The sequence below is a fragment of the Natrix helvetica genome (assembly GCF_964273705.1).
Source record: "Natrix helvetica genome assembly, chromosome: 3".
Taxonomy (NCBI): Eukaryota; Metazoa; Chordata; class Lepidosauria; order Squamata; family Natricidae; genus Natrix; species Natrix helvetica.
In genome coordinates, this window is record NC_138549.1 from 102,752,364 (window position 1) to 102,824,452 (window position 72,089).

General features: G+C 35.9%; 1 protein-coding gene across 2 annotated transcripts; it reads right to left on the minus strand.

Moving 5' to 3' along the window:
* Nucleotides 1-1,261: 1,261 nt before the first annotated feature.
* On the minus strand, nucleotides 1,262-58,535 carry LEPR (leptin receptor). Of its 2 annotated transcripts, none has more exons than XM_081948927.1 (19): nucleotides 58,411-58,535; nucleotides 42,629-42,687; nucleotides 40,060-40,338; nucleotides 39,388-39,511; nucleotides 32,665-32,870; nucleotides 29,212-29,357; nucleotides 27,559-27,703; nucleotides 26,485-26,778; nucleotides 26,279-26,396; nucleotides 22,686-22,885; nucleotides 20,032-20,180; nucleotides 19,663-19,822; nucleotides 19,494-19,576; nucleotides 18,117-18,333; nucleotides 17,039-17,221; nucleotides 16,368-16,463; nucleotides 10,290-10,392; nucleotides 9,761-9,836; nucleotides 1,262-2,294 (listed from the first exon to the last, which is right to left on the minus strand). In XM_081948927.1, the coding sequence occupies exons 2-19, from the start codon at nucleotides 42,666-42,668 to the stop codon at nucleotides 1,473-1,475; spliced, it is 3,441 nt and encodes a 1,146-aa protein (XP_081805053.1). In that variant the 5' UTR covers nucleotides 42,669-42,687; nucleotides 58,411-58,535; the 3' UTR covers nucleotides 1,262-1,472. The 2 variants fall into 2 exon arrangements, with proteins under 2 accessions (XP_081805053.1, XP_081805054.1); XM_081948928.1 differs by lacking the exon at nucleotides 1,262-2,294 and adding an exon at nucleotides 8,853-9,089.
* Between the last annotated feature and the right edge of the window lie 13,554 nt (nucleotides 58,536-72,089).

Sequence of the window (72,089 nt, forward strand, 5' to 3'; positions counted from 1 at the left end):
TATTTTTTTTCCCTCCTCCTCCTCCTCCTCCCTCTCCTCCCCCCTCCTTATAGTATACACTTAATAACTCATAATTATTGTTCTTGTTTAATTTGGAATATTCTTTTTGTATGTAATTCATCATTTTAATCTGATTCTAATTATTATTATAGAACATAAAACTTTAAAATATGTTTGAATTTGGATTTCCCAAGCTGTAAAACCTAAAAAAGAAGTGAACAAAAATATTTTTTCTCTACTAAATGTTTTTTATGGGTTTTTTTTTCTGTCCAGCATGAGGAAACCCAAAAGTAAAAGTTAAAGGATTTATGTGAATTATGTAAGAACAGAATCTGTTAAGTAATATATAATGCAGAATGGATATATTCTGCTTTATCTTAGTTTGACCACATTCAGTTTTTCCTATTATACTTTTTAAAGCAGTGATTCAAACACATTTTAACCATTTATATACAGTTGAATTGTTTCTAATATTTTTCAGCAGTATTAATCTTAAAAGGAATACATACCACAAATGTCCAATTTAATGCATTCAATGCATTGACATCAGTTTCTTTGTCTATCATCTAATGCTCAGAAACTTTGCTATCATTGTTTACTTAACAGTTAAAATTTAATTAGAACAATTAATTTGAAACTAGAAACATTTCTAACAAAATTTATGATGGAAAATTACCTAGGAAATTTCTAGATGTTGTCACAAAACTGTACATGGACAAACACTGTTCATTTTTGTATGCAAATCATGAATAAAAGCATGCCAACTTTCTACATCTGGTTCTGAAGATAACAGTATTGTTCATTCTCTTGCAAATAAAATCTTTGACATATAATGCTGTGTCAAAGGATGAACATGTGCAGTTTCATTCATAAAAAGCATATTCAAGGGCTGCATAAATATATTACCTGTGTCAGTATTCGTGTATTGCACAAGGTTTTCCTCTATGCAATAGGATAATTGTAGCCATGCCCATTGACCTGCTATGGTTCCTATGTCAGTAGAGAATAATACACTGATATTAAACTTGCAAGATTAGAGACTTAAGACATGCGCACAAGTTTGGTTATTTCAACTTTCATTGAAGCCTTAATCAGAAAATAGTAAAAACTTCATCCTGAGAATATCGCTGAAGCTCGATTATCACTCAATTAATTGCAGAAATTTAACAATACAATAGCAGTTTATTCATAAGTGCAAGTTAGCTATGGAAAAAAAGAACCCTTTTATTTGGAAAGATATAATTTACTTTGTCTTTCCAGATAATCAAGCACATATTAAAACTGTCTGGTTGTTCTCCTTCAGGAAAACACAATATTGCACTACTTGGGAATTAAATAATGTGGATTATTAATAAAACCTGAACATCTAGCTATTCATTTGCAAAATACAGAATTTGCCAAAATGTTCTGCATGAAGAAAACTTGTTGGACATACAACATTATAATCAAAATAAATTAGAACTATGGATTAATTAAGCTTTGCTACTAGCTGTCTCATGTATTTTAACTGTCAGTGTTTGAAACTGTGGCATATACGGTATAAAGGTTTGAAGGGGCCTCTCACAGTTACAGATAAAAGGATTTAGATCAGGGGTTACATTTTGAGAAATCCTCATGGTTCTAATGAGAGTATTGGTATGAAAATTACATGGTGCCCCATTTGAATTTTCTGTTAAAAATATATCATTTTCATTATTTTTGAGTGGGCCCATGCCTAAGTAGAACAAACTTCTCTCTGGGCTGTCACCTTCAGTGAAAGTTTTATCCTGTTCTGAAGATTCTAAGAAACCTTCAGAGGAAACAACAGAGAGAGAGTGACTTTTCCTGGGAGGGTCTTGAAAATATTCAGGTAATATCAGAAATGCTTGATTTCCTACTGCCCAAGAAATGCTAGAGAAAGAAGCTGGAACTGAAGACTTAAGGTTCACAAAACTTCTGTCAAAAGGACTACTTGAATCCTTTGGAGGCTCATAAAGCCCACTTGACATGGAGCCACTTAAAATAGTTGCATATTTTACATTACATTGTTCTGACATGCCTCTTTTATTTTCAGCATCTTGGACATTCTCAGATAGACTATCGCTATTGAAATGACCACTAAAGCAAGTTGAGTCATGCTCAAAGTCCTGAATGGTTGGAAACAGTGAGTCAACTGCTAGTAACTCTTGTTTATCTTCATGTTTCATTGCTTTATCAATACTGATATCTTCCAATACTATTTCTGATTCCAGAAGTAGCGGACCAAATGACAACGCTTCAGGATGCTTGAGAAAGAGATGCTCAAAGGTTTCAGGCTAAAAAAACAAGACACATTGTAAAGCTCATTTATCAGTTAATTTTTCATACTGAAAAAAAATACAAGAATAGGAAAAATTAAGCAAATGGAATATTTTATTATATTTGAATCAGGTTCTTCATTTTCAAAGCCAGATGAATTACATCGTTAAAATAATTTTTTTTTTGGGGGGGGGAACCAAATTATGGTATTGAATCCAGATATTATCACTTATAATCTAGTTCAGATTAAACACTTTAAGGCATACGCGTTAAAGTAAACAAAGATATATTTGCAAGTTTTAAATATACCATTTTAGATATTTAATTTTTATATGCTGTAAAGTAATTGTTTGAACCCTAGATTTCTGTCTTCTCAATTAGAATAATGGATATAATGCATCTTCCTTTCAATAAAGAGGAAATTAAGAATGCAGTGGCTCTAAAAATAACTGGTAAATAAAATGAATCATAATCAAAATAACCACAAAGCAAGCCTGCAATTCTATGCACACTTACCTGTCAATAAAACTATTGAAATTATTTTATTCTGGTCAGAGTATATGGTACAGCTTTGTCTCCAGAAATCATTGATATGCAATGCAAGTGTTTATCAGGTTTTGCTATTCCTCTCCAACATCCAGGATGAAGTTAAGTGTATTTCTCATGTAGACTACATCAACATGTGGTGATATTCCCAAAGTTCCAAATACTCTTTATGTCATGCTAAAATCCTGTTCAGATGAACTACTGGCAAAATTTTCTGCCTTTCTTTGTGAGTGGTTAAGGAGGTCTCCAAAACTGTGGGTGATGTTTTGCATTTCAAAAATATTGCTTCTGTTGCCATTCCCTAGAAAATATTTTTCTAGGCAATTTCTTAGCTTAGCTTTATTGAACTTTATTAAAAATGTATTATGGAGCTGACCTTTCATATATTTTTGGTTGCTGGAAATTTAGTGCCCAGTGGCCTAACCCATATCAGAATTGGCATGCATTGAGATGGAGAAGGCCTGAGGATTTGATGCAGCTTCTGTAGTGGCAATGCACATCTTTATTTCCAAGTTACATTAGTGTTATTGGGTAATCAGGAGAATCATTGCGATTTAAATTGAGTTCTAGAATGCTTGGAGGTAGCTTTTTCATTCAAAAGAATTTCTATCAGTGCTCCATTTCAGGTTCTTTGTCCTCCCCTCCCCATTTACAATGTCTGTAAAGCAACATAGTGCCCTTGTATAGGCTCTTGCAACAATTCCAGTTATCTGCTTTTCTTTGTCACAAACCTGAGTGAAGAAATTAATATGATGGGGGGGGGGGATGGATGCAGGCTGGATACTGATTTCTTTGTTTCTTTACTGGTCAACTAGAAAGTTTTCAGCCTAGCTGTAAAGATTTTGGAAAACGCTTCAATGGATACTCATGGATCTTTGAAAAACTGGTGCTGAACTAACAGCAGGGAATTTGCACACCACCCACATGGAGTGCCTTTAATATTCTGTTTGTTACAACCCTGCATAGATATGCTGCTAAAATATGCAGTGCACAATGAGAGTGAGAGAGAGAAGGGGAGGATTAACAAAGTTTTCAAAACAGCTGGAATGGGTGAAGACGGCTGCAATGTAAGACTTTCAGAAATACCTTTAGACTCTGAGGTTTTTGAGACTAGTCAACAGCTAATGGCTGAGGTATAACATACAGTATTCTAGTACAACATTGTAATGAAGAGGAATGTTTATATTTATTCAAATTTAAGTCCTGTTCTGTGGTTTTTTCAGTTATCCTACTGACAGAAGAATGGACAGACAGACCCAACGCGGCCTCCTTTGCAGAATTTGATTCCAATATTCTGTTGAGTTGGAGATAATTCATTAATGAAAACCTTACATGTTAGAAAAATTAATAGCTGATAAAATATAATACTTTGATCACAAAATAGGTTTAAGTTCACTTGCTATTGAAATTTGTTTGTCGAATCATTTATGATGTGACAACTGAAACATACTTGCAAGAAGCAACCAAAAGAATCTATAAGATTCTATTTATATGTCTGAAATACACACACACACTATAGACAGGGGTGAGTTGCTGACAGTTTTATTACCAGTTCGCAACCAGCGCGCAACGCACGCATGCCCTGTTCAATGTAAATTGTTCTTCATGCATGCTGTTCAGGGGTGTGGCAGGCCTGGGTCGCTGCCAGTTCTACAACCCAGGCCTGAATTCCACTACCATTTTGGGTGAACCGAGCTGAACTGGGAGCAACCCACATCTGACTATAGCACGTGTGTATATGTGTATGTGGCACATGCAAAAATACACAGGGCAACAAATGTTAAGAAAATAGATAAACTCTTTTTATTCCTTACATAAAAGAGGTTCAGAGCCTTGTGTCTGTCAACAGGATAATTCTCTGTAAATTGAACAGGATGAGACCAAATCTGCAGCAGGGGAAATTTAGCCAGATAAAGAATGAGATGGAAGATGGGTTGTGGAGACAAGGATTCTAGAAAAATGTCCAATGGATCTCATTTTGAAAGGCAGGTCAGAATACTGGCTTCACCCTAAGGTCCTCCTTTTGGTCATACGATGCAGAAGAGGGTGTGTGTGGCCTGTCCTTTCCTTCCTACTGCACACATATTCACATGTGGCACGCAGAGCCATCTCTCTGAGCACGCCAGCTGTCACCCGTTGTTCTTCCGGGTTCCTCCCAGCTGTTCTTCACACTTGTGGGAGTGGTGGAAACTGGAAGCACAGTTCCCTGGTGGGCATGTGCGCATCGGGAAGCTGAGCTTCTGGTTTCCAGCACACACATATGCGCTGGCCAGCTGGTCTTCACGTGTGCATGCACACCAGAAACTGGAAGACCAGGTGACTGCTGCGCATGCACACGCCGAAAACTGGAAGCTCAGCTTCCTGACACGCACATGCACACCAGGTTGCTGCTCTTCTGGTTTCGGGTATTCTCCTGAGTGTGTGCGCTCCCGTTTCAGCACGGTGCTGAAAAGGTTCGCCAACACTGCCCTATCTGAATATTGTGTCATGTTCTGGGCTCCATAGTTGAGAGGCAAATTAAAGTCATAGAAAGATTAAGATAGTCAGGGATCTAAAATAAAGCTTCATGAGGAAATGCTAGAGAATCTGGGTATGTTTGATCTATGCACAGCTGGTGAGTGGATATTAAAGCAGTCTTCAAATACCTGAAGAGTTGTCACATAGAGGAAGGAATAGAATTATTCTCTATTGCTCCAAGGATCAGTATGAGAACCAATGGATTAAAATGCAAGGAAGTAGGTTCAGCCAGACATTAGGAGGAACTTCCTGATTTTATAAACTGTCAGCCCATGAAACAAATAGCCACATGAGGTGGTAAACTCTTTGCTATATGGCTAAAGAGACTCCAGGCGTGATCAAGCAGAAATGCTTTGGTGCAGGATTTTCAAACCTTTTCACAGAAGCTGTCATTTCTTTCTAAAGAAATTCCTGCAGTCTCTGATCAAGAAGCAAAGTTCATGATAGGAAATTCATTGTGTTTGAATGATGTCTTTTCATTTTTTGCACTTAGTTTCTCATGGAATCTCACCTAATTGTTCTAGAGCTTAGCGTTCCATAGAAATTTGTAAAACTTCTTCATTCAACCCCTTGTCCCAAGCATACAACAGTGGTGTGCACATACCCTGATTAGTTTCTGGGAAGAAAGTGCACATACATAAACACACACACACACACACACACACACACACACACACACACAATACTTTATTACACAGAACAAATACAAATACCTATGGCCATTGCTGCTAATGGGGTTGAGAAATTCCAGAAACTATCCCCCTGAGCTTGTCAAATATTTATCAAGGAATAATTTCTGTCGTCCTTGTTTATGCTGCATTTTTTATTATTTGGAATTATAATATCCAGGCTAGGTTTTTCTGTCTTTCTAGTAGAAGGGCATGGAGAGCACTTGCCTATAAAATCACCAAGAGTTGAACATGACTGACTGTTAAAACAACAAGTAAACAACAGAGATCCCGTTTTTTCTCCTAAAAATAGCGATATATTTTCTGCTGCCTATGATTTGCTGGTGGTTTGCCTGCTTGTGTTTCTCAAGTCTGCCGAAAAGTGAGAGTGGACAAAAGACTGCATTGAGTTTCTATCATTCATCTGATAAAAAATATTGTTTCCAAATTAGGAAAAACAGTTGTCTTTTGATAAATACTTTATTAATTTTTCTTGTATAGCTTTAGGAAGTTACTTCAAAACATACAGCTCTTTTCCAAGTGCCCTGAACAAATTAGAAATCAGGACAAGGAAAATCCTGCTCATGTATATGTCATTCTGTTCATTGTCAACACTTCCTTTTTATATGATAGCACTCTAATGAAGTAGATGAGCTAAAACAGAAGATAAAGTTATCACTGGAATTAGACTAAGTAAAAGCTAAAATGTTCAGAAATAAAGCTTTCCAAATGTTCATAATTTTCATTTCAAGAATAATTTGAATATGACGTTATATGTAGTAGAATAGTCTCAGCAAAAGCTATATGGCCCTTGAGTGTACTGCATTTAGCATGAAATTGGACAGAATAAGTTTGTACCTTCTAAATAAGCTTTTAAATATTTCTGAGTTTTCAAACTTTCTGTTATATTAAGATTGAAAATTCATAAACTATAAAAGTTCCCATTAGAACATGAAACGAGTGCATTTTTATAGGATTTTATGTAGGTGTTCTATTCCTTTGAATTTCCTGTTTCCCATTCACTGACTGTAATCTCAGGGACAGTTTCTACTAACTTGATCTTTTGGCCTCTCTTCCCTTGCCTAAGCATTTTAGAGAGGAAATGACACTTTATAATGGATGCCATAGTGTAATTCATAACTTTTGGTGGTAGATTTCACCAACAGTAACCTAAAACAATGCAAAGTTCATGACCTTCTGAAAACACCAAATGTGCTGGGTCACAGCGCATTTGGAATGAGGCTGTGGAATTATGGACAAGCTTGTGTGTGCACCACTGCATTTGTGAAATTGATGCGCCCACACAAAACCATACTCTCTTCTCCTTCCTGCCACCGCAGCCTCCACTGCCTCTGCTTCTCCACTGAGTTGAAAAGTTTGGAGACTGCTGGCATAGATCTACTCACATTATTATACAATTTCACTTTTATTGGAACATCTGATAAAATGAGTCTCCCACTGATTGCAAAGATAGAAGGAATTTCAGAAGGCCATTTACACACACTTTAAAATAAACTAAATAGGGGTTGCTTTTCCTGATAATAATTTTCATTGTCTCTTCTGTCAAAAACATTTACTCTATTCTTCCCTGCTTCTTGGCACAATTTAACTAAAGGCACATCAAAGTCATACTATTCTCGCTTTCAAAGACCCCTGAAGCAATTTGTAGGCCTAGCTGTCTTTCCTTCTGCTAATATGAAACACAAATATTGCCCTGACCAAGCTGCTGCAGTCCTCCAGTACTTTGCAGGCATTTTCCATCTGGGCTGGAGAGGAAATCTGATTAATCTCTTGTCAATGTCATCTTTGTTTATTCACTGCAAAATCATTAAGCCAGCATTCCCTTTGTAACTAATTTCTATCAGGAATCAGAAGGAGGGATCAGGTAAGTGTTTCCTCTCACAAGAAAACAGTAAGCTAAATTCTCCAATCCTGTTGAACACAGTGAGCATATGAAGATCCAGAATGGCTTTCAAACTGGTGCAGCAAATGTGAAATTGAGAGACTAAATTACAGGTAGTCCTTGACTTACAATCACAATTGAGCCCAAAATGTATGTTGCTAAGTGAGAAATTTGTTGTGAGATTTTCCTCATTTTACGACTTGGCTAGCCACATTTGTTAATTGAATCACTGCAGTTATTAAATTAGTAACACGGTTGTTAAGTGAATCTGACTTTCCTGTTGACTTTGCTTGTCAGAAGGGCTCAAAAGATGGTCCCATGACCCTGGAACACTGCAACCGTCATAAATGCGAACCAGTTGTCAAGCATTCGAATGTAAATCATGTGAACTTGGAGATGTTGCAACAATAAGTGTGGAAAATGGACCTAAGTCACTTTTTTCAGTGCCGTTATAACTTTGAACGGTCACTAAATGAATTGTTGTTAAGTCGAGGACTACCTATAATCAGGAAAAGCATCTACACTGAGGGTGTCTTAGGTACATATATGTGGCTGTAATGAAATGATTGTTTATAAACATTCAGCATATGATGCTCTGAGTAAGAAACATGCTCCATAATTAGCATTGCTTATTTAGAAAACAAAATAGTTTTAGGAAAATGTGTAGAATTAAAGACAACTTGATATCGCTGGCTTTAAGTACATGATGCTTTATATCTATATCTGTCATTCTAAATCAGGTGCTGGGAACATTCCCTGGTTACCATGTAATCCCAGTTTTATTCATTCAACCCAGTCATAAAGATAGTTTGCCCAGACTATTCTTTGAGCTTAGGTTACTTAATCAGAGTTTTCTAGGGGAACTTAATGTATTAAGGAATATAACATGGTACCCACTGTCCTTGAATCCTCAAGTGTTCCTCTTACACAAAAAACCTGTCCTTGCTGAAAAATAGTATTCTTAGAATGATATACCATTAATATAACCTTTGTACAAAATTATTTCCAACACTATTATGTACGAACAAAGTCAGCAGACAATGAAATGATAGGAAAGTAATTCTGTCTTCTGAATTCAAATAGATAATTCTTCTAACAACTTGTAAAGGAAGTCTGGGAGCTGGAACAATGGTTCAGCGGGCAGTGACCAAGATTAGACTTCAAAGAATGTCCATTCTCTGTTTAAATGAAATGAAATAAAATTAACAATAAAGATGAGAAAGTAAAGTTTAATGGAAATGAAAACTGAAAATAATATATTAATTTTAAAAAAATCATTTCCCCAAATGTTTCTACCTATTATAACATTTAATTCAACTTTTATAGTTTCATTCACAAAGTTTATAATGGTAAACTTAATAAAACTGCCATCTGTACTATGTAAGAATCAAGAAATCATACAGAAAGATGTATAGAGAGGGATGAGATGGGGATAAGTGGATTAGATACATTCATAATGCTTTGTAGCCGTTATGACTTGCTCTATCAGAATGACCAGTTTTCTTAGACAATGACCAGATCCATGGTTCCAATAGAAATGTTGAATACTGTTGACATATTGTCCTAGAAGAGCATGGAATTGTCCTAGAAGAGCATGGAATCTCTATATTTTATTTTGAGCACTGGAGCTTGTATAATAGTAATAATAGTATTCTGTAATAATAATAATAAAAACTGGAAGGATATGTTTAGAATGTACATGTATATCTATCTCTAAAGAGATACTTATTCAGGTGGATTTATTTTTGTCAGTGTACCTGAAAACCCATTAGTAATTTTAATGGTAATAATCAGCCTCAGTTTCCAAGTAATATATAACAATGAAATGCATTTAAATAGAGTTCCATACCTTTTGGAAATTAACTCCTTGTGCCCAGGAACAATTCTTCGGGTTTGGGACATCAACCCACAATAATTTCTTAATTCTGAAAAAATACAGATAATGAATTGATTTGGTTCAAAGGATAAGCAAAAGTAAATTTGGTGTGGTTTCTAAGGCTGTGTACCAGGACCTGGGAGATCCTGTTCAAGCTATGAAGATATACTCTATAGTTGTACCAGGCATTTTCTCTGTGCTCTTTCTTTCCTAAATGAGAAAATAAAAGAAGCAGTGCTATGTATACTGTATTGTCTTTAACAGAAACTAAGATATAAATCTAACAAAATAATGATGAGAAAAAAATATTACAGCTTCTGGGTTGCTGCAAAGAATAATGCTACATTAGTGCTCTAATAACTGGAAAATATTTCATAATATTAATTTTTAAATTTAATTTATTCTCTATTCATCCATTCAAATAGATGATCATATAGATTATTGTATCTAATATTCTCCTACTATAAACAGATTCGGCAAGCATCATGAAAGAAAACTTTACCTATGCTGCAAAATCAACAATGCTCCAAGCAGCAGAAATGAGCATGAAATCATTAAGGGTAGAATCACATAGAAGTTCACATCATGTTGCTTTTCAATCCCACCTGGAAAAATAATAATTTATTTTAAAAGTCATTACCATTGCAATCCAAATACACATACAAGATATTACTTCAGTGACATTAAACTGAATGGCTGAAGATTATTCTAGATAGTATGCCTAACGAAGGCTCCTAAAATCAAAACTGAATATCTTTGTAGACACACAAGATTATATTTTTTAAGTCAGACCCTATTTACAGAGCAGAAAAGTCCCATTAAATTCACCAGGCCTCCAGCTTAATTAATACAGAATTAGATTAAAAGGCTTTAAATCTCGAGTCCTTATTTCCTCAAAATTAAATCTTGATTGGTTTGAATTAATCAGATTTTTTAAAAAACGTGTTTAAGTAAGTTTGAATATATAGTTAAAAATACATTGATTGGCTAAATTAGCCATGCATCCCAATTCTCTGTATGAGTATTCAAAAAGAAGCAGCATTAAACAACATTAACAGGCAGGAAATACTGCTAAAAAAGCATGACAATGTGTAATTTTATTTTTGCCCTCCCTGGCCTCCAGCAACACTCTGCTGCCAAAAACAGGCCGCATGGTCTGTTTTCAGCCTCCCTGGCCTCCAGCAGCACCCTGCTGGCCAAAAATGGCACGTTTTAGCCAGCAATTGCCCCACAGGCCCACTTTGAGGGCCAGATTTAAGCACCCTGCAGGCTGGATTCAGCCTACGGGCTTTAAGTTTGACACCCCTATTAGGTAATGCATGCTTAATAGGGCTAAGCATTCAAAGGCACTTCAAACATATATCAGCAAAAATCAAATGCATCCTAACCCTATATAAAAGTATTAATAATGTATAGTATACAAAATTATATTATATGAACTAAAAACAATATTTTAGGCAGATACAATCTCCTGCTCTGCCATTGTAAGTAGCGATCTCATCCCACTATACTTGGCAAAATGATATGCGAAATAAAAACATTTCTATACTTAAATGAAAACTATTACTAGACTGCTATCTTATGAAGGTTTTGTTGTGTCCAGAAATCCTTCTCGAATGTACTGGATTTTTTGTTTTCTTTTGCATTTTCAATATAAAGAGTTGAACCCAAAAAAGAAAAAAACCTAAAATTTTGGCTGAAGCTGTATTTCACGGCATGATTATTTAGAATTAAAAGTTAATAATAACATGTACAAACATACATACCACTGTTAAGATGAGTGACTCTATAAATCAATCAATCTTTCAATCAATCAATCAAACAATCAAACAAGCAAATACTCTTCAGCTTCAAACTAAGCAAATAAGCACAGAACATGAATAAAGAATAAAACACCAAATGCATGATATAAGAAAAAAATGTTAGTTAAATCTAGTTTCCATCAAATCAGTTACTGTATTCATACAATTCATACCCTTGCAATCATTCTTGCTTCTACAATTTCCATATATCACTTCATACATGTTTTGTTCTTTCAATTTAATCTCTCTTATTTTGAGTACAGGTAATCCTTGATTTACAACCATTCATTTAGTGCCTATTCAAAGTTACAGTGTCACTGGAAAAATTGACTGATTACCGTTTTTCACACTTACGACCATTGCAGCATGGTCCTCATGGTCATGTGACCAACATTTGGACATTTGGTAATTGGTTCATATTTATGAACATATCCCGAGGTCATTTTATCATCTTTTGTGACCTTCTAACTAGTCTGTGTGGAAGCTAGCTCATTTAATGACTCTGGCGAGAAAGGATGTAAAATGGGGCAAAACTCACTTAACAACTATCTTTGCTTAGCAGTGGAAATTTTGAGCTCAATTTTTGAAATTGTGGCTGTAAGTAAAGGACTACCTGTATCATGCAACCATGATTTTCTTGGCCTTCTCTTTTGCCTCAATCTTCTTCCATATTTTTGTTCTGTAGTTAAATCCTCAATCATGCTCTTTATACCACAAACTACCACAGTATATTTCTTTTTTTTTACTAATTATTCATTAGTATCTTTTAAATTTCTAACATACTTCTTATTCTTCTATTCAACATTCAGTTTCTTTTCACCTACCAAACTCTCACTTCCATATAAATAGAGCAGAAGTATTTTATATACAACTGTTTTATTCTGACAAATAATCACTACTCAAAATAGACCACACACTATGTTTATACCAGAATTATCATGTTTTAAAATTTTCTCCATTTTTCAATCTTTAGCACAAATTCTATCAAGTATACAAACATATCAACCTAGTCTAGTTTTTTTGTATGTATGTATGTATGTATGTATGTATGTATGTATGTATGTATGTATATGTGTGTGTGTGTGTGTGTGTGTGTGTGTGTGTATTTGTAAATAAAAAAGGCAACATTAAAAATATGGTTTTCTGCCTGGATGGTCCCCTGTAGTGAGCCGATAGACAGAAAGGGGGAGTAGTGAGTTCCCTCCCATATTTCGGCATACTAGGGGTTGTAACACAAATACATACCTACTTCCCTGGCTCAGCTGATAAGGAGAGCCTGTGGCTTAGTGGCTAATACATCTGCCTAATATGTAATACAGTCCAGGTTCGAATCCCAGTAAGGGTATGGCTAGCTGATGAGAGCTAAATAGCTTGAAATAGATCTATACTAGTCTCCCTTTATTTATTTATCAGCACAAATACAACATACACACACACACACATACATACATACAACTTTCAAGTATTTAAGTGATTTTTCTGTTAAATACCATTGGTCTCAGATTCCTTGGATTCTGAATAAAACATATCATCTACTTAGAAAAATATATTCCCAACTATTTGAATTGATACCAGTGAGGGAGAACTATTTTCTCTGCCAATAAAGAGAACTGTTAATATAAACATCCTTCAGCTACCTCCCAAGGCCTTCACAAGACTTGCCAAGAATCCATTAACTGCGAAGGATGAAAAAAAATCAGAATTTAAACCCTGCAGCTCATATATGGATTAAAAGTTTCTGATTTCATTATGTTTAACTGGTTAATCAACTGTTGTGTTTAAGGCTTTATTCCTGTCTGCCGAAAAGATTATATATAAAATTATATATAAACTAACTAAGTCATTTTTTAGTGTTTTTTGCCAAAGGTAAAGGTAAAGGTTCTCCCACTCAGCAGGGACCAAATAAGGTGCTCAGTGACTGGATAGCTATAATTACCTTCCAAGTCTGAGGTGTAGTGTGAAAACAACCAATATACCAGGAGTGAAATCCGCTTACCTTTGCTACCGGTTCGGTAGCAATATGAGCGCTTGCGTACCTCCCGCGCATACTCAGAGCATCAAAAAGGTAAGGTAAGCAAACAGTGAGGGGGGGGGGAATCCACTGTGCCACACAATTTATATTAGCTAGAAAGCAGGAAATCCTATAGAGAGCTAATATAAATAGCGCGGCACAGCTGATCATCAGAAAAACTTGTTTGCCTGAACTGGTTTCATTTATTTTACTACTGGTTTGGGTGAACCAATAGCATTTTTATTACCGGTTCGGGTGAACCGGTCCAAACTGGTAGCATTTCACCCCAGCAATATACTTTTAATGTCACAAGCATAAACTTTCCATTTATTGTCATCCATTTAGTTCCATCATACCTCTTGCAAACTTTACATTATATTGTGATGGAATGCCTCCTCAGAAGGTTCCCTAGATCCCTGCATGAAATACATTCTCTCAAGTAGACTCTACCAGTAGCTAAACGATCTAGATATCTCGCCTGTAGATTTAACCACCCCAGTAACTGTTGAAATATAATTTAATTTTATTTGCAATTTTATTAATTACTTGTTCTGTATGTTTTTAATGGTTCATTTTATGACCATTTTACCACCAAATATTTTGATTATCAGGTTTTTTCTGAAAAATGGCAAAAAAATAGCCACTGCAAATCATAGTCATGTGACCAGGGGATATTGCAACCAGTTATAAATGTGAGCTGGTTGCCAAAGTCCCAATTGTGATCACATGACTATTGTTTGTTTTCATTCCACTTTTGATACATACTTATTCCTCTAAATCTCTAGAATACTTCTAGCATTCCCTCACTTTATTTCCATTCCAAAACATTTAATCACTTTTAATTCCATTAGCTCTGCTGGAGACTCTTTTAACAATTTTCACTTCCAATATAGTTTTTAAATTGCCACCAATTTAAATACTTTGTTTTTCTCTGTACCTTTTAAATTTAACCATTACTTGCTCTAGTTTATTATATTCTTCACTACACTTTTTTCTATATTATTTCTATCATTCTCATTTCTTTTGCCAGTCATTCTCTTACATAAACTTTTTCTCATCCACAGCCTCTTCTTTCACTTTATCATGTCACAAAGCATGCTTTTTACACCTCCCCATAAACATGTACAACTGATTGAGCACGGACATCCTTTCAATTACTTTTTTGTGATCACATTAACATGAAATATCCACATTGTCACAGAAATTCAATGCAAAGAACTTGGTTGTGGTACTGAAATGTAAGGATAATAAATGGAAAAAGGAATAAAACCTGAGTTATTTTGAAAACCTACTACAAACGACTCAAAAATATTAATCATAAGTGAAGTTTTCATATACATGAAGTTTTTCAAGTTTTGAGTCTCCAAAGAGAGAAGGAATAACTGATGGACACTTTATTGTTCAGACATCTGTTAGGAAACAAAATAATCATTCCAAAACACACAGGAATCAGCTTGGTGGGCAATATTTTTCTTCAGAGAAGGGAGAATTAGCATTCCTTGTCTTGTTTCTAAGTAACATGTAACTAATAATTCAGTATACAATGTAAACAAAAATAAGAATATTGGGTAGCAGCAGAAAATATAGTGTAGTGAAACACATATCTTAGACTTCAAAAAATCCAATTGTAAAAACTTTTAATGATTATATATAGGACTCCATAGTGGTAGGAGAAAAATGGAAAAAGTATGCACAGATTAATGGGATTTCCTGAAAACTCAGGTTCTAAAAAGGACATTTGGAAATAATTAAAATGTGGAAATAAAAAGAAAGGAGCAGAAGAAACCAATGGGGTTGCTCATAAACTTTTGTGAAAAAATTGAAAATCCAAAAAGGCACATATAAGAGTTAGAATGAGAGACATATTACCAAGAAACAGTACATGTATACCTAGATTGGTAGACAGATTTCAGGAAAACTAAAGAGCAGAATGTACTGAGATTAGCAAAAGGGCTTATTTAGAGATGTTCAGAGTAACAAAGAAAACAATCGATATACCAGCTGCTCATTGCGGAGGGCAGAACAGATAACAAAGAAAAGACAGTACTACTTAAATCCTATTTTGGTCCCATCTTCTCAGAGAAGATATGCATTCAACTAGGCAATTTTGAAGAACCGATTGAAGGAGCAGCATTTTTGCTTCAGTTTAATCAAAATAATCAGGAGAACTTATTGCTTCTGAACGAGTTCACATTTCCATATGAATTGTTTCTTAAAATATTGAAGGAGCCCTGTTTCCTGTTTCGTTCTGTATTTAATCAGCCAATATCAGGCTTACCACATTTTTTTTATTGTGATATTTGAAACATTAAATACAATTAGCCACCCTCTTTTTAACGTAAAAAAAAATGCTACCGCAGAAGCCTTTTCCTATTAGGATTAAGCTATGAATCATACACATGGATAATATATATTATTTTATTGCTGCCTGTAGATGTATCTTCTTTTTAAGGTGGGACAAGGTAGAGAATTCAGTCCAGTAGACTTACTAATATGTTTTTGGCTGCTTAAAAACTCAACAAAATTAGCTGTGTCTATAGTGCCATCTTGTGAGTAACTGAAGGACATATGGCAGATATGACAGATAAGCAATTTGCATGATAAATACTAAATATAAACATAACTGGAATATAAATATATTCTGTTAAACTCTGTAAAAAAGTTTTTAAAACACACTCATTTATGTTATGTTTATGTTATATCCTAGTATTATTGGTATTCCCATTACTATTTAAGAAGTTCTAAGATAACAGTTCACTAAAATCACCTTTGGAAAATCCTTCTATTATCGCAGGTTTTGTGACTCCTTCATTAATGACCGGATATAAACTAAATCTGTATTTCTCAATGAGTACGAAGTTATCTGAAATGAAACAATAATGTTTAATGTACAAGTACCAGCAACTCACAATCGGTCAGATTCATAGAAGAGACAGTTACATAAAGACTCAGAGCTAAGGAAAGTCAAGTACCAGTTTGAGACTTACAAGTTTGGAAAACTGGCACTTTCCTAGATTACATTATTTTGACATTGGAGAGCTACAAATAGCTTCTCAAAATCAAAAATAAAATGTTACCACATATAACAATAATACTCTTCTTGTTCATCTACCATAATTTAAGTTGAGGCAATCTGCAGTTGCTTAACTTCTTATATATGTTTCCCCAATAATTGCAAAATAATGTTGCAAAAAAAATTAGGGAAGGAAGGTTTAAAAAAAATTATTTTAAAAAAATCAATGCAATTATATTAAATATGACTTAACATGATATTTTCAGGAATTTTCATTTTAATTGGTTTTCAATATACACACAACATTCCTTATTCTTCTATGTTTTACCTCATGTCCAGGTAATTTTTTTCTTCCAACATAAGTATTGTAACAACAACAACAACAAAAACCTCACAGAAGTATATGTTTCCATATTCAAACTCACCAAATATATGATACCTCCTAACATTAGGAGGAGCTGTTACCCATTTAATTTGTTCTTCTCCATTTAGATTGGTCCATTCAATTACAAAGGATGTAACCACATAATCCATAGGTAAAAGTGTCCAGGACATTATTACACAACTGCTGTTCATTGGGTAAATATTCAGAGACTGCACAATGTTTACTAACACAAACCAATCAAGAAAGAAACAAAAAATGATGATCAGATAGAAAATTAGAAAGAATTCACACAATCTCTTAAAAAAGAAAATACAGAATTACTTCATTTTACTTTGTAGACTAGAAATATTGTAAATTTCATAAGTAAAAAAAAGAATAATATTACTAGATTTCCAATTAGAAGAAACAAGTTTAATTTGCATTTGTATAATACAAGTAAATTTATTTGGATAAAAAAATATCAAATTTAGATCAGCAAACCTTTAATCTCCCTGGCCACATGTCCAAATAGCTATACTTCATTATTTTTTGTAATGAAATGGTATTAAAACATAGAGACTATAGTCAACAATATTTAATATTTATTAAATATAAATATAATTTCGTAAATAAAATGTAGATCTCGCTTTGCCTCCTCCACTATTCTGGAAGGCATCAGTGGAGAGAAGAAAATCAAACATGTCAAAATGATAGGTACAATTTGACAATCAAATAAATTGCTTGATAAAGTGACAAAAACTTTATCACCCAACTGCATCCATTCTTTTAATGTATGAGGACTCCATTGTCACTTTTGCACACAATGTTGGACTGTGGCTTCTGCATGCCATCCAAAAGTGACATATGGTCCTTGGCTGAGGAAAAGATCATTGTATTTTAACAAGAACACTGTCCATATATTTTGGCTATTTTATATACAGTACATGTATCAGCATTCCAGCATGCAAAAAATAAAAATAAATGTATTCAAGATTTTGGTTGGAAATACTACTACACTCTTTATTTAAAGGGAGGACCTTCCAAAAGATTAATAGTTTCTAAATACCTTCTTTATTAAAAGTATAGTCATACATTAAAAGGGTTATGTGGGAGCAAGAATCTAAAATGGTTGCTCTTACCTGTGCTTATTTGTTGTGAAAGAGTTAAAATAAAATTCACAGAGGAAGGTCCAATTGAGTTGATTGCTAGAATTTTAACAGAATGTATATCTCCAGACCATGAAAAGGTGTAAGTAGTGTCATTTTCTGTATAGTCAGACCAAACAATATTTTCTGAGGTATTATGTTCTACTACATAGTCCAGAACACTACATAAAGAAAGATTCTTCATCAGTGGCTGTAAAAAGATACATATATATTAGATATCTTGTATTGTGGTGGAAACTAAAGTTTAGATTTTAAAAAATAATAACACAGGAGAAGATATTTGATTCAATTCCTACAAATGTTAATTTTCACAGTCTTATGTAGCCAATTAGGTCAGAAATTAAACTAACTTGCTTAGAAATCAAGAATTTTAAACTGATTTTTTTTCAAAGTGAACTGGAGGTTTTTAAAGTGTGAAAGCAATTAGATGGATTTCTAGTTTAGTAAACTCTATGGGCTGGTTCCATATTTCTAACAATTCTGATTGGAAACACTTGTTAGTTTAGACAGACAGACTGTTTTTGGTTTAAGGCATTGGGTAGAATCCAGTAGCATGGAAACAAACTTCTGCTCATACAAGAGAATATTCTCTCCTTCTCTGTGCAATAGCCCATGTATCCTCAGGATCTAATCTTTAGACCTGGGAATCCTTTGGAGCAAATTTTGAAATCATGTAGAATATTGCGAGGAGAAGAAAGAACTGTTTCGTTTTAGGTTTTATTTGCATTAACTGTTGACATTGCAAGTATGGTTGTATCTGTTTTTAAAAGGTTATAGAATTTTAAAGAATCATGCTATAAATTTGCTAATGCGCTGATTTTGATAATAATAAAAAAAACGTTTGGATCATGTATACCTGAAAGGCAATGCAAACCTGAATTATGCCTGTCACAAATAGAAATGCAAAAAATTCTACCTTTAACTCCTTTGAAAACAAATTTAGACATTCTATTCCAAGGCAGCTTTCAGCATTAAAGTCTACTAGGATTTATTTTTTTACTGAATCAAAGCTTAATCAAAAATAGTCCTGGAAAAAAGGTACACCTCTGAAAGTTGCATGTAAACAATAACAATTATATTGTGGAACTTCAAATTTTTAAAAAGTCCCCTTTTCTATTTTAAAAAAAGGTTCTTGATTAATATATGTTAAGAATTATGTCAATCAGGACAATATATAAAATGTCTTCATTATATTTTTAACTAATTGAAAGAGAAAGCCATATTGACTATTACCTCACCAACATTAACAGTAAAGGAATTGCACTTTTAGCTAGTTTCATATATCTAACTGTAAGGAATAATAGATCATTACAAAAAATTAGATGTTGAGCATCTTATTCTCAGAATTACCTTCCAAAGCAAAGTGACATTTTTCTGGTTCATAGTGGGAACTTCATTAATAACTCTCCAGAATTCAGGTCCTCGCAAAGGAGCTGAAAAAATAACACATATTTCAAATTGTTTACATGCAACTTGTTCAAAATGAAAATAGCCAAAAGCATATAGGTAATAAACTGACCTTTGATATCCTTAACAACTGTATAAGCAGATCTGCTCCAATCACTCCAATAGCCAATTCCTTCAGTCATCCTGCAGCGCACCTGAATAATGTAAACTATACAGGGATCTTGTACAGCAATACTCAAAGAGGTAACCGATACAGCCGAAACCTCCTGAATCTATAAACAAAAAACAAAAAAACCTAACCGATAATAATAAAATAATTTCTGAGTGGCTAAAGCCAAGATTGGATATCTGTTACATATTCTAGGGAAAAAACCCACACCAAAATTGTTATTTTTCCTCCCAAGATGAACCAGACACTAATACAACTAATGGAAGAATCCTCAGTAAAGCATTAGTTAGTTTGCATTAAAACAGAACATACCTTCCAATTAATGTCTTCTCCACTAGTCGCATATCTAACTTGAAACTGAAGGTCATTCTTTGGAAGTTCAGGGTTCTTCCAACTCACATTCAGTTGCCCAGTGTCCTCTGTAATCTCAGCTTTGACACTGAAGGGAGAGAATGGCTTCACTAGAAAGGCAAACAAAAGAAATTTGGCTGACTTACTGAATATCTCTATTGGATACCTATGCATTGGTTCTTCCCTATTGCATTTCACTAAAGCAATGTATCCTGCAATTTATAAAAATATGTCTGTCATATTTTAATTGTAAAGCAATTGCAGTAATACCTTTTTAAAAAGTTCCTTTTCATGGAAAAACTTCATCTGTGTTTCTTTTTTACCCAACCTAGAATCAATTCATGACCACTGTGTTAAACTTGTCCAGAGGACAGCATTGTTCCTTCAAGGTTTTTCTGGTGTTCTTATAGTTTTGGAAGAAATATAATCTCTAGATTCTCAATAATCTGGAAAAGACTGCTGTCTGAAAAATACTAAATTGCCAATCCATTGGATTTCTGATTTTATACTTCCAAGACCAACAGTCAGGCATTGCACAGTAATATATAAAGAAAAGTGATTGCCAAAATATTAACATATAGGCAGGACAAGAAGCAATGGATGGAAACTAATCAAGGAGGGAAAGAACCTAGAACTAAGGAGAAATTTCCAGAAGTTGTGAATGCTCCCACACAGGAAGTTTTAAAGAAAAGATTGGACAACCATTTGTCTGAAATGGTGTAGGGTTTCCTGCCTAAGCAGGGGGATGGATTAGAAGACCCCAAAGTTCCCTTCCAAGTCTGTTATTCTATTCCTATTCCTATTCTATTCTATTCTATATGATGCAGATGCAAGATCAAATTAGAAATCATTTTGTTTTCAAATTAATTTTAAGTAAAATTTACAATAATTTGATAAGGAAGCCAATTCTTTTTTGTGGCGTTTAGAAATGCAACATGTTTAAACCTGTTCAGTAAAGATGATTGGTTCAAACTGCTCAGGAAATCACAGCAACAGTTGCTAATCTTCAGCAATGCTAGAAAGTAACCATAATCTCAAGTCCTTTGAGGGCAATGGGATAGGTTTATAAAGTAAATACGTATTCTCCCCCCCCCCACTCCATTTATAACACGTCATTGTCCCATTTTCTCATTCTTCACCACCTTCCCAGCAGACTGACTCATGCATAATACCGGAGATCCATAAGAAGGAAAATGCTCAGAACAAAGAACTGAAGGCAGGTAAAGCTTGGGACAAAGAGAAGTTTAACTACTCCTATACACACACCTCTTTTTTGATGTTAAAATGAGGCATCTTTCATGTGCTGCTTAAAGGTGGAAGGAGCAAACAACACTGCAGCCTTTGTCCTATCTGTAGCTGCAACCAAATAGAATCTCCAAAACCAATGACTATACAAGGCCTTATGATCATGTTATTGAATCCTGTAATATGATTCTTGAGCCAGAATAATCTGTTCTATACATCACCTCCCTATCTATCAACATGGAAATGTAATAAAATAAACACGTTAAAAATGAAAACCTATTTTAAATGTTTATTACAAGGCCTGATAATTCATTGCAATTTCATATGCATTTAATTTTCTTTCAGTTTTAATAAAAACAGCTATCTTTATCTTCCACACAGACTGACCAAATAATTAAAATGGCCAATTGAAAGGAATACTTTGGAGGTGGAATATGAAAAAGTAGGGAAAAAATTCAACCCAATAGTATGTATGTATGTATGTATGTATGTATGTATGTATGTATGTATGTATGTATGTATGTATATATATATATATATATATATATATATATATATATATATATATATATATATATATATATATATATATATATATATATATATACATATAAGCAGCAGCAATTACGTTTTTATAATTACAGATTGAAATACAGGATACATCTTAAAAGGAATGTTGTATTGCAGCTTGCATTAGCTGTATTACATACATATTAAAAGGGAGGCAAAAACCTAGAGTTTTTATTTCCCTTTCATTCATACATTTAAAAAGCTGTTTTGCAAACTGCCTTTCCTTGGAAATGAAATTTGTTGCAAGCCCTTAAAGAGTTATATTTGAACATGTACAGTATAACATGCAGATTCAACAATAGCAGCCATCATCTCAAAATCAAAAGTCAGGCTCTGCCTCTTTTGGATACAGTATGTTATCATATGTAAAGTAGTCTTTATCACAAGAAAGTCAGTTTGGTGTAGTGGTTAAGTTATCAGGATAGAAATTGGGAGAGAGGAAGCACAAAGACAGCTGGATGACCTTGGGCTAGTCATTCTCTCTCAGCCCTAAAATGTAGACACAGGCAAACCACTTCTGAAAGCCTTGACAAAAATACTACTGAGATTTGTTCAAGCACAAGTCAGAGTCAACTGTGACTTGAAAGCATCCCCCCCCCCAAAAGGGGGGTATGATGTAAAAACACAAGCCCGTGTCAATCTTCCCTTCCCCTCTCCTCCCCTTTGGTTGGTGCTTGTACTGTGAAGATAACAAAAAAGAAGGAAAAGGAGAAGTTGGAGGAGGAGTTGGAGAAGGAGACCCTTGATATCTTCAAATCAATTTAGTCCATAATCCATTGTTGGAAATCCCTTTCACTTACCTACTTCTTTTGGAAGGACACATACTGGCCTTGATGTAACTGTTCCCAGTGAGTGCTTAATCTCTATCCACATTGTGTATCCAGACAGAAGGTAAAAGGGCTGAAAGATGCACTCATAAACATTACTCCTCAGCAAATTGCATTCTTTCACCTCTGAATCTGAATGCATGCTCGGAGATTCTGAACAGTATATATCGTTCCTTAAAATAACAAAAAAATAGTAGTTTTATAAACCTGGCACTTGAGATCACATAAATACTGTAATATAGTTTCTTCATAAAAAAGAAGGTAAATGATAAAAAGTAGTCTTCACATAACCTGCAGTTTATTAATTTTTTAATTACAAAAGTTGGAATTAACTATTTCAGCTTACTCAGCTAGAACAAAGAATTTTATTTATGTAGTCATTTATTTGTAAAATGTATATGTCATTAAATGTTATTTCAGCAAATCTCCCTGAAATAAAGCTATATTTTATAGTATATTAAGATGTAAACAACATCCTTAAGCAAATGCCTGGAAAATCTGTTTGCATCTCAGAATTTGTCATTTTAGATAATCAGCACCATTGTCTTGAGTCTAATGAACTAACAAGCCTGAAGCTCATTCTAACTATACACATTTTGCTATAATGTCCGAGGCTACTGGCTTCATCATTACATTTGAGGCTGAGTTTCTCCATACTGCCATTTCAGTCAGATGGGAAGTCAATTATGTGAAGTACTGGAAGACATTTGGCATGTGTCATATTACCAGAACCTGAGTACACACAGCTGGTGTACTCATGATTGATTACTTGATTGTTGTTATTAGTCATGAAAGATATTGCCTCTTTAACCAAGCCACAGATTTTGAGTCTCTTTGAAAATAGGTAGGTCATCCAGTTTTATATTTACTTTTTGGCAATTCACCAGGGAAAAAAAATAAGCCTCACAGTTTGATGTAAAGCCTGCTAAAATCAGTGGGAATGCTGATACTGATAACTAATAGGATCTGTGAGGAAATGAATAAATGTCTCTACAAGATACCACACACTAAAGAAAGGAACTGCTGTTATCAATCTAGTTTCTCTCGGCGTTAATGAAAAACTAAAAGTGACAGGTACATAATATGTTTACTTTCATTCATGTTTTCTCTTTCTTTTGCAGACTTCGGGGATGGAGGGGTGGGAAATTGAATTATTGGTTCCATAGCACTGACTGGTGACATAATCTCTCTATGTGAAAGTGTACACATGAACAAAGATTATTAAGGGGTATATATGCCATATTGCCATTAGAAAAGAGAGACAGAGATCACTTCTAGCACACAAGGAACTTTGTGAAACTTATTCTTGTTCATCTTCACAATGACCCTAAGAAACAGTTCAATATTAATCTCATTTTGAGAATGGGAAACAGAGATTGAGGAAAGGAAGGTGATTTGAACAGCACTTTGCAAAAGCTAATATCCAATGCTGCCACAATACTGAGCCAAGGAGCCTTAAGCCAAATGTAATACACACTCCTTTCCCTGGCAAAAGACTTCAGACTAAATTTATTGATTTTAAATGAAACTCATTTTTTTCCTCTAAGATGCTCAAAATTGTATTTGAAGCTTAACAATAAAACTATGAGTATATTAGGCTGTGAGACAATAACTAAGACAAGATAGTTCAGAGGTCTTCGCAGTTAAGCCAGATTTGAATCTACAACACCTTAGTTACTACCAGAAATGTCCGCAGGGAGATCAAGGGAAGGCAAATTATGAAAGCAGCTTTCAACATTTTCAAGAAAGAATTAGACCCTGAGGATGCTTCTGGTCACCATGTTATAGGACTTGTTTGTTAAAAGTGTCAGTCCATTATTGACCACTAGGTTATCTGCCCCAGAACACACTATCTAAGAGCTCTGGTCAGCAGATGCTGTTTAGAACTAACAAGTAGCAGATGAGGTAGCACACCATTGGATTGATTGACATTAGAATGAATTAAGAATTAAGATACCCAAGGGTCACTTCTCGTCATCCTTTTCTTCGATGATGATAGGGAGAATGATTATTTATTTATTTATTTAATGTATTTATGAAATATATTTGCTACCATCTTGTGTTCAATGACACTGGGTGGCTTACAACATAAAATGTTAAAAAATACATTTCATAATAAATAAATACAAATAAGCACCATTTTTTCAGAAAGGACAGGTTTTGTATAAGACTTGAGGATCCAAGGACGTTGGGTACTACGGTATGTTGCATTCTTTAATACATTATGTTCCCCTAGAAAAGTTGGATTAAGTAACCTAAGCCCAAAGAATAATTTTGGCAAACTATCTTCATGACTGAGTTGAATTAATAAAGCTGGGGTTATCAAATCTGCAAGTAACACAAAATTTGGTAGCTTAAGTCATACCCCAGACAATTAAACTCATTACCCAAACTGATAAACTGGTTATTTTAAAAAGTGATATTTCTTTAAACTGTCATCCATACATTAAATTTATATATGAGTTATATATTTGCACAAAGACCTGTGGAGAACTTTATAAAGTGTATAGAATCATATCCATTATATACAAGTTGATGAGGCACTGCTTTCACTAAAGCCAATAAGTGGGTAGTAGGATAAATTCTGTAAGATTAAGTATAGTTGATCACCATTTAACCAAAAAGTCACTATGGACTTTTTGTAATAATTTTATAATATCTTGATGGTGCCATTTTTGTTGGCCCAAAGGAAAGTACTGCCTCAGCAAGTGGTAGCACCTAGTTGACCTGCTGTTGTGGTTCAATACCTATGCAAGATTGGGCCTGGTTTGACCTACATGGAATATCAATGGTACAGCAAGATTGATATATTTAAAAATATACTGCACTGCAGGAGGTAATGGCAAAACACCTCTTTAATTGCATGGAAACTACATGGACATGTCCCAAGATTCAATGAATTATCTTGATAGGAGGAACATCTCAGCAGTGGATGGTTGCAATCCAGCTAAATATATTTAGTAATTTATTAAATGGAATACTTTTTAATATCTTTCACTTCTAGAAAGTCAACAAAATCAGCACTATTACAACAAGGATTATGGCCAGAGTGCAAGAAGCAGTGTCATGAATAAAAATTGTAATGTATGTTGGTATTTATAGGGCTGAATTTCAAAATCAAAAGAGTCACAAAATATCTCTACCTTTGCTGTTTAAAAATCAAAATTTGGGAACTTAATGTGTGCATCATATATTCACTCTCAAACTACTATTAAGCTCAAATATTGTAAGTGATGAGGGAATATAATAAAGAATGCCGGTCAAAGCTACAATTTCTAGCCTAAGCTTCCATTAGAATTAGTGATGCTGTAATTCCAAGATAATTCTAAATTATGTTTAACCATGTTCTCTGAAATTTTGAGAGTTGCACTCACCTCTTAGACTATCAGATTTGAAAAGGCTTTTTTAAAGGGCACAGAATTCAGTTTTTCCCACTTAAATCACATCCAACCTTTCTTTTAATGAAGAGTTCCGTATCACTGTATAAAATTTTCCTCAACCCTTTACTAACTTAAGCTCTGAAAGAAATAGCTTTTCCAAAATACTATATTGAAATGAATGTATACCTGTAGTATCTTAACAGCAAAGTACTTTCCAAAAGTATTGGATCTGGGTTGATGGACCAGGAACAGGTCATTTTTTGTAAGTTGCCATAAGTTTCACATGTGATATTGATATTAGCATCTATTTGAAAGACAGCATTAGTGAATATGCAAACAAAGAATAAGGGGTCATTAACATTTATAATTGTAGAAACAATCTGATATATTACCTATTATGTATAATTCAGCATAACGATGATTACATTCCTTATTTTCATTACAACAGTATAAAGCATTAAAAAGAAATTTTCCTCCAGGCTTCATTGCAGGCAAGTTGGTAAGTGTAACTTTGCTAGTGTAGTCATTCACAAAAGTGTACTGGCTACTTGGGATTTCTTTTGCTAAATTCAACCACCACACTATCTTCTTTGATGAGATCATTTTGTCTTTGGTTTTATAAGCACAATATAAAGAAACGTTTGTTCCAACACTTGCTAGGAGTTTAGAAGGGAAATACATGACATCTATTGCAAACAAAAGAAACAAACATTATAATATTTTAAATAATTCTTATAACATTATTCTTTAAAAACAACCACAAATGTTGGGATTTTTAACAACTCGTTTCCCATGTTACTTTTTTATTACTTTTGTAATCTACTTTATAATTCTTCCCTCATTAATCAAGTTTCAAATTTCAACACAATAAAAAGCCACTTCTCCCTCAGATTAGATCATGAGCATCCAAGCTTTTGGCTTGCCTGGGCTGCACTGAATGAAGAGGAATTACACATACAAAACATATAATACAGTTGATGTAAATAAAATCACATAATAATGTTAAAAGTTGTGGGGTCACATTACTAGCTACCCAGGGCCACATGAAGGCCATGGGCTATGGGTTGGACATCCCTGAATTACACATTCTCTTCCTCCTTAGTTATAAAAGACAATACTCCAAACTTATTACTTTTTTCAAAATTATACAAATACAAATTTATTTTAAATATTTCAACTATTTAGAATAAAATCTCCATTTATCCAAATTAAGACTACATTGAAAGTTCATTTGAATCACAGTCCATGGTATTTTTACAAGAAAGATACTCTGATTTCAAATACTATGGACTATAATTCCATGCATAAAATTGCATGTATTGTGGCAAATTTGAATCTAAACTTTTGTTTTTACTATAAGTACTTCAAATTGTATAACACTCCAACACACACATAAGTGGCTTTATATTTTTCAAAGCAGTCAATTAAATTAATATTCTGATTAATAATTTTTAATGTGAATGTACCTTGTAGATCCATGATAAAAGGTGAGCTCCAATCACTCCAAAGACCTAATTCCTTATGGTTCTTGCACCGAACCTGAATTATATATGAAGATGCGAGTAATTCGTTATTTATGGTCAGCGATGTTCCCATGGTAATTTCAGCCACCTATTAAATTGTTTTTTAAAAAATAATATAATAAGAATATTGCCGTTCTTTCACTGAATTAACTTAAAAAAAGTAAAATCAGAGATGATAAAATGAAGCTAATAAAAAACAAAAGAGGGTTTATTTCTTGCTTTTAACACCTGATGTTTATGTGTCCAGAATGCAAAGGTTACATACGTATCCTCCATGGGGACATTGTCCCCTTCCAATTTGGTTCATAGAAAATGCATTCAGTAATACAAAATGACAATAGAGAGGATTGTGCAACAGTGGTGCGATTCAATTTTTTTTTACTACCGGTTCTGTGGGAGTGGATTGGTGGGCATGGTGGGGGATACTGTAAAATCTCCATTCCCACCCGACTCCAGCAAAATCCCCATTTCCTCCAGATCAGCTGGGATTCGGGAGGCAGAGAATAGATGGGAGCAGAGCCAGTCAAGTGGTATTTACCAGTTCTCCAAATTACTCAAAATTTCCACTACCAGTTCTCCAGAACTGATCAGAACCTGCTGAATATCACCTCTGTTGTGCAACCTTTCACATATGCACATAAAACTTGCTTCCTAGACAATTCCATGCCAAACCTCAAACAGATTTAAAGTACATATAGGGGGTAGTATTTTTGTGTGTGCGCACAATTGGGAGAGTAGATTGTAATCCCATTGCATCTCACTTAAAAGTATGTTTTAGTGCTTGCATTGTGAGCTAATGAAATGCAGGTAGTCCTCCACTTATGACCCACAATTGAGCCCAAAATTTATGTTGTTAAGTGAGAAATTTGGTAAGTGAGTTTTGTTCCATTTTATGACTTTTCTTGTCACATTTGTTAAGTGAATCACTGAAGTTGTTAAATTAGTAACATGGTTGTTAAGTGAATCTGGCTTCCCCATTTTCTTTGCTTGTCAGAAGGTTGCAAAAGGTGATTATATGACACCAGGATACTGCAACCATCATAAATATGAACCAGCTGGCAAGCATCCAAATGTAAATCACATGACCATAAGGGCATTGTAATGGTCATAAGTGTGAAAAATAGTCATAAGTCACTTTTTTCTGTGCTGCTGTAAGTTTGAACAATCACTAAATGAACTGTTGTAAATCAAGGACTACTTGTATAATCCAAAGAAAATGAAACATAATTAAATCCCTTTTATTTTGAAGAATTAGATTTGTTGATTTTAATCACTTCAATGCACAGGTATCTAGTACAAACCATTATAATGAAAACATAATGGAAGATCGGCTACAAATATCTAAAGCATGTGATTTGTGTATTGATTTGACATGTATTTCATGTTTATTCTATCTTGCTGCTCCCAAATGTAAATTCAAAGGTTCAAGAAAACTATGTGTTATTCTCCATGTACTAAATAACCATTTTTATTGCATAATTCATTTTTCAGTTTCTCAGAAATGTAAGATTGTTTAATCTTAAATTAAGCTTGCCAAATTTACAGTAACTCTTAAACCTATTTTATAAGAGACTCAGAATAACGAATTTGTCTCACCTGCTGAAAACTTTTAGTTGAGTTTGTAAAACATTTCACTTCGTATAGAAATAAATTGGATTTAGATGCTGGCTGAGACCAAGAGATTTTTATTTGTCCCGTATCTGCCATTTCAACTTGCAGACATAATGGAGGGTCAGGTTTTACTGCAAAATAGTATGGTAAACAATATGCCTTAAAACACTTTGATTTACAGTAATATTTGAAGCTTGCTAAAATGTTTGTTTTAATTTGATCATATCTATATGTGTATATAAATATTTTATTTGCATAGGCTCAAATATTTTTAAATAAACAGTTAATATCTAGAGCATTTTTTTCAATCAATTTTATCTTAAGCAAGAAAGAATGTTCCAGTTAAACAAAACAATTTCAACATACAGTATGCCTCAGTGAATTGTGGTTGTGGTCTGAAACAGTTGTGGCTGGAGTTTGTTCAACATCCAAAAGAAGCAAAGTGATAATTAAAATTCTCATATTATTTACTATATCTAAGCTTGGAAGGAAGATTTCTCATACCAGGCAATAAATTTGGTAGAAAAAGAAGAAAAGTAGTTTTTTTTTTTTAAAAAAAAAGATGAATAATACAAATAAATGACTTTTTCTAATTCATGGGATGTAAAGTTTAACAATATGCCCTTATATTAATGCTGACTCTAAAACTATCACCTGGCTAGGTTCAAATCAGAATATAGATATTAAAGATCAAGTATCAAGCAATATACAAATTATTTTATAAGTAATTATGGAATGTGATAGTATTTGTTTAAGAAGCTACAATATTAAATATTGTATGATACATCTCATTGTACTTTTAGTTGGCCTGAATATTATAATAATTTCATTTATTTTCCATACATTATATTTATATAATATATATTTTATCTGAATCACTGTTATGAGAAAATGATGTATAATTCTGTACTACTGATTTGAATATTAAACTTTTATCACTATTCTTGAATTTTACAATTTTATCTATAACTACATTTCTTTATTTGAAGAATCCTGGTTTGAAAATAAGCATACTAAAGCAATATAATTCAAACAATATGAAAATACAACTGACATAATTTAAACATTATTCATGTTATTAAAATATTTAGTCATTTACAAATTATTCAAGGTATTTGTAAAGTGAGTTAAATGATGTACAATAACTAATGTAATATATCATTTCTAGTAATTCAGTACGCACTGATTTATATTATGAACATTCCTGAGGCTACTGTTTGAAAAAGTGTACACAAGGGCAAATCTACATCTTGTATTAAAGAAAGAATCTCACTTCATGTGACTTATTTTTAAAAACTAACTACCATTAGAAATTCTGTCCCTTGGAAGAGTGAGTTTAAAAGTGGAAGTTAACATCACAAAACTCACTTTTGCAATTCCATTCCACAACAAAGTTATCTTAATCCATGTTTTTAAAAATAGATCCAAACCTTGCATCATTTGAAGTGATGTAACTGAATTATAACAAATTCTATTTTAATTCTGCTAAGTACAAGATTTAAAATATTTGACTATTGAATAACATGATTTACAGAAACATTGTGTAATTCCTGTAATTCCATCATGTTTCCCAAACATTAAACTATATTATAACTAATATAAAACACTCATTCTAAAACATTTATAATAATTTACTAAACTAATATAATAAAGAAACATTGTCTATCTATTTTTGATTATAATAAAATACAAAATAGTTCAAACAATGAGTAATTTTGAAGCAGCTACTTATTAAGCCGGAAAGTATTGAAAGATTAAATGCAAGCATCATCTGATTATATAAAGCACTGATTTAATAATATAGAGGTAAAATAAAAAAAACTAAATTACATTTTAATGAAACAAGCATTGTACTAATACAGCTACTAAAATGTAACCTTTCAGAATGTCAGCATCTCCTCAAAGTCCCCCTCCCCCATTTTTACTGTTCACACTTGGAATAAAGCATTACATAGTGAAATTGTATGTTTTAAAACATCATTTTTTTTACAGGAACGCAGATCAACTTCCCCATATTTATTCCATTAAGATATGTTGAAACTACTATTTCCACAATTGCTAACTAACAATTCTGGGAGTTATAGTTGCAGTATAACTAAGGCAGGGGTAGGTTCCTGCCAGTTCTAACCTCTTCTATAGAAGAGGTTCCATAAATATACAGTGCCATTTAGAACCAATTCCAGCTCCCTCCTCCTGCCCATCTGCCCATCATCAAGATGAAGAGCAAGAGGAGGGATTCTGGGAGTTGAAGTCTACAAATCTTAAAGCTGTCAAGTTTGAACAACCCTGGGGTTTTTTCTAAAGGGTTAGGGGTGCAAGGGCCTTGTAACTTGACAGCTTTAAGACTTGCACACTTCAATGCCAGAGTTCCTGAGCCAACATGACTGGAGGAGGAATTCTGGGAGTTGAAGTCCACAAGTCTTAAAACTGTCAAATTTGAACACCGCTAGGTTGTTTTTTTTCAAAAGGGTTAGGAGTACAAGGGTCTTGTAACTTGACAGCTTTAAGACTTGCGTGCTTCAAATGCCAGAGTTTCTGAGCAAACATTTTGGTTGCTAAGCAAGAGCGTTATTAAGTGAGTTTCACCACATTTTACAAGTGGGCCACGCCCACCCAATCACATGGCTGGTAAGCCACTCCCACCCAGTCACATGGCCAGCAAGTCACTCCCACAAAGCAGGCCACACCTACAGAAGAGGTTATAAAAATTTTTGAAACCCACCACTGAACTAAGGGTACAATAGAATAGAATATTTTATTGGCCAACTGTGATTGGACACACAAGGAATTTGTCTCCAGTGCATAAGTTTTCAGTGTATATACAAACAACAAAGTAATATAATCATAAGATACCAATAAGAGAAGGTAGTAGAAAATATATTGTTTTATTAGAAAGGACTGGTGTCTTTTACTTGTCAAGTCTTCAGACTCATTTGTGTGTTTTGTGACACAGCATGGATTATGAAAAATAATATATTCTTCCTTGAGTATAATATAAAATACAATTTTATTTATAACATACTATGAATTTAAATAATTAAAATTTACTTATATTAAGTCTAAGTGTCAAAATAATGAAATGTCAAAATATAAATCACAATATTCAATGAAGGCTAGATTTATAACGAATAATATTAATTCAACATTTTAGGGAATTCATTCAGGATTAGTATCACTAAACAGAATGACTTTTAACTTCTCATTAAAGCATGTTGGAATGCAAAAAAAAAGATTTTAACAGAAAGATTTCTGTGCTGCCTTTCCCATTACTTCATAGTTCTGAGAGAATCTACCCTTTAGAATGACTTAGCCATGATATAATTATACCTATAAACCAAGATTGTATTCATTACTGTGGAATTTCAAGAATAATTCTGGCTCAGTCTGTCAGAGCTTTGAAAGCATGCTTGATGTTTTTGCTAATAGATCAAAACTTACCAATATCTATAGGCTTGACTGACATCAATGGTGACTGCAGTAATATATTTCCATTAGTGATCTTGAGCCACATAATGTAAATATGATTCAGTTTTATTGAAGATACATGACATTCATATTTTTGGGCTTTTAGAGTATTACAGTGAATGACTGTAGAATTTTCCTTTAATAAATTTGTGGAAGCATTTTCCAGTGATGTATCTGTTCTGAAAATAAAATAAAATCAGACATTTTCTTGTTATTTCTTTTACTAGATCATACAGAGGACTTTATTAGAAATTCTGTAAATTGCTTGCATTATTTTTGTTACGCAAGAAATGGGAAAAAAATATGCATTGTAAATGCCACAAAGCATTTTACTTATACAAAGGCCTGATAAAAAATGTGCAGCCATTTTATATAATTATATTATTAAAATACATGTCTACATCAATATCTATAAGCACTATCAAGCTATTCCTGTGGCAGATGGAAAAACAAACATTTGAATGATGGTGTACCTGTACCATTGCAACTATCCCATTTTTATCCATTTCATCTATTTTATTTAGGATAGAAGAAAAATGTTCACAATATGAAATGTTCACTGGTCCCAAACTGATCAGTCTATGGAACTCCCTGTTTGTCCCGTAAGTGGTAAATATGCTTGCTTGCAGGCCAGCTACTCATTTGCAAAGAAACTTCCTTTTGGAAAAAAGATTTGAGAAACAAGAAAGGAGGCAGAATGCCCAGCAACTCCACAAAGGGGGACAATGACAAACCTTAGTGGCTTCTTCCAGCTAAAACTCTCACCAACCACCCAAAGGCAACACAAACTCTCTATAATTATAAAACTTGGCTGGGGGAGAGAAAGCCTAATTCTGAATCTGCTTCAGTGTTTTACATCCAATTTTTAAATGTCTCCATTTAATAAGGGGAAAAGAATTTGGAGATGGCCAGAAGTTGAATTGTTTTACAAGGAAAAACCACAAGACAGAAGTAAGAAGACAGAAACCTCAACTATAGAACAAGCATGGTTGGAGGATGACATATTGTGTTGTTGTGTAAATGTGGATTTTATGAAATAGTCCAATACTGCTATTACTCACTTGTGTAGAAAAAACTCAAAAAAATCCAAGAAGTATAACCACAATGTGGCAATTATTTGGGCAAACTTTGCACAAGCAAAAATTCTTGCAAAATATTATAGTGTATTAAAGGAAAACTTCATATGGTTGAATTTTCTGGGTGAATTCCCCATTACGTAGCCAAAGTTTGAAAACTACAACATTGTATATCATTTTTTTTTAAAAAAAATGCTATAGGAAAGGACAAATTATTTTTCGGCAAAAAAAAGTGTTTTTGTTGATGCTTTAAAGAACCAAATCTGGAGTGTATGAAACACTTTTTAAAGACTGAAAACATAAAATCATGCTTTTGGAGCAGGCATTTCAAAACTTACATTACAAATTTTTTTTTTTAAATGTAAGTAAGTTAAAACACATTCGTACTGTTTGGAAAATGAATTTCTGGGCAAGGTAAAGAATGGAAGGAACAAATGGAAGGATCTGAAAAACACTCACAGTTGCCTTTGTATAATGTTTTGGTATAATATTAGATCTATTCACCTTGGAATACTATTGAAATCTTTTCAGAATGAAAAGGTATAATTTTCTTGATGATTTTTTATTTTTTTAGTCTGTACATATATAATATCAACAGAATGTCAACAGAATATGCAACAAGGCAAGAAAAAAGGCTTGCAAAGAGAAATATAAAATTGCATCTGTTGCTTTTTAAAAGGCTATGCCTCTTTTCAGCTTTTTCTTCAAAATTATATCCATCAAAATATAAAATTACACTAAAATATCAAAATTAATATCCCTCAAATATTCTTATGTTATCTTCATGGTGTTAAATCTAACACTATAGTTTATTAAATAATTATATAATATGTTTTTCTCACTTCAAACTCTTTTGAATCAATGTGTATGAGATCTATGTGTATGATTTTTTTTAATGCACATCCATTTTTTATCTTGTCTAGTTTTGCTTTGTTTTGTATTTTCTTTTTGGGGGGGAGTTTGTATTTTAATGTTCTGCATAAAATAAAATAAAAATTTACAAAAAAAGAATTCAAACTCTTCTGAGTTCATTATTTGATTTCATTACCAGATTATGGAAAGTCTGGAGTTTTTTTTTATTTGACAGTATACTATTTTGTTTTCCTTCCTCTAAAAATTCAGTTCAAAATATCTTCTTTGGCTGACATTGCTAAATAATTTTGTTTTTTTCGCAAACTAGAAAACTTCTCAGATGAAACAAACATATTTCTGAATATATATTAACTTCTGGCATCAAAAATGGAAGGTACTAGATGAAGTGTAATAAAAAGACCAAATTAGCCCTTGGCAACAACAGTGTCAGTGTGAACAGAAGCAGTAACTAACAAAACACCTTAGCCCTTGTGGCAGATTGTCAAAGTAATAAACTAAGCACCCACATAAATTAAGTAGTGAGTAAGTTTAGCAACAGTTGATTATTTCCTTGCCTGCAATAATGAATAATTCAACATTTTTTTAAAAAAATATTATGTAGGAGAATTGTCAGTGGGCATGGATGATCTCTATGTTTACTATATTCTCTTAGTTTTTAGACAATGGTTCTATTCCTGATAGAAAAGAATATTTGTAGCTCATGGTAGAATTCTGGGGTCGTTGGTGCAGTCAGAGATGGTTGTTTTCTTGCAGACGTTTCATTGCCAAACTATGGTTGATAGGATGATGTTACCTAGTTTGGTAATGAAATGTCTGCAAGAAAGCATTCAGGCCCAGAGAGTACCAAGAACCCCTCTGTTGTATTCTTTCTATTCTAGGGACAATCAATCTTTAAATAGGGTTGCTCAAATGGTGCAGATAATAACAATCACTTATTTTCTTCTCATTTCCTTTCTCCCCTTCTGAAGGAGAAAGGTGGCCACCTTTCACAAAATGAGAACTTCCGCTGCCTCTGAATTTGGATTCAAAGTTTTAACATGCCAAGCTGGATTTAATATATTAAGATCAATTCAGAAGCAAACATTTTATGCAATGCAATCTATGCTAAATGAGACCTTTTTTTCATAGTTATGGTTATGATAGAAGTACAGGGAGGAAGACCAAGATAAATGACCCAGAATATTATTCTTAAAAGTTAAACGCATCTGAAGGATTTGTGGCTTGAACAGTATATAATTTCCTCCTGTGGAAGTCACACCCCCAGTCTTCTCCAAGCTTATAAATTCTGCGGTCTGTATTTTGCATTCTACTGCCAATATTTTGAGACAGCATGTAAACACTCCATAGAAACATGTAAAGCACATCAGTATTACTCCCTAACGTTTCAAAGAAAGTAAATATTTCTTCTATGTTCCAGCAATGTGGCAAACCATAACAGAAACAGCACAATTAAAGCCCATATCCTCTCTTTCTGGTACGCAATGGAAAACAGAACTGACTTCCAGGCAACCTCACAGCTAGACTATGGGTAAAGCATCTGTGTCATTCAAATGAAGTGATAGTCTATATGATGTATGGCCCTAATTTATAATACAGTTAATAATAAGTGCCAAATATGGATTCATGGATGTTCCACATTCTCAGTATCAAATATCACTAATTTAATATTGGTAATTGCACTTTTTTTGCACTACATTGGAACAAAGGTTTGTGATGCTGCACGTTATTGTTTCCACCTTTGAATAATTAGGGAAAAATTAGACCATGAAAGCAATTCATATCCAAAGAGGGCCTTCAAGTGTATCTCACATAAGTCACTTGTTACATTAGAGCATAAAAATACTGCAGTGAAGGAGCCAAAAACAATGTAGAGAAATAGAATACATTGTGTACTAATGATGACCATGTTATTGCCAGTGTTGTTGAAATTGAATCTGGAAAATGAACATGTGAAATGGTGTATGATTCAATGAGCAAGAATTTTGGTTATAATATAATGTTTGAGTAATGAGGAAATGTGGACAAATGATTTAAAATTATACTAAATTATAATTTGAAAAAAAATTGTTACAAAATTATGCATCTAAGACCTGGTAAATAGTCAACGATGTATAAAGGTGTCTCAAATATATGTTGGAAATGCAATTTTAAAGATATATTGTATCATCTTTGGTGGACTTATGCTGAAGAAAAGAGATTGGGAATAGATCCATGTTATAATACAGAAGATCTTTAAAATTAACATAAAATTCAAAGCTGAAGTTCTTCTTTTAGGGTTATTGGATAAGGAGTTGGAAAAAAAGATCTGGAACTTCATTATTGTTTAGTTAATTGCAGCGAGAGTTCTTTATGCACAGTAATAGAAAAGTATGTTAAATCCCAAGATAGAATAATAGATGGAAAAAGAGATGAGCACTAGCAGAGAGGGCAAAATTGACTGTTTTAATTAGAGAAAAGAATACATCCAGTTTTTGGACTTTGTCCACTTTTGGACTTTGCATTTGAGTAAAAAAAATGAAATCTTGATTTTGGTTTTCTGTTGATTAAGTTAGTTTGTTGTAGAAATAACTCGTACTTGCTAAATTGGTAAATTAAAAGTACAATTCTATTTTATATTTTACTGTGCTGAAAGAATTTGGAAATCAAAGTTTTCTTTTTTCTTTCTCTCCTTTTACCTTAAACTTCTCTTTCCTGTCATTTTCCTTTCCCATTTCTATACTATCTTTATTTTCATTTGTAGTTTATGATAATTCTAATGATTTTTAAGAAAAATAGAACAAACACTTAATGACAATGATGTTTTATTTTGCATTTTCAAGTATCTTCACAATTATTGTACTATAAAACTGATTCACAACAGAGGTCACAGCAATTAAGACTGTATTGCTAATCAATGCAAGGAGAAACTATAATTGGGAACTTTAAAAAATAAAAATAAATCATATTGGGAACTTTAAAAAATTAAGTTATAAATTCCTATTTTTGGACCACAGTTCTGGTAAATCAAGTGTAGTGGAGGGGAATACTCTGGTTTAGGTTTCTGCTGTACTAATTGCAAGTGTTCATTGTTCCATTGGCTGCTATTTTTCTCTAAATTCCTAAGAGAATTCAGATGCAATTCTCAATATCTTACTTCTCTTAAAAAATTAACTAAACCTATTACATTAGGATCAATTTCTTTTAGAAATCTGGAAAAAGCAATATTTCGGGAGGGGTTTAAAAATGATTGTAAAATCTGGAGGGGGAGCGGGAGGGGGAGGGAGGGGAGAGAGAGAGAGAGAGACTTTAAAGTGAATCAATTCCATGAATCAACATTTATAGTAAGAATTTTGGATTCTCAAAGCTGTTCATTCCTTAAAAGTTAATATATTTTCATGCCTGTGGGAATCCTATGATTGGTGCCTGAATATTTATGCTTGTTTCTTTCATCTTACAGAGGTCATACAATGTAAATTAAGGCCAACTAGTTAGCCATGTATTCCCAAATTCCCTTGGACAATCTGAAGAAACACAAGGATGGAAGCTCATTCTATTTAAATGAGAGAATTTTCTTCTCATTCGGAACAAAACAGCCAATAAAACCACAAATATTGCATTCTCCAGTGTTGTGAGTTTTCAATTTTTGATATTTTAATAGCCAACTCTACATTCCAGAATAAGTCTTCTGAGTTCAGCATGCCTGGACTCTTGGCTGTGATTAAAACCAATCATGGCTTAGTCTGATACATAAACACTGCAAAAAATACACAAATGATACATGCATGTGCCTTTTCCTCCTGTGAATTTTAAAGCAGAAAGCTTTTTGATATAGTGTTTCTAATGAAAATACACATATTTCCAATAGGGAACATAATATTCAGGCCAGACCACATAAAGTAAGTGTTTCTGTATTCCATTCAATAAAACTAAGAACTATGTCAACAAAATATTTTGCTATTCAGAAGATTGTGGAATACAAAATAACATTTTTAAAGATTTCAAAGGGGCTGCATGATTATACAACTTTAACAGAAATATCTGATGACAATGCAAATCACTCTATAATATTGATTGTTATTCTGATTGCTATTCCTGTTTTAAGCCTTAAAAAGATATTGCTGAAGAAGTGTGTTCATAAAAGATACCTTTCACATGCCAAAAAATAAACATGCCTCTCTACAAAATAACAGAGTAGAGAGGACGGAATGTTAACAGTTTACTTTTCATGTTTGGAATATAGCTCTAGTTCCAGAGTTCTTAAATGCCATGATACTATGATCTCATCACACAATACAATGAATTAGTGTAATATATCATCTCTAAAAAAAGGAATAATTTTATTGGGTTAGGGTTGGACTATAAACTTTTCATAAGTACATTTTAATCTCTTAAATAAAACAATATAATGTTATAATTTTATAAAATAGAATTGTTCCATGGACAATAATAGTTGAATTCCTGAAATGCAATAACATTTAAAATCATAATTTAACAGGGAGAATAGGTTTGCTTATTGAATAATTACTGAAATCTTTAAATTTATTTTGAAAATAGCAAGTTCTCATTCACTCCAAAAAAGAGTGAATCTTTGCCTTAAATCAACTTTTTAAAAACTGTTCTTAAAATGCAGAACACAGGTAAGAAGCTGTATTTTGCTTTTAGTACTCTGTGTTCCATGTCAGTCCTTTTTTCCCTTTCACCTTGGTACCTGGTAACCCTGTAATTCATAAACCTCACAAATTTTAACTTGGATTTTGAATATACTTACAACGCATGCAATAGATTAACTGTAAAGTCTTCATTCAAATATGGTGACTTAGTAGATAATTTCACAATACAAAACAATTCTTCTGTGGTTTCATTAGTCCAAAACTGCAGATTCCAAATTGAATCTAAATAGAAAGTTAAGCATTTTAAAAATAACACTCCCCAAAAAACCCCATCCCTGTAAACCTGAACCCTTGAAATAATTTATCCTGCTCTCATTGATGGTCCTATAAATGTAAAAATTAAATTATATAATATATCACTGCATTATATCAAATCATTTTTGCAAATACAAAAATGGTGGAGTTTGTGTCATGAAGTCAGATTTTATCAACCCCCACTTCTCCCCCATCTCATGGGCAATTCCATACAACTACTACAGTATTATGCATATTTATTTATCCCTTCAATAATACCTATAGGCAAGACTGGAATATACTATTTCTCAATTGACCCTGACTTTAACTCCATTCAAGCAGCAGTCAAAATTCCGTTGCTGAAAAGATATTTTTTTAAAAAAAAAAAGCTATTGTAATTTGTTTTAGTTTGGTCACTATTTTATTCATGATCTATTTTACTGCATACAATTTCATTTATCTATGTTCTTTGCTCATATTTACATTGTACATGAAATAATCTCAGTATAAATTAAAAGCACATTTTCCAAGCATACCTATCTGCTGAAGTGTTGAACTGACAATTCTTGAAGAAACAAGTGCTTTGGCTTCCATTTCTGCAGTGTGTGCCAAACAATTCATATATGTATCATTCCAATGGCAACATAAGAAGTTATCTCCAGTCACAAATACAGTGCCGTTGGCTCCAATTGTACCATTCACATCCTGCCAAGTGGGAACATCCTCTGCCATTCTAGCTGGTATACAGGGCATTTCAAAGCTCTGTGGAGGAATCTGATATACCATGCAATGAGAAATGACCACTTGAAAGAAATCTAAAGAGAGAAAAAAAGAATAGTTTGAATATTCTAAATAACAAAGAATTGATATTATATGTTATATTAATCAATAGAATTTGACTGCAACAATTTTTAATATTAACAATGTTTCAAAAACACAAAATTATACATATACATATACATATGTACACTCACACAAATAGCCAAATAACATTCATTGTCACACAGTTTTTTATCTGTTGCAATTCTTAAACTACCATTGGTGGCTTAAATAACTTAAAATCTGTGGACTAAATCTATAACTATTTTAGTAAGATGATCTGGCATAATCCTAATAAGTATTCAGAATGGCTTATTGTGTCATTCTAACATTCTTTTAGTATCATACAGGGTGCAAATCCTGCCTGCCATAAACAGAGCTTACAGAAATCTCCGGGTTAAGAGTGAGATTCATTCCTATCTGTCCTTAACTCAAAATTATGTATACAAATTGATTGCCTATTACTAAAAATGGTGGACAGTGTTTTTCGTTTCAGCTGTATATTAAAAATTTGCTGCTTCAGCAGTTCATGAAAATGTTGTGGTTCAGTGGTTCATCAGCCAGAGGAAGGAGTTTTCCATTTGTAAGTACAAGTTATCCATCAGTCGGACATTTTAAACTCGGGGACTGCATACTTCTAGTCCACTGTAAAAATTTTATATACCGGTATGTAGTTATTTGGTACCTTCAACTCACTGGTGACTCCTAGTGATTACCTGGGCCAGTGGTGGGCAACCTTTTTTTTCAACTGAGCCAAATCTCGCCAAAACCACGATTGAAATTTATTTTGAGAGCCACATTTTTAAAACCGAAAATACATAGGATGGTACACTATTTTTAGTTTCAATAAACTCTGGCATTTGAAGCACGCAAGTCTTAAAGCTGTCAAGTTACAAGATCCTTGCATCCCTAACCCTTTAGGGAAAAAAAACCAAGGGGTCTTCAAACCTGACAGCTTGAAGACTTGTGGACTTCAACTCCCAGAATTCTGAGAATTGAAGTCCACCAAGGGCATCAATCATATTAGCCCAGGGATCTGCAAAATTGGCTCTTAAGACTGGTGGACTTCAACTCCCAGAATTCTGAGAATTGAAGTCCACCAGTCTTAAAACAGCCACCTTTGCAGACCTCTGTGTTAGCCCAAAGCCTGGTGCTGGGCGGGCCTTGCTCCCCCATTGGTGGAGCCCCAAGAAGCAAGGAGGGAGAAAAAGAAACAGAGGCTAAGGAGCTTCCCCCCCGCCCCCTCCCAGCAAAAATCTAACCGGGGAGCCGGGCGGGCAGTAGCAAATTAGCCGATCACGCCCCGTGATCGGTTAATTTGCTACTGCCCACGCGGCGTGATCGGCTAATTTGCTACTGCCCACCCGGCTCCCCGGTTAGATTTTTGCTGGGAGGGGGCGGGGGGGAAGCTCCTTAGCCTGCGTTTCTTTTTCTGCCTCCTCACTTCTCGTCCCCGCCCGACTTCAGGATCCTCCCTAATCATTGTGGGTCGAAAAGAAAAAAGGGAAAGGGGCGCTTGTTTTGAAGTGCCCGAAAGGAGGGAGGGGAGCGGGCGCCCGGCACACAGAAGAGCCGCATTAAAATGTGTAAAGAGCCACATGTGGCTCGCGAGCTGCGGCTTGCCGACCACTGACCTGGGCTAATCCTTGCCATTTTCTTGGCAATGTTTTTGTTCTTTTTTTTTGAAGTGGTTTGCCATTATCTCCTTTGTGGGCCTTAGACAGAAGAGGCCCAAGGTCACTCAGCTGGTTTTATGCCTAAAGTGGAACTAGAACTGATAGTCTCCTGGTTTCTAACCTGGTGTCTTAACCATTACATTAAACTGACTCTCCATTTAAAATGAGTGCTGCTACTAAAGCTGTTCTGGAAAATTGAGGAACCTGGGGTAGTAAAAATTAGCAAAATTATGTCTTTACCATTATATTATATTCAGGAAAAAAGTCCAGTTGGTAAAGAAGAAGCTGGATCTAACCCATAGTAAACATTTATACAGAAAATTAGCTATAACAAGAAATCATATATGATATTATACTGTAATTAGGGGGTAGAATTACACTACAGATGTGTCAAACAAATCTTCTAATTACAGTTTCTGCAGTGGAATAGGAATAAATACTCTGGCAATAAGTATGATTTATTTGTTTTAACTGTTAGTGCAATTATAAAGTCATAAAATATATTTAAACTTAAGCACTAGTTTTAACATTTGCACAGATTATCGCATCTGCAATTTAAAAAGGAATCCATCCTACAAATGAGAAGCAAAGACAAGATATTTCAACTTACTTAACTGTAGAAATCCAGTCAAAATGTTGTTCCAATTCATCTTGTTCTGCTCAATAGATCTTGGAGGAAAATAGGGAGAAAGATCATTTACATTTATACAATCTAAAGGATGTTTCACCAGCTAATTTTTTTGTTTACAAAAAAAATTCAACTTTTCCAAAGATTTGAGGAGTTAGTGGGATTTTTATTAGACAAAGGCAGTAATGAGGTAAATAACTGTCTTAGAGGGACTGGGCATTTCAGGTATCCAATGCATGGCTTACTCTTTGACCTTCACCACTTGAATGTGCAAATGAGTGCCTCCATACAGCAATTCAAGAAACCTTCCTTGCTGATGACTATGTGATGTTGGTGCACTAATACAGTGAGCCATGGCTTATGCTAAACAAATTCTCAGAAATTGCTATGCTTTTCAAACTGACTATCAGATCGAACAAAACTGAAGCACTTTACCAGCCAGTGCCAAATACCATCCCTGTAGAACCTCTGTTGATAGCACCCAACTGACAAATGTAAGCAACTTCAAATACATGAGAAGTATCATTGTGACTGATGAGTCTTTGGGCAACAAAATTGATTCCAGGTTCAGTAAAGCTAGCCAGGCACCAGGATGGCTATGTACTAGAGTGCTCAATCAACACAACATTCATATCACAACAAAGCTAAAATCTACAAAACTTTGAGTATCCCTTCCTTTCTATATGGATGTGAGTTCTCAACTCTACATCAAACAATAAAGAAATTTTCACAGGCGTACTCTATGCTCCATCTTTGGAATTCATTGGCAAGACTGTGTCTCCAACCTGGAGACTCTGGCTTGTGTGGAGTCCACCAGCATGTACTCCCTGATTATCAAAGCTCTGATGAGATGACTGGGACATGTCATCAGAATGAATGTCTGCCATATTCCTTGCCAATTGTTCCATAGTATACAGGAATCTAAGAAGACACTTTGAGGTCAATCATGCAAGCTCTAAAAAGACACCAAGAAAGAAACCCTGTGCCACTGTGACATCCAGATGCTGTGCTTGTGACAGAACCCAGTGATAAGCCTTGTGCTATGGGTGCCATTAAAAACTGACAGAAAATCATGAGCAGTGTCACAAAATAATATCCACACTTAGAAAAGAGCAATGGATTTCCATTGCCCCCGTTGTGCTAGACTCTGTGATTCCAGACAGTGACTCTGGCTTCCTGTCAACAGATGAACAGCACAACAGAAAGTTTTCTTTGAACCGAAGGGATATAATAACATCATATCTATCATCACATGATATCGTGCCATAATATAGAATGGGTATTTTTGAAAAATATAGATTTAGCATAAAGATAAAAGTACAGAGAGATACATTATATAATAACATGTCAAATAGAGTGAAGGAAAATTCCAAAAGATGTGCAGTGATGAGATTTGAAGAGAAGAGAAGAGGAGAGGAGAGGAGAGAGAGAGAGAGAGAGAGAGAGAGAGCGCATCTATTGGCACCATCTTAAACCAAATGCAGGAAAATATGTGCTTTCCTTAAGATGTTACCAACAGGTGCAATGGGGGTGTCCACGTATGATCCTAATGATTTTTTCAACGATATGTTTTACAGTACAATCTCAAAACATTAAAAATTTGTATTCATACAACACATAATTAATGGAATGTATTGCTCAAATTTATGTTCACAACCCTTTTTGTTACTTCACTTTTAAAAGAAATTTTAAAAGTGTACAGAATAACACAATCGGTGACTACTAATATAATAACAAATACGCATACATCTGCAGTGAAAACCAGTGGCAACACCAGCATGCAAAGAGACTGAGGGTCAAAAAAGTCATTTGCAGCAATGTGATGGAAGCACTATTCTTTTCTATCAGCATGTGATATGATCCACAAAGGATTGGTGCTTTGATTGTACTTCCACATCAATCAACTTCCCTTTCTTAACTTCCTCTCTTCAGAGATGAAAATGAGCATTCAGGGAGATTACTCAATTTCTTTTTAATTTCCCTAAACTTTGTTGGTTTCCACAGATTCTCAACATTTATAAAATTACTGGTGGAGGTATCAGCACCCTACCTCTTTATATTAGGCCAGATTGCCTTATAGAAGTATCTGCCCTACAAAGTATCATGGAATAGGTGAGAGTGAAACTATCCTAAAATATGGAAAAATAATTTTCAAAAATCACATCTACTTAAAATCAGAATTTAAAGAGTTATAGATGGATGTACATTCATACTGCAATGTGCTCTACAACAGACTTCCAATATTATTTCTACAGTACTGCACAGTCCTATTCTTTATTTCTTTAAAAGCTTAAATAATTTATAGAATAAATTATGTGTGAAAGAGCAACCAAAGCCTAACTATAATAATTCATATTTATGCCATGAAGGACTAGATGAATAGCATACAATAACACTTGTCTGAAAAGTGGAGTATGAAAAATTCAGAATACCTTAATGTATGGATATTACATAAGACAAAGACAAGAAAATGGTCAAATCTCTATGCTATCATAATTGTAAAGCTAATAAATTGTAAAGTCTTGAACCATCCACTTGCTTCTAGTCAGTTCTAATATAAAAAGCAAAGGTCAAGGTTACAGTATGTATGTGTATGCTTGTGTGCACACACATATACAGAAAAAGCTTTTAATACACCTAATTCAACTTTTTATTCCAAAGAGATTGCAGCTGAAGAGCCTTCAAAGTTTTGTTATTTTGTGAATAGTTGTCAATAGCTATCTGCCTTCCATTAAAAATAAAGTTCTTCCCTGGAGAGGTTTAGGATGGGTTATACCATATATTGTTTGGGTTTTAAATTGTAGTTATGATTTTACATCTTATTATTTATGCTTATTTGTGGGAACCACTGACCACCTCAGTGATTGTGGCAGAATATACATTTGCTTAATAAATAAATAAAAAAATAAAGTTAGGTTGGAAATATTTCTGAAAATAGGGAGTTTGAACTTCACTGCCACATGTGGAGTAACAGAAATGGAATAGAAGCCTAGAGTATGAAAAGAAAGAATAAAAAGGACAAAATGAGTAAATCACATCTGCCTACTGTGAAATAAAGTGACAGCAAATTTATTTTACTCAAATAGGCAACATATCTTTTTAGCTTTGTTGAAGAAACTTAAGGTCTCTATGACATCATCTGATCCAAAGGGCATTTAATCAGCATTGCTTGAGTTTCAGAATATTCACAAAATGTTTTTCGTTTCATTTCAACTACCGTGGAGATGTCAGATAATTTAAAGTTCAAGTTATTTAAAGAACACATCTCCTCCTACTTAACTTTGGTTTATATTCATTGTCAACTTTAGATTACAGGTTCCTTGAGCTAGTGGCATAATTTTCATGCTCATACCAAATGGGTCATATGCATTATGCATATGTAAAAATAATGCATATATTAGAATACTAGAATTCTTAAAATTAACAAAATCAATAGGTATTTTCTGAAACCTCAAATAATGCATTTGCTGACATTTTAGCTTTCAGGAAGCTATTATTTCCCTTAGTCTTTCAGCCAAACTTCTGTCATGTTAGGGACAAATATAAAAATTATGTCAACACAGTGGTGTTTGTTAGTGGTGTTTCCACAGATTCTGGCAGTGATAATTAAAAAGCTACATGTGCTAACAACATAACCTTAATTAAATAAGTGATTAAAATTGGAATTCTTAAGCTCTTAACAATAATAATATCAAGGCAACACAAAAAAGACCACCAAAACCTTTCCATTTTTAACATAATTTACAAGTGAAATAAAAATACTTGTCCATCATGGTCATAAGTCACAATGGTTGTAAAGTGGATCATCAAACGGAGTCCCTGCAGATGTTATTCCACTAGTCGTTGCTGGCTCTAGGCGGGGCGATGTTTATCTCCATTTCAATACCATTGAGCTAGCAATGTCCAACGATATTTCTATAGTCAAGTGGCCAGCATGTCATGGAGTGCTGTTACCTTCCCACCGAATGATACCTATTTATCTACTCTCATTTGCATGCTTTTGAACTGCTAGGTTGGCAGCAGATGAGGTGAGGATGGGAGCTCTGTCTGTCGGGTGGAACTCAGGTTTCAAACCTGGGCTGCTGGCTTTTAACCACTGAGCCACCACACTGCCTTGGTTATATGATTAATCCAATTTTATGAGCTTTTTTTGTGGTGGTCATTAAGCAAATCACTATGGTCATTATGTCAATCCATGGTAGCTAAGCAAACCCATTCTTCACCATGGGGTGTCTAAGTGCTATTGCTAAAAACATCATAAATCATGCTCACACGATTGCAGGATGCTGCAAGCAGCCAAAAATCAGCGCTATTTACCATATGCCACAAATGCAGTCACATGGCCATCAGAACTTTGGAAGTCTGTCATAAGTATCTTTTGGAAGGGTCCACAGTAAGCCATCAGAACTTTGGAAGTCTGTCATAAGTATCTTTTGGAAGGGTCCACAGTAAGCCCAGGACTACCTGTATCTGGAATTGGCATAAATATAATAGGAAATGCAGACCATCTAAACCTCAATCCAAATTGACAAAATGTTCTGTTTCTTTGTTTAAGATTATACTTCTAACAGCAAGTTTTCCACTGTAATTTCAGAAAAAAAAGATTGATGTTGTTATAAATATGTTTTAGACTCCTTGATAAAAGTGTGTGTGTGCATGTGTGTGTGTACATGTATATATATTCATTTGTAAGTTTCTATAATAGAAGTAACTTTTTCTCTCTTCAGAGAAATCTGATCTTATGAAAGGTATTTTATTTGTTTTCCCCAACAGAGCCATAAGGGTTTTTAATTTACAATTCAGTTATTGAGACTTGAAATAAAAGGATATGAACATTTTAAACTTTAAAAAAAATTCAGAACAAAGCTATAAAATGTCAACAAATAAATATTAGAAAATGAAAAAAAAACCTTGATGATTTGAATGAATTTTTAACAAAGTGATTTAATGTGTCATGAATTATCATTGTCCTGAATCCCTAATATAATGTTTTAGAAAAGCTAAAGTAAAATTTGCTTCAAATTAATTCACATTTTAATTTGCAAAAATATATATACTTTGGAGGATATTAGTGCAGAAAAACGAATAACCCACTAATGCCTAGATGTCTTTTCATATTACAAACAAAACTATTTACAAGATAAAAAGATTTACCAGTAGAGTCAAATCTAATCCTGTACTTTACATCAATAACAATTGGGGAACTACGGTTTTACATTTTTAAGTTTATCTCCCATTATCAAGACAAAAACTAGCTAAGTTTGAGAAGGTGTTTGTGGAAGGACCTTGGATGAAGCAGATTATCTGGATCCTTTCCTGTCAGGATTCAAACCAGGAAAGGGTATGAAAACAGCTTTGGTCATACTTTTGGAATGATTTCTGGGGAGGATGGAAAGGGGTTTATGCTCCCATCCTTGCATTAATGGACCTCTCAGCAACTTGGTATCCTTCAGGATCAGCTCAGAGGATAGGGATGGGTGGAACAGTATTGTACCTGGTCATGGTGAAGTAAGCTTGGAGGCTGTGAGGGTCTGGAGGGGAAACATTGGTCTTCAGCTGAACCATGGCAAGAGTGAATGGCTTTGAGTTTTGGAATCTACTGGTACTTGTTCTAGGACTATCTTTGGTGTTGGATAGAGTGGTACTGCCTCAAATACTGTAGACCCAGTGTGCAATATTCGAATGCTCCTAAACTAGAGAAGCAGGTGGAAGTCATGGCTAGGAGGGCCTTGCGACTTCATTTTATGAGCTAATTGCACCTGTTCCTACATCGGCAGGCTCTAGTTATGGTCACTCATGTACTAGTTGGCTCCAAATTGGAATATTGTAATGTGATCAACATAGGGTTGTTCTTGAAGAGTATCCAGAAGCTTCAACTGGTATGAAATGCAGTGGCATGGGCACTCTAAGATGGCACATCTTGCACTTCTGCTCTGTGAGCTGTGCTGGCTGTCAATTTGCTTCCAGGTGCAATTCAAGATGCTGGTTTTGACCTTGAATGCTCTTCATGGCCTGGCGCCATTAACTAAGGAGCTATCCCAGTAGATCTGATGGGGAGAGCATGCTGCAAGTATCATTTCAAGACACTTATATTTGATGGGTCTCAAGAGGAATGCCTGCTCTACTGTAGCATCCACCTTATGGAACATGGCCGGCCTCCCAAAGTCAGGTTAGTTCCATTGATCCTTCCCTGACAAAACAATTTGCAAGATAAAAAGATTTATCAGTAGAATCAAGACTTGGTTATGTCATCAAGATTTGAGGTCTCAGGGAACTGGTGACATTTTAAAGTGGCTCCCCTATTGTGGTTGATTGATGTGGCTGATATACTCTCTCCGTTTCTGGCTTTTATATTTTTAATAGTATTTTAATTTTTAATAATGAGTGTTCATATTTTATGATAGTGGTTTTTATAATGATTATTTTTATGTTATTGTTTTATTTGGTTGTTGGACACTACCCAGAGCCATTTTTGGTGAGATGGGCAGGTATATAAATTTGATAAAGTAATTAAAAGCTATACACCTTTTTATTGAGTGAAAACATATGCATACTTTCATATAATTGTGCTAACTAATTATTTCAGCTACGTTCGAATGAAATAATTGTATTCAGAACTATTTTTTAAAAGCACATAAACCAGAACAGTACTTTCTCAGGGGACCCTCCCCACAATCAAATGCAACCTTTACAAGAGCAAGAATATATTTAGCAGTCAATTTCCAGAAATACTACAGTATTATGTTTTCATTTACCTACAACTAATGAAATAAATATATTAACAGATGTTAGTTAATATGGATTGGCAACATAGTAATGTGAGCATCTAAGCTATCATGAAAAACAAATTTTATGTCACAGCTGTTTTTCAATATTAAATAGATAATTCTGAAACATAAAATCCAACTCCTATTACATGTGGGAGTGTGCTGTTTTATTTCTTCAGAAACTGGGAGTCACTCCAGACTTCCAAGAATTAGACTGTTCCATATTATTAGTGCGCTCCCCCCACTCTCTCTCAACATAACAAAAAGTATTCAGAATGAGTGAAAAGTCCTTTGAATAGTTTAAAACTACAAATAATAAAAGCAAGTTTGTCATAATATAAAGGTTTACTATATCTGATGCATCTTTCCAATAAATAGTTTAATCTTTGTCTTATTCAGTTCTGGGAACCTGAAACAACGTCAGATCATAGGCATCCAGAGAGTGGCAAGTGAAATAACAAAAAAAAGTGTCACAACATCACAATGCAAATTTTTCTCCTTAATATTTGATTCCAACATATATAAAAGGGCAGTGATCTTATCACGTCATCACAATGCATGCTTCATCATTTGAGTGCCATCATGGCCAGCTGCAGACATTTATAGACCAGAGTACATATAAACACTAAAAGCTTATTGCCACTCTAGCCCAAGCACCTGGGGGCATGGCCAGATTTTTAAGCTCTATGGTTGGTGGATGGGTCTCTTGTGGAAGGGAAGGGTCCAGAGATCAAGTGCTGCAACAGAAAAGTTACGGCCCTCAGTTCGAGCAGACAACATTGTTTAATCTATGGGAACTCAAACACACCCAATTTGCTTGATCATAGGTCAGGTAGAAATTATTGGACATAAACAGTTCTTGGTTTTGTTGGCTCATGAGCCTTGAAGGACTTGGAATCATTATCTTGAATTTCATTCTTTCCCTGTGTTCTACCTCTCTCAATATTGACTGGAACTGGCCACATATTTTTTTCCCTTTCATTTAAGAATGCATTCTTTGCACATTTCCATATTAAATGGAAAGTTATAACAGTTTGTTATTCAATTAAGAATATTTGTAATTACAAACTTTTTCCCTCCCTTCCTCTATTTCATATAATATTCCAGTTATTTGTGCTTTATAATGAAAACCATATATATCTCAAAACTCCTATTTGTTTATCTCTAGAAAATTCAAATGTCAAATTCCAATTTGATTTGATTTGCATTTCTAGTTTTGACAGGTTGTTCAATGTAATGTTTTCTTGTTTGAGTATAATTGCAAATTATGTTCTTTATGAAAATAGAAGCAAAAGAGAAAAACTACAACTGATAAAACAGTGAAAACATTCAGGGATAAGTTTCAAATCATGGCTAACCAACTATGAAAAGTGAGATAGCATGACAAATTATTTCCTTTGTTTTCTTTAATTTATATATGAAGATGTTGTTGTAGTTATTCTAATTCTGAAGATGCATCAATATTTTTATCAGCATCTATTTTAATATTCATTACAAGTCTGTAAGATTTTATTTGGGTCATGTTTACAAGTAGTAAATACAACATGTCTGTGATGATTGGAATTCTGTTCATACAATCATTATTTTAAATTGCTAATTACTGAACTTTAAATTTCATGTATCAGCCTAGATTACTTCTGAAAAACAATCAATTCTTGATGATTTTGGAGATTTGGATCTGGCAGTAGGTCTGCAAAGAAAAGTCAAAAGATGGCAGGTGCACAAACCTCATTGTATGTAAGTGCAACATCAATACCAGCATAAATGGAGTGGGAATTTAACTGCCTTGAAAGGCCCATCATCTTAACTTTTCAACTTCCCACAACAATGCCACTAGTCACTCGTTTCTTAAGAAATAATTGAGCCAATTTACACTATAAATTCAAACTCAACATTCATCCTCTTCATCTAGTATTTGTGGAACTGCAGTGCTAAATATGAAATATTATACAATATTCCATAACAGTATGAAATAGTGTTAAAATCAGCTGTATCCAATGATGCTTTAATATTCTTAATTAATCAGTCAAAGGCTAGAATCCAAAATCTATTTTAGGTTTAGGAGCTTAGGCTTGTTCATTTGATTTTATTAATAACATTTGTGTTTCAACAACAGATCTTCATGCCAAATGAAAAACAGCTTTATAATTCTCTTTGCTTCCAAAAAGGTTTGCTATACAGTAGATTCTGTTTGAGAAATATACAATCCATTTCTCGTTGGGTATGCAAAATTCTATCAGTACAATAGTTAGGTGGTTAATACACTCGAAAAATAAATAAATGATCATAGAAATATAGTGCATGTACGATTTAAATTTAAGAGTTACATTTAAATTTAAGGTTTAATCCAATTATTTCTTTTTATTCTCTGTAAAATTGCTTTCTAGTAATTGTTAATTGCTGCATTTCCAGTTTTCATTTAGTCTCTGGAACTTGTCATCTTGATTCATTAAGCTATAATTTTCTCTTGGTTTAATTTGTTCTTATAAACACTATAAAGAGTCAATACAAGAAAACCTTAGAGACTTTTTTTCTCTATGTCTTTATCACATTAGGCTTTAGAGAACTTTTAAAAAGTGGCACAGTAAAATGCAGAGTAATATACTATATACAATAATAATAATTAAAAAATGGAAATGCACTCATTCACTTGCAAATCTGTTCCTTTGCCTTCAGAAGCTGTTCAGAGTCAGGTTAGCATAGATAGCAAATTTTGTTTCAGAATGTATTTATTAATAATTTATCATTATTTCATGTGATTTATATGCTGTTCCAGGTGTAGTTGTTGCTTTGTAGTTTTGGTGCCTTCAAGTCAGTGTTGACTCATGGCTGCTGCCTGGAATATTCCCTGAAGTTTTCTTAGAAAGATTTAAGAAATGATTTACCATTGCTTGCTTCCTAGGGCTGAGAGAGATTGAATGGCCCAAGATCACCCACTTGGCTTCGTACCTGTAATGAGGTATTAGAACTCACAATTTCCCAGGTTTTTTAGGTTGATAACCTAACTGCATCAAATTGGCTCCCAGCTGTAAACTCAACAAATATAACATCAACTAACCCTAACTGTAACCCTAATCACACAACCAGCTTGTTGTGGCCAGAGTATATAAGAACACGAACCATAAAGGTGCTTATAAGTAATTATTGCCACTTTTATTTACTTTGATTGCCATTTTTATTTATTTCCATTGATGACCAAGGCAACTCTCACAATATCAGTGTTATTTGACTAAATTACTACAGCCAGTCAGCAAGGTGATAGCAAGATCAGTTTTAATTTCCAGTTAACCTTAAAAACAGAATCATTTAGAACATATTTCAGTAATTCATCCATAAGGATGAAGGTAACACAGACAACTATTCACTCAATGAAGAATCTACTAATTCTCAAATCTGGTCACCTGTTTTGTCTCAGACAGTTCAAACCAGTCAGAAAGCTGGATATCCTGTTTATGCCTGTTATTATGGACCTGTTCCATTTCTTTACAAAATCCATGTAAATCAGGATAAATGCAGCATCATAAAGCAGCACATAAGAAAGCAGCAGTCAATTACAACTAAAAAAGGAATCACAAGAATATATAAAACTGTCATAGATACTTATTTTAAAAGACAACATGATAGCATATATATATTGATAGCATATATATATATATATATATATATATATATATATATATATATATATATATATATATATATATATATATATATATATATATATATATATATATCCCAGTAAGGGTATGGCTAGCTGATGAGAGCTAAATAGCTTGAAATAGATCTATACTACTCTCCCTTTATTTATTTATCAGCACAAATACAACATATATGTGTGTGTGTGTGTATGTGTGTGTGTATATATATCTGGGAAAGAGGAGAGGGGGAATCTAATATACTTGACGATAGTATCCCCAGTGCTTCAGCATGGAAGGACATCAATACAAGACCTCCAGTGGTAATTTCAGGGAATGGACAAGAATATACAAGAAGAGGCATTCCTTCAAATACTCTGTCTCTAAGCAATTAAGGGCATTATTAATACCAATATCTTAAATTGGTCTTTAAATTATAAAGGCTGGGAGCAAATGAAGATCATATATTAGTAGCATAAGATAATCCTGATACCCAAATTCACTCCATTAATCATTTGCCATATTTTGTTCTAACTTAAGTGCCCAAACCATGTTCAGTGATTGTTTCTATTCAAGTAACAATACTATGTGGCAAAATATATCTAGTAAACTGGTAAAAGGCATTCCAGACCAAATAATATTCTTGTGCTTCTAAATAACAGGAATGGATCCATGTGCGGACCTGTACACAGACACCAAATGTGATTCTTTTAGGACGATTCTAACCTTTGAGCATCATTCAGCCAGCTACACAAACCCCCTACTAGCAGCCCCTCCACTGCCTCCATTTTCCTCTGTGTTTCTTTAGTGTATTGGACATTGTCAAGATCATTTCGACAAACAGCATTTTCACTGCCTTACCTGGTTGATAAAAACAACGCTGGATTTGTTTATCAGCATACTCACGGCACTACAATGTAATTCTTCAAAAGACAATCTAAGCCTTTCATGTACATATTTTATGTAGCATAAAGGGTGAGTGAAATAATGAACTTCCACATAGTATTAAAAAAAAACCATAGGGAGGGAGCTCAGATGCTGTTCTTCAAATATGCAGATTGTAAAACAGAATAGAGAAGATGAAATCTTAAAGTTTTGAAAATTTTAAATGCCATAAAGTCCACCAGGAATTCTCCAAGTACCACCTTCTGCAAGCAGTCATCTAAGGTTAAAGAGAACAACTATACAGATGCCCTGCCAAAACCTAACTCTGGCAAGCCCTTCAGAAGAATTTGATAGATGATGGCATCAAAAGCCACTAACAGGCCCAGGAGTCCAATTCAACCAAGATCAGCCACCACCCCCTTGAACACTTCATCTACTGGTCTATACTGTAATTACTCAGTTTATTTTGGGTCAGAAACGGAGGGAAAAGGTTGTTTTTCTCTTTCCGCACTGTATCCCTTGAATTTTATCCAGTAGTTTCTTTTTCTAGTAATTGGAACTTGTTATGTTCTAATAGTCAACATCACACTGTGATATGACTGCAAGACTTTTGAAAGCTAATCATTCATATGTTCCATGTTTCACAATGTCTACATAAAATTACCCTGCTTCATTTTCCTGCTTTTATAAGAAGCATGTGCTTTCCCCAACAACATCCCAGAAGTGAAGTATCACTCCTTTGAAACCCATTTTATTTGGCAGCAGACTGAAGTGGTGATTGCTCAAAAGAGCAAGCATAAAAGCAATCAGGAAACATACCCTTATTTTCCAAGATAAAATAATGTGGGGAAGAATGAGTTGAGCATGCATTAATTGTTCTAAAAAGATGTATACAAAGCATAAATAGTTTGTAACATCCCTGATTTTTTCTTCCATAATGAAGGCATAAATAGATGGAATATTTAAATTAATTTAAATTAACCGACAAGGATTTCACTAATAGCACTATCATACAAAGATGCAGGCAAGTAAGATTATTAAAATTCTTCTAATGAAGAAGAATTTTCCTTTCATCACATAAACATAAGGGCATACACAAACCATAGTACAATGTTAATTTATGTTTGACAATTATTTTAGAATTTATGATATATAAGAATAATTTACAATGTTATTGAATAATTATATAAACTTCTAATATTTTTAAAAATAAATTAAAAGTGGCTGCTTATTCCAAGATGTCACTTATACCTTGACTGGAGCAGAGCAAATCTCATTTTAAATCAGCATTATATCTGGCTCAACTTACAAATTACAAACTTTGAAGGGCATTTACACGGTTGCGTAATAGCAAGGCGGGGGGGGGGGTACCTCAAAATGCCCTATACTTTATCCCTGCAAAGTTGGGAGCATTGGATCATGGGATCATATCTGCCATATAGTAATTTTTACCAAGGTACTCCCAATGTGTTACTTGCATGTACTCCAAGCTCATTTTCACATTAGACAAACTAATTCTTTATGTGGTTTCTTTTGTCAGATAAATATTTCAAGATAACAAAACAATCCTAAGCTATTGCAAATTTTGTATTTGTAGCTTGTAGAATTATTGTGTTGTTGATAGCAAACTAGATCTTTTAAAGCCTTTCATGTACTACATTTTAATTTTTTTAATGAAGTTTGGATCAGTGACTTGTAAAAAAAGTTTGACTGGACTTAACATGACTTGCTTATCTGTGATCCACAAGATTTAAAGATGAAAAATATTATAAAGAGACATGCAAGAAAGCATTCAAATCCTACAGTCTTGTTACTTAATCAAGCTATTCTATTTTTTTAAAAAAATACTTGCAGTATCTTTATAAAACTATCTACACAGAGATATCTAGAACATAATTGTTATTGCTATGTTTGTATAACATAACTGGTCAACTCATCCTATTACTCCCATGAGCTGGTGACATGCAATCATGGATCATTCAGTCAATTAGGAAATGGCATTTTATGAATCCTCCCAATCACAGCAAAAGAGATTGTGAGGCTGTACTTTTGTGAGGCTATATTTTCTTCTACTCAGATATAAGAAACAAACTGGAGTGAGGGATAGAGTGCCTAGAGAAGCCCCATTTTCATGGGGCCTCTCTTTGGTCTCAGGGGTAGGAAGGGATAATTAATCTCCTGGTAATCATTTTCCCCAATGCCGTTGACCAAAGGAAGATAGTTTTGTCCTAAACAGTTTTTGGATTAGTTATCAGAGTTAATTAACTAGGTCAGAACATATGCATGAATTATAATAACTCATGACTTGTTCAAGAATGTTCTGTGAATAGGGCCAATTACATTCAGACAAGATAGTAAGTACCTGTAGTAATAGCCTTCCAAGCAATGACACTGCACTCATATTAATATTTTTACATATTATAAATCTCTCCATGTTTCTGAAGTTTCATCCAACAAAATACATAATGTAATTGCCAGATTTATACCATAAATCATTGACATGAGTCACAGGGTTGTGCATGGCTCATTAGAAGTAGGCATGTGTAAAACAGGTACAATGGACAGCCCTTTCAATTCCTTGGTTGCCTTTTTAATTCAGTTTCATCTCAGCATTGGAGATGAATGAGCTAATTGCATAAAAATTATTACTAAAGGCTACCGGAAAGAGGCAAACTCAGAACACAAACTTACATAGAAACATTCCAAGCAACCTCAAAATGAGTAGCACTCATAAGAATCTTTCACTAGTCAATCTATTTTTTCACCCTAAGTGTTCCTAAGATGGCATCTAAGGCATCCATAAACTGTGGATAGATTTTTTTCACTGAAGGCTACACCAGAAAGATTTGTATTAAAGTTGCAAAGGAAAATGTCGTCCTTCAGCATCATCTTCATTTCCAAGAATGTCTATGGGCTACAAATAAACCCCATAATGTTAATGGGTAGCTACTACATAGTAAATTTGCCCACCTATCTGGAAAAGGTAAAAGAAGTAGCAATAGGGTGATAAGTAGCATTCTTGTAAATCAGTGATACGTCATTTTTTAAATGATCCTGGACATTTATATGCCCAGAAGGCCCCCAAATTTGGCAATGTTGGCACAATACGATTGTTACTTAGACAAAAGGAAGGGCCATTTTAGATGTAACATGTTTGCAATAAATCTGAAAAAGTTATTTTCCTAATTAACAAATCATTTTATATATATAAGCCAACATTCTCTGAAAACTATTCAACTCTGAGCGTTTGCCAGAATCAACATAGGCTTTCTTCAGCTCTGATTGACAACACAGTGAAGGATCTACAAAACTTTTGAGCTCAAATATTCAGTCCTCTGAACTGAAGTAATTCAAAAGTACCGTCACTCTTAATATTTCAGCCTTCTTATGGATTCTTGCATTACATGTCTATGTATGAAAAAGAACAGTTTGGCACAAGATGGCGAAAACAATGTAAAATCAACAGTACATTCTAATCAAGAACAATCTATTTTTTCTTTTAATGTGGATCAAAAACATCCAAGTTTCAGTCTTTGGTTGAGCATCAGTCAGATAAATATAGATTTACATTTACTGATTTAAAGACCATTCAAGTGTGATGCATTTTAGAGCCTTGAGTTTACCATGTCACACATTCAACTCTTCATCCTTCTTACATATGCACATACACATAAACAAATGCTCCACACAGAGACACTATGAAAAGTTTCTTGGAGAAAGGACGGGATGTAAACCAAATCAGCCAAACAAACAGCAACCTAGCCATCAGCTTTAACCGCCCTGCTCAGATTTCCAAACCTCTATTCTGCTGCCTGTCTTCCTTCGTCTTTTTTTCGCAGACCTTTTGTTTGTTTTGCCTTTTTTCGTCCAACTTTAAAACTTCCCCCCCCCCCGCAAGTCAAGTGCTTCTTTAAGATGAACAAGCTACAACAGAGCAGAAAGCATCCCCCTCCTCTCCCTCCTTTTTTCCAAAATAACAGAAAAGAGCCTGCCCTGTGGAAGAAAATTAAAGGACAGTGCCCAGGCTCCCGTGGCAAATGTCAGATCAGAGCACATTTATCTGGGAGGAGGGTTTCCCAAAGCCCGCCATGCGCATCTCATTTGATTGATGAGGGCAGGTTGCTGAGCATATTCCCTTTCCAGAAGAAAGACATTAGTTTTAGTTTTATTTACGCCCAAAGACCCGCAAAAATAAAACCCATGCGCTCACGCCCACTACCTCTTACGCCACGATTTCTAGCCCATACCGTCTCATAATCGATTAATCAGTCTTTTCTTTAAAGGTACCCAAAGTTCGCTTAAAAGTAGCCGGAAAACTACCTGAACTGTTCGGAGGAAAAGATGCAGCTGCACCGACGCACATATAAATACCCCTTAATGTCTTTTTTTTCTCCCTCTGCCCCCCCCTCCCCCCAAAAACCCTGGACTTTCTGCAGCTGGAAGAAAGGAAGCGGGAGAGGGAGACAACAACGCGTACCTTTCGCTGCGACGGTCAGTTCATTTCTCCACCGCTCCTCCACGGGAGGGGGCTTCCTGAAAAAGAGAGGGAAGGCTGAGGAGACTGAGCCCTCCTCCTCCTCGCTTTCTAGTGTTTTTTTTCCCTGTCAATGGCCACGCCATTGGGCCATGGGGTACTGGATTCCCCCCTCCCCTTTGCTTAAGCCCCCGCCGGCTTTTATCCTAGTCAGTTAGCTTAGCGACGGTGCCGTCTGCTGAGACAGCCCTGAGGGCGCTCGACTCTCGAGCGGCGGGCGGGAAAAGCGGCGGTGGCGGTGGCGGTGGCGGCGGCTGCTCGCGCTACCTGGGCAGCTCCCTCACTCGCTCCTGACGGCAAAGGGAAAGCGAGGGAGAGATTTGCGTTTTGGGCCCTTGCGCGATACCAAAACAGAGAACTCGAGCGAGGTTTGCCTTCCCCCCTCCCCCCGGAGTCTGACCCGCACCTGCTGCTAACGCGTACGCTAAGGTGTGCAAGTTTCTCCTATGGAAAAGGCAACCGTTGGAGTCTTATGCTCAGCTTGAGTTAGTTTCCTGAGTTTATAATGAAAAGAAGCAATGTTCATGACTCATATGGCCAGCTAATAGTCTTCAGATATGATATATAAATGAAGTATGTGGTCCCTCAAAGTGAAAAGTTTGTTAAGAGGAGGAAACTGTCAAGCTAGAGCCCTGGTAGTTAGCTTACTGTCTGCATCTATCTATCTATCTATCTATCTATCTATCTATCTATCTATCTATCTATCTATCTATCTATCTATCTATCTATCCATCCATCCATCCATCCATCCATCCATCCATCCATCCATCCATCCATCCATCCATCTATCTCTACCTACTATATCTACAGTATCTGTCTACTATATCTATCTACTCAATCTATTTACTATATCTATCTTATCGATCATTATCTCTGTCTGTTTGTCTGTCTGTCTGTCTATCTGTCTATCTATCTATCTATCTATCTATCATATCTATGTATCTAAACTATCTATCTAATCTATCTATATCTACCTAACGTCTATCTATCATTATATCTATCTATCCATCTATCCATCTATCCATCCATCCATCCATCCATCCATCCACCCACCCACCCACCCACCCACCCACCCACCCATCTATCTATCTATCTATCTATCTATCTATCTATCTATCTATCTATCTATCTATCTATCTATCTATCATTTTTATCTATATCTATCTATCCTATATTAATCTACTATACAGTATTTATGTACTCTATCTATCTATCTATCTATCTATCTATCTATCTATCTATCTATCATCTATCTATCTATCGATCTATCATCTATCTATCTATCGATCTATCTATTTATCTCCTCATCTATCTCCTGGCTTTATTATTTTTACAAATAACTCAAGGCAGTGAACAAATCCCGCACACCTTCCTTCTCCTATTTTCCCTACAACAACAACCCTTTGAGGTGGGTTGGGCTGAGAGAGAGAGTGACTGGCTCAGTCACCCAACTAGCTTTCATATACAAAAAGAAAATACTTAAGTGTCACTCTAGTATCCAATATCATCAAATTCAATTATAACAATCCCACTATCAAGCCTCTTTCTTGGGGAATGTATGGTTTTGATTTTAGAAGTTCTTCCCCCCCCCCCCGAGCCTCTTGCACCAAGCCTTCCTCTTTGTAGTAAATAGCCTTCACATGTCAGAAAAGATGCTCTAGGTCCTTTCAGGCTGCCCAGCAGTACTTTCTCACCCAGTAGGTGAGAAAGTCAGTTTCTATGACCAGCCTTTTATAGCATAACCCTGTAGAAGCTGTATTGAAAGATAACCTTGCACCAGTTTAGTAGAAACTAATATTAAAAGTATGTAGCTCTTCTCAAGATAATGATGTACCTTGACCACAACTACTTATTGTCTTAAGCATTGTAATTTAGTCTTTTTTTTAAAAAAAGAATTTTATTGGTTTTTACAAATATTTATAGGAAAGGGTAAATAGGTACAAGAAAATTTTGACAGCTACATCATGCGAAAGGTAGAAATCCCCCCGAATCTCACAACTTTTACAGAAAAAAAGGAATCAAAAATTAAGAAATAAACATTGGCAGCTTTTGGTTTTGCATTATATCAACAATATGTTCAATCATCTTTTATGTCACTTCCAACAATTACATTATAACAACGATTGCAATAATGTTTCAAACTCATTTTTGTGACCTGAGTCTTTTCACTATTGCTTCCTCCCCCCTGTCTTCTGGCAGAGCCATGACCCCTCCCCTCCCCATATCTTGTGTACTGTCCACTGTTCCATCTAGAAAGGCACTGTATTTTTCAATGAAAGCCTCTGCCTCCACAACTGTATTAATTCTAATTCTAGTTCCCTCCCAGAAAATCAACATTCCTTCTGGCAATAACCATCTGAACAAACTCCTTTATTATATAATTTCTTTGATAAAGAGGAATATTTCTTCCTCTTATCTCTTTCTTTCTTCGGAATTTGTTTAAGTTATTTCTTTGTCTTTATATTTTAGTGGTCCCACCCTTTGAGCTCCTAAGACCTCATCTCATGTAGTCTTTCTAAGAAATTTAACATGTATTTCCCTTGGAACATTGTGTGTTCTAGCATATGCTGAGTTGATCCTATAAATCAAATCAATATCCCACCATAACTGTTGTTTATCTCTTTTAATATATTCTGCTAAAATTGTGGTCATGATCTCCTTAAGGTCTTCATTTTCTGTCTCTGGTAGGTTTTGAAATCTAAGAAAAAAAGACATTCTTTCAAATTCCATTTTTATCATATGATTTTCAAATTCTCTATTCCCCTTCTGGACAATCTTAACCTCCTCCCTCAGCCCAGTCGTGTCTTCCTCCAGTACAGCTATTCTCTGTTTATTTTGTGTTGTTTGTTGTTGCATTTCTCTGAGCTGATCATTTAAGTCTGCCAGTTGTTTTTTCAGTTCTTCTTGTCCCTTCATAATAGTTTGAAACATTTGGGCAACAGATAAGTCCTTCGAACTCTCTTCAGTTATTTTAGGTTGTAGAAATGAGGCCATTTGTGTCTGTTGAGTAATCGAGCTAGACGTAGAAGATGTCGGGGCCGAGGATGCCTTACCAGGCGGTGGCTTTTTAGGACCCATATTAAGTTCAGAGATAGCTGTAAGTCTTATACAGAAGAAATGGCATCTGTGGAATGCACAGCTGGGAGAGATCATGAGGCAAACAAGCCCAGAAGTGAAAGTTAGTCTTCCTATACAGCTCCAAGCCAAAAAATAAGAATCAAATATTCCAAATCCAAGAGGACCACATAAGAAGAGAGGCTTCAGGAGATCTCTGGGGCGTAGGGTAATATAAAACCAGAAATCCTTTCAAAGGGAGACTTCATTCGTAAAACCAAAGAAGAAGGAGGAAGTTGGCCATCTTGGCTCCGCCTTCACAGGGGATCAGAAAGCAACATATCCAAAGTTTCCAAAAAGTAGTTTAAAAGAATCAACTCAGCAGTCATCTCTTGCAATTGTTGCAAAAGTCAGTCTCCCATTGCTTAGTGGAAGTGAAAGTTAACTTTTAACTCACTCTCTCTCCTCCAAGAGAGAGAGATATTCCGAGTGCCGCTTTTCCGAGGGGGGGTGCAAAATCCCCCCCTCCAATCTTAACACTTCAAAGGATTGAATCCACAATTTAGAAAGGCTGCTGCTCATCAATTAGATAGATTTAAAAGAGATTGAGGGAAACTTCCCACCTCACTGCACTTCAGCTGTAGCATCTGATTAATTGTTTCCTTCCAGGCTCCATTCGGCAAAGGCGCACAGCAACAGCAAACACCGCCATGCACCCCGCACGCTCCTGGCTCCTGGGGTGAGGTTGGAGACCCCCCTGCAGCTGCCCTACAGCAGGGAGCCCCTCCAAGGCCACCTATGCTCCTAAAAGGAGCCCACCGAAGAGATGAGCGGCAGACGCACAGGTCCGTCACCTTCAGGGACTGGAAGTGGTCTGTAATTTAGTCTTTTTTGGAGGGGAAATAATGCACAAATTGTTAGATACTAGCAACGAAGGTGGGATTGGAAGGCAACTAGGCGAACCAAAAAGAGCATAGCAATCCAGCAAGCAAATCCAGCCCGAATATCAGTGCAGCTTCGAGCAGCCATTTTTGAGCGGCAAACCCAATACCCCCTCAGAACACAAAATGGCCATGCACGCCCCACCGACTCTGTACGACCAAGTCACCGAACACTGGGAATCATATATGCTAAGGTTTGACTGCTTCCTAGAAACCAACAACCTCATGGGCCTTTCTTTCTTTTTTTTCCAATTTTCCAATTTTATTAACAAACATGTAAAATACACATACACAAAACTTAGACGTACAGCACATTTACACAATGCAATACAAACAGGAGCTTCCTGTTCTTTCTAGTAGCAATTATCAATTGATAGCACTCACCTTATATTATTTCCCATTCAATTATATTTCATTTGGGTTTCACCATTCTTAACTTTCTTATTTTACTCATAACTATTATTTTTGAGTTTTGTTACATTCCTTCATTGATTCTTGTTTCTTTCCTCCATCCACCTATACCAGTGATGGCGAACCTTTTTTGGCTCGCGTGCCACAAGTGGGGGGAGCGCAGGGGGGTCGAGTGTGGGTGTGCCACACTCATAATGCAATGTGCGACCCCCCAGTGCGCATGCGCGCAAAATGCGCAACCCTCCCCATTTTTACATGTTTTTTTGCCCTCCCCATGCTCCAGGGGCTTTTTAGGAGCCTGGGGAGGGTGAAAAGAGCCTCCCCTGACCCCCCGGAGGCCCTCCGGAGGCTTCAGAGACTGTCCAGAGGCTTCCCTGAAGCCTTCGGAGTGCTTAAAACCACCCTCCGACCAAACCGGAAGTTGCTCGGAGGGTGGTTTTAAGCGCTCCGAAGGCATCAGGGAAGCCTCGGACGGTCCCTGAAGCCTTCGGAACGCTTAAAACCACCCTCCGACCAAACCGGAAGTGACTTCCGGGTTGCTCGGAGGATCGTTTTAAGCGCTCCGAAGGCATCAGGGAAGCCTCGGACGGTCCCTGAAGCCTTCGGAGCGCTTAAAACCACCCTCCGACCAAACCGGAAGTGACTTCCAGGTTGCTCGGAGGGTGGTTTTAAGCGCTCCGAAGGCATCAGGGAAGCCTCGGACGGTCCCTGAAGCCTTCGGAGCGCTTAAAACCACCCTCCGAGCAAACCGGAAGTGACTTCCAGGTTGCTTGGAGGGTCGTTTTAAGCGCTCCGAAGGCATCAGGGAAGCCTCAGACGGTCCCTGAAGCCTTCGGAACGCTTAAAATGACCCTCCGAGTTTGCTCGGAGTTTGCTCGGAGGGTGGTTTTAAGCGTTCCGAAGGCTTCAGGGACGGTCCCTGAAGCCTCCGGGGGGCGGGGAGGCTCTTTTCGCCCTCCCCAGGCTCCTATAAAGCCTCTGGAGCCTGGGGAAGGCGAAAAATAGCTTTTAAAAAGGTGAACTCAGCTGGCCAGCGCGCGCATGTGCTCTGGCCAGCTGACAGGGCAGCGCTTCACGTGCCCTGACAAATGGCGCTGCGTGCCACTTGTGGCACGCGTGCCATAGGTTCGCCATCACGGACCTATACCATTTATCCGATATCTGGTAGAATTCTGATTCTTCTTTTACCTGAATTTCTTTAGTTAGTTTGTCCATTTCAGCACAATCCATAACCTTTCTTATTATTTAATCTTCACTTGGAGTTAGTTTGTTTTTCCATTTCTGGGCAAAGGCAATCCTTGCCATCGTAATTATATGTAGTATTAAATACTGGATTTCTTTTTTGTATTTCGCAGACATTATTCCTAATAAAAAAATTTCAGGTTTCCATTCTATTTTAACCCCCGTTATTGCCTCCAGCCAATTTTTGATCTTTTTCCAAAAAATTTTTGCCTCCTCACAGGTCCACCATAAATGGTAATATGTTCTGTGTATTGATTCGCATTTCCAACATTTTGGGAGGTATTTGTTGAGATTTTAGCTAACCTTGTTGGTGCCAGGTGCCATTATAAAACATTTTGGATTGGTTTTCCTTGTATGCAACTGATAGTGTCATTTTTAAGTTTGTTCCCTGTTCTGACCCCCCTTCCTCCTTTGCCCACACAGAACATGCTCCGGAACAGTACAAGGTAACAAGGTTTATTGCACAAACAAACAGAAGGTTCCGTGGCAGTAAACCACCAAGACAAAACTCACAAAAACAAAACACGAAAGCAGCTATCCAGCTTGCTAGAATTCCAGACTAGAACTTCTGGCATAAGTCCTCTGTTGACTGCTGCAAAGGGCATATGCACAGTCAACCCTTTTTATAACCTGGAGAGGAGCCTCCTGATCAGCAGCTGAGAGCTCTTACCGCCAATAATTACGCCCACGCTCCTTGCGTCTATGGGCGCGGCGATAACGAGCGTCCAGGAACTCCCTGTTCAGCTCCGACTCACTCTCTCGTGACTCCTCCCCACTGCTCCAAAGCATGGCATTGGGAGCCCCCCTCCTCTGGCTCTCACCGCTGCTCCATGCCTCAGGCACCTCCTGGTGGCCGACCAGACTCTCCGATCCCTGCTCAGCGTCGGAACCCTGTCCAGGGTCCTCCACCTCCTCTTGAGCCGACTGATAGGGACCCTCACTCTCGGAGTCTGGTGGCAGCAGCAATGGCTCCTGCTGGGCCACAACAGTTCCCCAAAATTTTTCCCATTTGTCTAATTCAATATTATAGCCAAAGTTCTGCGCCCATTTTATCATTTGTTCTTTCACAATTTCCTCGTCCATTTTCAGGAGAAATTTATATATTCTCCTGTTCTGACCCCCCTTCCTCCGTTGCCCACACAGCACACACACTCCGGAACAGTACAAGGGAACAAGGTTTATTACACCAACAGACAAGAGGTTTTGTGGCAGCAAGCCACCAAGACAGAACTCACAAAGACAGAACACACAAAAGCAGCAATCCAGCTTGCCAGGATCCCAGACTAGAGTTGCTGTCAAAAGTCCTTTGTTGATTGCTACGCAGAGCCTCTCCAGAGTCAACCCTTTTATAACCTAAAAAGGGCGTCTCCCAAACAGCACCTGAGAGCTCTTTACTGCCTATAATTACGCCCACGCTTCTTGCGTTTGTGGGCGCGCCGGAAACGGGCATCTAGAAACGCCCTACTAAGTCCTTAGTCACTATCCTCTCCGCTGCTCCAAGGCAGGGCATCGGGAGTCCTCCTCCTCTCGCTCTCCCCGCTGCTCCATGCCTCTGGCGCCACCTGGTGGCCGACCAGACTCTCGGATTCCTGCTCAGCCTCCGAATCCTGTCCAGGATCGCACATCTCCTCTGGAGCTGACTCGTATGGAGTATCACTCTCGGAGTCTGGTGACAGCGGCACCGGCTGGGCCACAACATTCTCCCTATCATCTTTCTATCTGAGCTTTGAATTTATTTTATCCAATTCGTGTGGTTCTGTTTCGATGTCATATAATTTGGTATCTTTATTGTATTTAGTTTTGATTTGAAGGTAAGTTAGCCAGTCAACTTTCATGTTCTGTTCTGCCAATTCTTCAATTGTTTTTAAGGTTCCCTGTCTATCAATTAAGTCTCTATATCTTAGCATTTTGTTCAAATCTATAAAATGTGGATGGGTCGTCCTTTCTGTCGGTGATAGCCAATTTGGAATTTTCACATACTGGGTTTTTTTTTTAATTTTGAGCCATTTTTGCAATAACGCTCTTCTAATTAAATGATTTTGAAAGTATTTGTGTGTTTTATTTTTATCATCCCATAGGAATGTATGCCAGCCTGCTTGCAAATCATGGCCTTCCAAGGTCAAAATTCTTTTATTCTTTAGTTCTATCCAATCCTTCATGCATGCTATTGTTACTGCTAATGCATATAGATCCCAATTTGGTAAAGCTATACGTCCCATGAGTGATAGTTGAATATTTTTCCAATTTTCTAAATCAATCTTTATTTGTATCACTAATTTATTATAATTATCATCTTTAATTGTGGAACATTTTGCAGACACCCAGATCCCCAAGTATTTCACTTCCTTAGTTATTTGCATTCTGGTTGTTACTTCCAGTTCCTCTTCTTGCTTTTTTGTTATGTTCTTGGTTATCATTTTTGTTTTGTTTTTATTGATCTTTAGTCCTGCCACTTCACGATATTCTTCTAATTTTTGAATTAATTTCAGGCTGGATTCTAATGGGTCCTCTAGAACAAATACTAAGTCATCAGGATAGTCTTGGGCCTTATATTCTTAATTTTTGAGTCTTAAACCTTTTATTCCCTGGTCCTTCCGAATTTCATTTAATAAAATTTCCAAAGTCAATCTAAACAGCAAAGGAGAGAGGGGGCATCCTTGTCTGACTTCTTTTTTTATTTCAATCTTCTCTGTTAATTCTCCATTCATCAGAACTTTGGCTGTCTGATTGTTATAAAATCCTTCTATCATTTTTATAAATTTTTCTCCGAATTTCATATCATCCAATAGTGTTATTATAAATTTCCAGATTACGTCGTCAAATGCTTTTTGTGCATCAAGGAAAACCATATTGGTATTAATAATGGCCTAAATTTGTATAGCATAACCCTGTAGAAGCTGTATTGAAAGATAACCTTGCACCAGCTTAGTAGAAACTAATATTAAAAGTATGTAGCTCTTCTCAAGATAATGATGTACCTTGAACACAACTACTTATTGTCTTAAGCATTGTAATTTAGTCTTTTTTTGGGGGAAAATAATGCACAAATTGTTAGATACTAGCAACGAAGGTGGGATTGGAAGGCAACTACGCGAACCAAAAAGAGCATAGCAATCCAGCAAGCAAATCCAGCCCCAATCTGTTTTAATTTGGACCCCAACATAGCCCCTCTCAGGCTAAAACCCAGGAGAGTACCTTTCGCTCTCCACCCTAAAATTAATCTGGAAATTGACAAGCTCATAGGCCAGAGAATCCTAGAGCCGGTTGATCACGCACGCTTGGAGATCCCTAAAGTGACACCTGTCAAATCTGATGGGTCTGTCCGCATCTGCGCAGACTACAAATGCACAATCAATAAAGCGTTACAACAAAGCGCTTACCCTCTATCCATTGTACAGCATTTATTACATTCTTTAGGCCCCGGCAAAGTATTTGCTAAATTGGACATGGCGCAGTCATACAACCAATTGCCTGTAGATGGTGCTACGGCAGAGGCCCAAGCCATTGTGATGCACAGGGGTGCATTCAAATGTAACCACCTGCAATTTGAAGTTAGTATCACCCCTGGACTGTTCCAAAGCGTCATGGAATGGCTTTTGCAGGGGATTCCAGGAATCGTCCCCTATTTTGACAACATCTTGGTATCAGCTGCAAATGAGGCACAACTTTTCAAATGTATATGAATTGATTTGACCAGAATTCAAGACAAAAGCCTCAGTCTCAAAAAAGAAAAATGCCAAATTAACACGCCAAGGGTTGAATTCTTAGGGTACCCAATCGACGGCTCTGGGATTCACCAGACCACTAAAAAAATTAAAGCAATCCAGGATGCTTCTACACCTCACAATCAAACTGAGCTGCAGGCATTTCTTGGGCTCTTTAATTTCTACAGTGTCTTTCTTAAACAGAAAGCCACCGTTGCTGAGCCCTTACATCATCTCCTGGCAAAGAATGCGAAGTGGTCTTGGAGCAGTGCCGAAGCAGCCGCATTTGCCGTGGTAAAAAGGCTACTGTCAGCAGACACGTTCCTGGTTCAGTACAGCCAGACCCTGCCACTGGTGTTAACTTGCGACACTTCCCCATTTGGCGTCGGAGCTGTCCTCAGCTACCTCATGCCCAATGGAACCGAGGCTCCCGTAGCCGACTACTCAAGGACCTTGTCTGCTGCAGAGCGGAACTGTAGCCAGCTGGACCGTGAGGCTTTGGCTGCAGTGGCCTGTGTAAAAAGGTTCCATGAGTATCCCTACAGCCATGATTTTGAACTTATTACAGACCACAAACCGTTACTGGGCTTGCTCACTGGGAACCGACCTACTCCTGTGTCATTATTGCTGCGAATGACCAGATGGACTATTTTCCTAGTGGCCTACACCTATCGTCTCGTCCATCGACCAGGCTCCACTTTGGGGCACGCCGACACTTTGAGTCGCTGCCCACTGCCAGAACTTCTTGCAGACCCTATCCTCGAGATGCCAGTCCTTCTTATTGACTGCTTAGAGACTGGTCCTGTCTTGTCTAGTGACATTGCCCGACACTCTGCAAAAGACTCCACCATCAAACAAGTTTTGAACTGGGTGTGGAGGGAGTGGCCCAAGGGGCCTGTGGGTCTGATTTAAAAATGTATTATTGTAAGAGAGATGAATTCTCTATTATTAATGGCTGTTTGCTGTGGGGGGACCAGGTTGTTGTTCCACCCAAACTGTGTGTTGCAGTATTAGAGGCTTTACACGTAGGGCATCCTGGAATTGTCAGGATGAAATCTTTGGCCAGGAGTTACGTGTGGTGGCCTAACATGGACAGGGAGATAGAAGAATGGGTGGCTACCTGCACACTGTGCCAGGAGTCCAGACCAGCTCCCTCAGAGGCACCCGCTAAGGAGTGGGAGCAACCTCAAGCACCATGTTCTAGGGTGCACATAGATTTTGCTGGCCCAGTTCATGGACAGACATTCTTAGTAGTTGTGGACACCTACTCAAAATGGCTAGAGGTAGTCCTCATGACCTCCACTACGGCAGAAGCGGTCATCAAGGTACTACGGAGACTTTTCTCCACACATGGCCTGCCTGATGTCCTGGTCTCTGACAACAGGCCCCAATTCATGGCCATGCAATTCGAGACCTACTTAGCAGCACAGGGAATCAGACATGCTCTGGTCGCACCATTCCATCCAGCCTCCAATGTTCAGGCGGAGAGGGATCTGCAAAAGGGGCCCTATCCAAGATGGGCCTGGGAGATTGGCAAACACGGGTTGACCATTATCTTCTAATTCAACACATCACGCCAAGTACTACTACCGGGAGAAGCCCCTCCGAGCTTCTCATGGGTCGCCGACCAAGGTCCCACTTAGACCGGCTATACCCAAACTATTCTGCTGCATCGCCCCCAGACTCCACAAGCAAAATTCAGAATTTTAGAATAGGGGATTAAGTTTATGCCCACAACTATGCCGGGGGAACTCTGTGGATTCCTGCCACAGTGATAGGCATCACCGGGCCTCTCTCTTATCTCGTAGAGCTCGAGGCTGGTCAGAATTGGAGAAGGCATGTTGACCAACTCCGTGGCCACCTCTCCAACTCCAGTCTTAGGCAGCCAGAGGTAACTCCTGTACGAGTTAGCCAAAGCCCTACCCAAAAGGAGCACGAAGTCACTCCTTACACAGCCAACTCAAACCTGAAGACACTGGAATACTTAGCTACTTGTGTTCCAGGCCCACAGCGAGCTCCGAGTGAACAGGCTCTAGAAGCTCCAGCCACGGCCTGTGAAAGATTCCAGGAGCTTCCACCAAGCGAAGCTGCAGAACCAACAGGTCCGTCCGACCTGTCCGAAGAACACCCTCCAACTGAACTACACAGGTCTGGCAAAGCTACCAAAAAGCCCGACTACCTGCGTGACTACGTTACCAGTCGGATGATTCCATCTAAGAGAGGAGGGGTGTTAGATACTAGCAACTGTTATAATGGTTTCCACCAAGGTCCTCTGTTCCGGCGGGAACAGAGGTTTAATCCCATTGGTCGAAGGGTCTGACAGCTCCCTATAAAAGGGCTGCTGTCAGACTGAAGCTTCGCTGGATTGTACATACTTGTTCTGTTACAATAAAGAGCTGTTGCTGCCTAAGCCTGAATGTTCCTTTCCATTACCCAATCTACCACAAATATTTTTGCAAACTGTATTTAGTCTTTATGAAAAAGGAATCTTGGCTTGCCAATTACCACAGTTTCACCAAATTTAATTGCTTTAACAATTGTACCAACGTGAGAACTCTTGTAGCCAGATGTTAGCTTAAGGAGATGGATAAATAAGTTGAAATATGTTTGCATGTGGAACAAAATTATAAATCAAACATTGAAGGTTGTGTCCTCAAATCAGATAGTTAGATACCAATCCTCACTATTTCCTTTCCTCCTGGTCCTCCCCATTTCTCCTTTTATCCTAAAAATAAGACCTAAGATAGACCATGCCCCACTAACCAATTTTAAAGGAGAATTATTTTAAACATGTTCCCATTTCGGCCCACAATAGATGTACCTTAACATTGTTTCTCAATCAAGTCAGCCTTCCAAATTGAATCAACAGTGTAGCTCCAATATTTTAAAATATATTTAATGATTCTGAAGGATGTTTTATAATATTGATTTAGGTAAGTTTGAATAAAATATCATATATTTATTTTACTTAAGTTAACTTTAATAACTGAATTCCTAAAATCAGGGGTGGCTTTCTTTTGGCTTTCTTGGGTCTTGAAAAAAGCTGAGCTACTATAATAAATAGTACAAAGTCCTATTATATAAGGTATTCTTTGGGGGCAAATGATGCAAACACCATGACTTACTAGCTCCAAGCATCCTGATTTTGGTTATAATTTTATACTTAAATGTTATTTTATGCTGGTTACAATAAAGATATCATTTTTCCTAGATCCTGATACAAGTATGTGATTATTTTATCACATGCATATTATCATTTTGGCTTCTTGATAATTTACTGTGGATGCCACTGCCTGATTGTTAACTTTACTTAGTTTTCTGGGGCTTAGATTGCTGTATAAGTGATAGCATTTATTTTGAATCAATGTACTATGCAAAATCAAATTCAATCCTGAGAGGATTACATACTGAAGAAGACTATGATCTGTTCTATGACATTCTAGAGTCACAAGGCATGGAAACAAGATCTTAGTTTATAGCAGGGGTGTCAAACTGACGGCCCCTGGACCAGATGTGTCATGCGCAGGCCACACTCACCCCAGCTCCACAGGGAAAAACATTATCAAAACATGACAGCAAAGTGACACAGTGAGTTTGACATCCATGGTTTACAGGAAAACAGATTCAGATGAAAAGTTAGGGAAATTTTTACCAATAATGATATCAGGACAATAATGAAAGTATCAATGAAGGTAATGGGCTCCCCATCACTAGAAGTTTTTCCAACACAAAAAAGCCATATACTGCACGAAGCAAGGAGTTACAGCCCAAAATGATTGAAGAAGGGGCGTATTGTGCCTCTGACCCACTTTTTTTTTACTTCTGGCAACTTCCTGGACTAGTCCCTGAAGTTTCCTCTGATAACATTTTTCAGAAGTGGTTTAACATTGCTTTTTTTCGTAGGACTGAGAGAAAGCGAATGGGCTAAGGTTACCCAGCAGATTTCATACCTAAAGTGGGACGAGAACTCAAAGTCTCTCAGTTTCTACCCTGATGCCTTAACCACTAGGTCTTGTATATCTTGTGAATGCATGCATGCTGTTTTTCTCTACTCCCAAAAGTTCTCATTCCCCAACAAAATGGACTGATTTAAATCCATAGCATTTGTTAAGAATTAAATTGTACTTTATTCAAGTATTTTTATTTATAACTTTATAATGTGCAGTATTCAAAAATACTATAGCGTAATGGAAAATATTAAAATATTGCTTCTCTCAAACATATGTCATTGTGGGATGATTCAGTATTTTCCCTGCATTATTCAGGGAAT

Bases quoted from the DNA above. Each gene is read 5' to 3' on its own strand.
- LEPR (XM_081948927.1), bottom strand. From the start codon at position 42,668: ATGAATTGGAACAACATTTTGACTGGATTTCTACAGTTAA. The intron at 40,339-42,628 runs GTAAGTTGAAAT...TTCTCTCTTTAG, and splicing joins GACTGGATTTCTACAGTTAA to ATTTCTTTCAAGTGGTCATT. The intron at 26,397-26,484 runs GTAATATATCAG...TCTTTCAAATAG, and splicing joins TGCTGAATTATACATAATAG to ATGCTAATATCAATATCACA.